General features: G+C 37.2%; 5 protein-coding genes and 1 long non-coding RNA gene across 6 annotated transcripts; 3 read left to right on the top strand and 3 right to left on the bottom strand.

Annotated features, from left to right (window-relative positions):
• Window positions 1-22240: 22240 nt before the first annotated feature.
• On the top strand, window positions 22241-27531 carry LOC112727766 (uncharacterized). Its single transcript, XM_025777665.3, has 13 exons — window positions 22241-22520; window positions 24067-24241; window positions 24430-24492; window positions 24604-24709; window positions 24839-24943; window positions 25036-25112; window positions 25248-25365; window positions 25469-25541; window positions 25901-26092; window positions 26441-26558; window positions 26789-27025; window positions 27097-27154; window positions 27292-27531. Coding segments are annotated over exons 5-12 (864 nt in total). The 5' UTR covers window positions 22241-22520; window positions 24067-24241; window positions 24430-24492; window positions 24604-24709; window positions 24839-24942; the 3' UTR covers window positions 27145-27154; window positions 27292-27531.
• Window positions 27532-28355: 824 nt separating this feature from the next.
• LOC112727767 (uncharacterized) lies at window positions 28356-33423 on the top strand. Its single transcript, XM_025777666.3, has 8 exons — window positions 28356-28915; window positions 29116-29458; window positions 31811-31897; window positions 32045-32081; window positions 32234-32307; window positions 32417-32510; window positions 32607-32689; window positions 33134-33423. Exons 3-8 carry the CDS (start codon window positions 31826-31828, stop codon window positions 33305-33307), a joined length of 534 nt encoding a protein of 177 aa, XP_025633451.1. The 5' UTR covers window positions 28356-28915; window positions 29116-29458; window positions 31811-31825; the 3' UTR covers window positions 33308-33423.
• Window positions 33424-34554: 1131 nt separating this feature from the next.
• Window positions 34555-37593, bottom strand: LOC140177340 (uncharacterized). The gene is made up of 4 exons (XR_011869175.1): window positions 37407-37593; window positions 37262-37316; window positions 37017-37174; window positions 34555-34881 (listed from the first exon to the last, which is right to left on the bottom strand). It is a non-coding gene; the product is annotated as an uncharacterized lncRNA (long non-coding RNA).
• A 4040-nt stretch (window positions 37594-41633) lies between these two features.
• Window positions 41634-42047, top strand: LOC140176803 (protein MAIN-LIKE 2-like). Its single transcript, XM_072208353.1, has one exon. The coding sequence runs from the start codon at window positions 41634-41636 to the stop codon at window positions 42045-42047; it is 414 nt and encodes a 137-aa protein (XP_072064454.1).
• Window positions 42048-53190: 11143 nt separating this feature from the next.
• On the bottom strand, window positions 53191-54653 carry LOC112730292 (uncharacterized). The gene is made up of 3 exons (XM_025780385.1): window positions 54216-54653; window positions 53543-54134; window positions 53191-53432 (listed from the first exon to the last, which is right to left on the bottom strand). Exons 1-3 carry the CDS (start codon window positions 54651-54653, stop codon window positions 53191-53193), a joined length of 1272 nt encoding a protein of 423 aa, XP_025636170.1.
• Window positions 54654-59620: 4967 nt separating this feature from the next.
• Window positions 59621-61227, bottom strand: LOC112727765 (protein ENDOPLASMIC RETICULUM-ARRESTED PEN3-like). The gene has a single exon (XM_025777664.2). It carries the CDS (start codon window positions 61160-61162, stop codon window positions 59726-59728), a length of 1437 nt encoding a protein of 478 aa, XP_025633449.1. The 5' UTR covers window positions 61163-61227; the 3' UTR covers window positions 59621-59725.
• Window positions 61228-72089: the final 10862 nt, after the last annotated feature.

The raw sequence follows: 72089 nt of genomic DNA, 5'->3' as shown, positions 1-72089 counted from the left end.
TTTGTACCTTTGAAAACAAGTTTTTAAACCATTTGGCTAGCATCGAATTGCAAGATGTGCATCAAAACATTTTGTGAGTGTGTGTTGAGAGATTTAGCAATTGGTTCTTAACAAGAAGTTACCTAAGTCCTAAGACACTATACTTGTCTTCAAATGTTGTGGACTTGAGTTTCTTGTTGTTGTTGTGTTGCTTTCAACTCTTCATTCCTCAATGTTGAATGTTGGTTGATCTTTCAACATGCTTGTCCATTCAAGTTGTTTGTTGGTTTGTCTTTCATGTCATTTGTTGGTTTGTCATTCATCAAAACCTACGAATACAAACTTCGCATACAAGCAACATGATTTACAATTTCCCCCTTTTTGATAATGACAAACCAATTTTGAGGATATGCATTTATAAATGATTTTGAAAGCAACAATAATGCACTTTGTTTTATAGAAAGCTTTGGAGAAGACTTCACAAAAAAAATTTTGCAGGAGTTCCCCCTAAATATGTGCATTTGTTCCCTTAAAGGGCGTTTATCAAAGAAAACGATTTAGATATCAAAGTTTTTGCTTAGTGGAAGTCTTTTTGAAATCATTGTTTCGCAAACTTATTTCTTCTTTTCAAATCCTCAAACTTCTTCTTTTTCAAAAGTTCAAAACTTCAAATATCCTCAAACTTTTCTTCCCCCTTTTGACATTATCAAAAAGAAAGGAGTTTGAAATGTGTCATAGAAGCATGCATAAAACAATGAATTTTTTTTTTTTAAGTTCAATATCTCTATTAATCTCAAGGATGAGATATTCCCCCTTTCAAAAAGAATTTGATTTCCTCTTTTTATATATAAAACAAGCATGCATAATTCTTCCTAAATAAGTGAAATATATTAAAACATGCACATTAACTTAAAATAGGGGTACCAATCCTATTTTGAGTTATTCACCAAATAAGCATACAAGCATTAATCATTAAACAAATTTATGAAGGAAATATCAAAGTATTTAAACCATAATAGAAATCCTTAGCTTACTAGGAGTTAGTTTAACAGTTCATATAATCAAATAAACATAAAGCAATAAAAAGTGACTTGATTTTGCCCAAAATCACCAAATTTTCATCCTTTGGTGGTTCTTTCTTCAATCCTTTGAGTTCCATCATGTATATACTCACTTAAACTATTATAAACTTCAATTTGTTGATCCTCCATCGTTTATAATCTTCAAATTCTTCAATCTACCTCAAGATTAATCACTCATTCATCAACTCATAAACCTACAAAACAATGGCTAATTGGATATCTCCAATGCTTAAGTTAGTAAGAGATACAAAAATAGCAATATAAATGCAATGAATTCAAACAAATCATATTAGATTAGAATCCAAGATACCAAGTTCATTTTGGATGTTAAAAAAACTTTCTTTACATAAAGGTTTAGTGAAGATGTCCGCTAGTTGTTTACTAGTTTCGACAAATTCAATAACCACATCACCCTTTTCAACATGGTCTCTTATGAAGTGATGTCTAATCTCAATATGCTTGGTTCTTGAATGTTGAACCGGATTCTTGGTTAAATTTATTGCACTAGTATTATCACATTTGATAGGAATGTGATCAAGCATGAGTCCATAGTCCACAAGTTGTTGTTTCATCCATAAAATTTGGGCGCAACAACTACCGGCGGCTACATACTCGGCTTCGGCGGTAGATAAGGCTACACTTACTTGTTTCTTACTATGCCATGAAACAAGAGAGTTTCCTAGCAAGTGACAAGTGCCGCTAGTGCTTTTCCTATCCAATTTGCAACCGGCAAAATCGGAATCGGAATAACCAATCAAATCACAAGTGGATCCTTTCGGATACCACAATCCAACATTTAATGTTCCTATGAGATACTTCATAATCCTTTTCACCGCACTTAAGTGAGATTCCTTAGGATTAGCTTGGTATCTCGCACACATGCATACACTAAACATGATATCTGGCCTACTTGCCGTTAGATAAAGTAATGATCCTATCATGCCTCTATACTTTTTTACATCTATGTTTTTACCTTGTTCATCTTTGTCAAGGTAGCAAGTAGTGCTCATTGGTGTGTCCATTGCCTTAGCATTGTCCATTCCAAATTTTTTGAGCAATTCCTTGCAATATTTGGTTTGGCTAACGAAAGTTCCTTCTTTTCCTTGTTTGATTTGAAGACCAAGGAAGAAGTTGAGTTCGCCCATCATGGACATTTCAAATTCACTTTGCATGAGGTTTGAGAAAAACTTGCAAAGTGATTCGTTAGTTGAACCAAATATTATGTCATCGACGTAAACTTGTACCAAAAGGATATTTTTGTTTTCAATCATGATAAATAAAGTTGTATCAACCTTCCCTCTTCTAAAACCCTTTTCTATTAAAAACTTGCTCAAACGTTCATACCAAGCTCTTGGAGCTTGTTTAAGACCATAAAGAGCTTTCTTGAGTTTAAAAACATGATTAGGATTTTCATAATCCTCAAAACCGGGAGGTTGTTCAACATATACTTCTTCTTGAATGAAACCATTAAGAAAGGCACTCTTAACATCCATTTGATAAAGTTTGAAGTTATAAGAGGATGCAAAAGCAAGTAACATCCTAATAGCTTCTAATCTAGCTACGGGAGCATAAGTTTCGCCATAATCAATGCCTTCCTCTTGATTATAACCTTTAGCTACCAATCTAGCTTTGTTTCTAACAATTGTACCATTTTCATCGAGTTTATTTCTAAAAACCCATTTTGTTCCTACAATTGTTTGATTACTTGGTTTAGGCACCAATTCCCAAACGTCATTTCGTTTGAATTGGTTAAGCTCCTCTTGCATTGCCATAGCCCAATGTTCATCATCAATTGCGGACTCAATGGTAGATGGTTCAATTTGAGAAACAAAAGCACTATATGCAAATAAATTTCTAAAAGTGGATCGAGTTGTTACCCCTTTCGAAATATCACCAATGACGTTGTCTAGAGGATGATCCTTTGAAGTACGCCAGTCCTTTGGAAGTGCATTTATTTGTGCTTGTGATGGTTCAATTTCTTCAACTTGAACACTATCCTTTGTTGAGCTTGTAGAGGCTTCATTTAAATCTTTTTCTTTGTCTTCACCATTCAAATTTAGTGAATCAAAGTTTTCTACATTTTCATCAAAATCTTTTCTAGCACAACAACGGTTAGTCATCAAAAGCGACATGAATACTTTCTTCCATAATCATGATGCGTTTATTATATACTCTAAAAGCTTTGCTAGTTAAAGAGTAGCCTAAGAAGATTCCTTCATCAGCCTTAGCATCAAATTTGCCTAAGTTATCTTTTCCATTATTTAGAATAAAGCATTTACAGCCAAAGACGTGAAGGTGGGAAATATTTGGCTTTCTTCCTTTGTACAATTCGTACGGTGTTTTCTTAAGAATAGGTCGAATGATAATCCTATTCATAACATAACACGCGGTACTAACCGCATCCGCCCAAAAGTACTTAGGAATATTAGCCTCATTGAGCATAGTTCTCGCCATTTCTTCTAAATGACGATTTTTCCTTTCAACCACACCATTTTGTTGTGGTGTTCTAGGAGAGGAAAATTATGCTTAATGCCATTTTCTTCACAAAAAGTTTCAAAAAGATTGTTTTCAAATTCTCCACCATGATCACTTCTAATAGACGATATATGCAAATTCTTTTCATTTTGAATAACTTTGGCTAATCTTTTGAATGCTCGAAATGCATCACTCTTGTTTGCTAGGAACAAGGTCCATGTAAATCGAGAGTAATCATCAACAATAACTAAAGCATAGTAATTGCCACCAAAGCTCATAGTCCTAGAAGGACCAAATAAATCCATGTGCAAAAGTTGTAATGGCCTTGTTGTTGAAACAATGTTTTTGGATTTAAAAGAGGCCTTTACTTGTTTTCCCTTTTGACATGCGTCGCAAAGGACATCTTTTTCAAAACGTAGCTTTGGTAAGCCAATTACTAACTCTTTAGAGACCAACTTGCTAAGATGGTCCATGTTAGCATGAGCTACTCTACGATGCCATAACCAAGTTTCATCATTTTTACTAACAAGGCATTTCACATCATTTGAGAAAACTTCATCTAGATTAATCATGTATACATTGTCAACACGGTGCCCAATTAGCACAATTTCATTAGTGTCTTGCCTTTTTATCAAACAACATTTTGAATCAAAGGTGACTAAGTTTCCTTTGTCACAAAGTTGGCTAACACTAATGAGATTATGTTTGAGACCTTTGACAAGTATAACATTATCTATGGAGGTAGAAGAATTTTTACCAACTTTTCTAACGCCGATTACTTTGCCGGTGTTGTTGTCTCCATAGATCACGTTTCCTCCGTTTGTAGGCTCTATTGCGATGAACTTTGATTCATCGCCGGTCATGTGTTTGGAGCATCCACTATCAACATACCAATTTGTATCCTTAGCTCCAACACGTACCTACAAAACAATTAAAATTGGGATTTAGGTACCCAAGTGATTTTGGGTCCTTGATGGTTAGTATGAGCATAATGCCCATAAGGTGCCCATCTCGTATCTTGACTACGAAAGTTTATATGTTTAATTCTAGTAAAGCATACGGGTGCTATATGACCTACTTTATTACAATAATGACATATGACATTTGGATTATGCATCCTATGCATGTTTCTAAATGGTTGCCTAGGTTGTTTCCTAAATGCAACATCTTTTGATCTATATGCATTGTGATTATAATTTCTAAATGAAGCATGTTGAGGAGGATGTTTAAAGGCTTCATTCCTTTTAGGCATGCTTGCCTTTTGGGCTTGCGGTTGCCTAATAGGAGTTTTAGTATTTTTAAATTTTCCTTTTTCAAAACCTAATCCTTCCTTATTATGAACATGCTTTTGGTTTTTCAACATTTTATCTAAGTTCTTTGAAGATTCATTGAACTTAGCTAAAGTGTTCTTAAGATTTGTAATTTCATTTTCATGCATTTTACAAGATTTGTATGGATCACTACTTGTGCTACACTTATCTTTTCCAAGATTGATATTCTCGTTTTTCAACATCTCATTTTGTTTTAAAAGATCCATATTCTTTTTCTTTAGGAGAGAATAATCTTGGGTAAGTTTTGTGTACACCTCAAGTAAGGCATCATATTCATCTTGTAAATTAAAAGAAGTGGAGTTGTCATTACTAACCTTTTCTTCGCTTGCCATTAAGCAAAGATTTGCAACCTCGTCGTCATCCGAGTCGGATTCATCCTCGTTCTCCCATGATATGTATGCTTTCTCCTTCTTCTTAAATTTCTTGTTTTTGTCCTCCTTTTGAAGTTTTGGACAATTGGGTTTAATGTGTCCAACTTCTCCACACTCATAGCATTTTGGTACCTTTGTTTTGCTCTTGAAGTTTTTCTTCATTGCAAACTTATTGAATCTTTTTAATAAGAGTGCAAATTCTTCATCTCCTTCTTCTTCATTATCATCACTCTCTTCTTGTAGTGATGTTGTTTTAAGGGCGAGACTTTTCTTCTTGCTTTCTTCACCTTTTTGTCTATTTAGCATAGTCATTTCATAGGTGAGAAGATTACCTCGTAGTTGATCAAATGTAAGTTGATCATAGAGCCTTCCTTCCACAATGGCGTTCACTTTGGAGTTCCATTTTGGTGTAAGGCTTGTAAGCACCTTGGTCACAATTTGTTTATCATTGTATTTTGTGCCAAGCATGCTTAGGTTGTTGAAGATCTTGGAGAGTCTTTCAAGAGCTTCTTCAATGCTCTCTTCATCTTTCATTTTAAAATTTTCCCATTCATGAACCAACATAAATACCTTTGATTCTTTAACGTGGTCGGTTCCTTCGTAAGTGATTTGGAGTTTATCCCAAATCTCTTTAGCGGTTTCACATGTAGAGATCTTCATATAATCATGCTCGTTAAGTGCACAATGAATGAAGTTGATGGCTTTATCATTCATTGCCACTTTCTTCCAATCATCGTCACTATATTCATTTTCTCCTTTCGGTACTTGCTTTAAGACGGAGACTTCTCCTTCTTTAGCGCTTGTTGTCTTTGTTGGAATGTGATTTCCATTCTCAATCACTTTCCAAATTCTCACATCTTGAGAACGGATCCAAATTCTCATCTTATTTTTCCAATAAGAGTAATTTGTTCCGCTAAAAAGAGGAGGTCTAGCGGTTGAGTTACCTTCACTAGTGTTGTTGTTGTTAAAGCTTGTGCTTGCCATGATCTTTTCCCTTAAACGGTTAAGTCTTTCAAAGGGTTAAGCTCTGATGCCACTTGTAGAACCTATGCACAATTACTCAAGAGGGGGGGTGAATTGAGTATTGCAACAACAATGAATCTTTTTGCGAAAGTTAAAGACAATATACAAAAGTGTTATTGTACTAGTATTTTTCCAAGAGCTTAACTCAATTGCTAAGCATTTATAAGGAGCTTTTACTTTCCAATAGACACCAACTCAAATAAATTGATCAAGCTTTTCACCAATCGGACATAAGCTATTCCTTAAGTACTTACGAAGCTACTTTTCGATCACAATTTATTTGCTCAAAGGTAAAAGACAATAATATTGAAGAGATGAGTTTGGAGAGATGCAAACGCTATTTAGAGTGGTTCGGCACAATCCTTGTCCTACGTCCACTTTCTTTCTCAATCGCTATTGAGAAGTTCCACTATTGCCAAGCTTCAAGGTGCTCGCGCAAAACCTTTTACAATCCGAGTCCTTAGTTTCTAACACCTCACGGTATATGATCACCACTTGTATACTAACCCACTCCACTTAGAGATACCTTCTCTAAGATTTGCCTTGAGTACTTAGTATACTTCTTTGGTATCCTCACCGACTATAGTGTTTATAACTCTTGACTCAACCTTGGAGATCACACTCCAATTTACAAAGTGTTACAAGAAAACAATTCTCAAAGAATTGTTGAGATGAAATGAGTACTCTCTAGAAGAGTGTATGATTACAAGTTTAGCACTATTGAACCAATTGATATTGCTCTCTCAAATTGTGTATTATAACACCTTAAAAATGTGTAGAATGAAAGAATATGAACAAGATAGTTTGCAAATACTCACATGTGTGAAATAAGACTTCAATCCATCTATTTATAGACTTCCCAAACCTTAGAAACGTTGGGGAGTTAATGGGATGGAGCCGTTTTGTCAAAACTAGCCGTTTTTTATGTTTTTGAATCATTTGCATCGATGCATAACACTTTGCATCGATGCAAATGTGTCTTTGAAGCTGAAATTTGAATTTTCAGCTAGGTTGCATCGATGCAAACATCTTTGCATCGATGCAGCAAGTCGTCGCATGCTTTGCATCGATGCAAGATGAGTGTGCATCGATGCAAACCTTAAAGAATGGCTTAAAATCACTTCAAAATACTTAGGATTGATCTCAAACTTGTTGGAGTCAATTCCTATGCCTTTGTACCTTTGAAAACAAGTTTTTAAACCATTTGGCTAGCATCGAATTGCAAGATGTGCATCAAAACATTTTGTGAGTGTGTGTTGAGAGATTTAGCAATTGGTTCTTAACAAGAAGTTACCTAAGTCCTAAGACACTATACTTGTCTTCAAATGTTGTGGACTTGAGTTTCTTGTTGTTGTTGTGTTGCTTTCAACTCTTCATTCCTCAATGTTGAATGTTGGTTGATCTTTCAACATGCTTGTCCATTCAAGTTGTTTGTTGGTTTGTCTTTCATGTCATTTGTTGGTTTGTCATTCATCAAAACCTACGAATACAAACTTCGCATACAAGCAACATGATTTACAACCATAACATAATATAGTAAAAGCGAGAAGGAATATAGAATGAAAGAAACTCAACCACCTTAGTTATCTTAGCGGTCGTTTTATTCTTCAGGTTGTGCTCTTCCTGTGAAGATGATTCGCCTCCCTTTGGTGCCATAAGAATAAACAGAAAACTTTTAAGCGAAGCGTCAACACCAAACTTAAAAGTTTGCTTGTCCTCAAGCAAAGGAGAATTGAAAACAGAAAGAAACAATTATTATGATGAAAGAAGAATAAAAGGATAAAAGAACAAGAGAGAATTAGGATTGGGAGAGAGAGAAAGAAAATTAAACTGGGCGGCGAACTAGTGTAGTTGTGCGGCGAAGGCGACGCATATGCGTGGGTCGCGAATTTTCCTTAATGACGCGTGAGCGTCAGGCACGCATCCGCGTGCCCATGATTTGTGCTATTCGCGCGAAGCTAGCCACGCGCATGCACAACTCTTTGTTCAGGTGGCTTGGGAACCAATAATTTCATGCGACGCGTGCGCGTGCATGACCGCGCACGCGTGAATGGCCATTTGTGCAGATGATGCGCACGCGTCAGGGATGCGTACGCGTGAACAAATTTTGTGCTTCTAGCACACTTCCAGCCCCAAGCCAGCACAACTCTCTGCCCAAACACTTATTTACGTCAACTTTTAAGGTCACGCGCGTGGATTGCCAAAATCACGAATGACGTGCACGCGTGGGGTATGCGTACGCGTTGGCTTGTTTGTGCGAAAAGGCTTCATTCTTGCGCCACTCCCGCGCAACTCTCTGGTCATTTTTATTTTCCACGCACACCCATCTGATGCGTACGCGTCAGCGACGCTTGGGCGTCGGGTGCTCTTTCTTTTTTTTTTTTTTTTGTTCGGCTCCTGTTCTAATATAGCTGCATGATCTGAAAAATAGTAAAAACTTAGTAAAAATCAAATAAGAAAGAAAAATACTACTATGAAAAATAGCTAAGGATACGAATTTATCGGGTTGCCTCCCGACAAGCGCTTCTTTAACGTCACTAGCTTGACGGTCGGTTCTGCTAGTTCAGCAGATGAGTGGACCTCTGGCGATCAATCTCGCCTCCAAGATAGTGCTTCAGCCTCTGGCCATTCACTGTAAATTTTCTGTCAGAATTCTCTTCCTGTATTTCCACATGACCATATGGTGAAGCTCTGGTAACCACAAACGGTCCTGACCACCGGGATTTCAGCTTTCCGGAAAAGAATTTGAGCCTTGAATTATCTAGAAGCACTCTCTGTCCTGGCTCAAAGACTCTGATGGCAATCTTCTTGTCATGCAGTAGCTTGGTTCTCTCCTTATAAAGCTTGGCATTCTCATAGGCTGAATATCTGAATTCATTAAGCTCATTCAACTGAAGCATTTGCTTAATTCCTGCAGCTTCTGAATCAAGATTCAGATACCTGATTGCCCAGTAAGCCTTGTGCTCTAGCTAAACTGGCAAGTGACAGGCTTTGCCATAGACCAACTGATATGGGGACATGCCAATTGGAGTCTTGTACGCTGTCCGGTATGCCCAGAGAGCATTATCAAGCTTCCTAGACCAGTCCTTTCTTGAAACACTGACGGTCTTCTTTAGAATCCTCTTAAGTTTCTTGCTAGAAACTTCAACCTGTCCACTTGTCTGAGGGTGATAAGGGGTTGCCACCTTATGACGGACTCCATATCTTTGCAGAAGAGAATCCAGCTGTCTGTTACAGAAGTGACTTCCTCCATCACTAATGAGTGTCCTTGGGACACCAAACCGGCTAAAGATATACCTCTGAAGAAAGCTCATTACCACCTTGGCATCATTGGTGGGTAGAGCCACAGCTTCTACCTACTTGGACAGATAGTCAACTGCCACTAGAATATAGTTGTTTGAATGTGAGGGTGGGAAAGGTCCCATGAAATCAATACCCCACACATCAAATAACTCAACCTCAAGAATCCCCTGCTGTGGCATTTCATGGTTGGCAGGGAGATTTGTGGCTTTTTCACATATGTCACAGTGTTTCACAAATGCTCTTGAGTCTCTGAAGAGAGTCGGCCAGTAAAATCCGCTCTGAAGGATCTTTGTAGCTGTCCTTTCACCACCAAAGTGGCCTCCATACTCAAAACCATGACAGTGCCAAAGAATCTGCTGTTTTTCTTCATCTGTGACACATCTTCAAATGATACCATCTGAACACCTTTTAAAAAGGTATGGTTCCTCCCAAATGTAGTACTTTGCATCAGTCAATAGCTTCTTCACTTGTTGCCTACTGTACTCCCTTGGAATAAAATTCATGGCCTTATAATTTGTAATGTCTGCAAATCATGGAGCCTGCTGAATGAGGAATAATTGCTCATCCGGAAACGTCTCAGTCACAGCTGTGGGTGATTGTACTCCTGCTTCAGGCTCAATTCTGGAGAGATGGTCAGCTACTTGATTCTCTGACCCTTTTCTGTCTTTTATCTCAATATCAAACTCCTGAAGGAGCAACACCTATCTGATTAATCTTGGTTTAGAATCCTGTTTGGTTAGAAGGTACTTCAAAGCAGCATGATCAGTATAAACAATAACCTTAGAACCAAGTAAATAGGACCTAAACTTATCAATAGCATACACAATAGCTAATAATTCCTTTTCTGTAGTTGTGTAATTCTTTTGAGCATCATTTAACACACGACTGGCATAGTAAATGACATGTACAAGCTTACCATGCCTCTGTCCTAAAACAGCTCCTATAGCAAAATCACTAGCATCACACATTAATTCAAATGGTAAATCCCAGTCAGGGGAGCTATAATGGGAGCAGAGGTAAGGTTTGCTTTCAAAGTTTCAAAAGCATGTAGACAATCAGAATCAAAGACAAAAGGAACATCAGCAACCAACAGGTTGCTTAAAGGCTTAGCAATTTTAGAAAAATCCTTTATAAATCTTCTATAAAATCCTGCATGACCCAAGAAACTCCTGACTGCCTTAATATTAATTGGTGGTGGTAATTTTTTAATTACCTCCACCTTTGCTCTATCAACCTCAATTCCCTTACTTGAAATTTGGTGTTCAAGAACAATACCTTCTGTAACCATAAAATGACATTTTTCCCAATTTAAAACAAGGTTTGATTCTTGACACCATTTCAAGACAAGAGATAAATGCTTAAGGCAAGATTCAAAAGAATTACCAAAGATAGAAAAGTCATCCATAAATACCTCAATAAACTTTTCAACCATATCAGAAAAAATTGAAAGCATACACCTCTGAAAAGTTGCTGGAGCATTGCAAAGTCCAAAAGGCATTCTTCTGTAGGCAAATACTCCAAAGGGGCATGTGAATACTGTCTTCTCTTGATCTTGAGGGTCTACTTCAATTTGGTTATATCCAGAATAGCCATCTAGAAAGCAATAAAATGCATGACCAGCTAACCTCTCAAGCATCTGATCAATGAAAGGTAGGGGGAAGTGATCCTTCCTTGTAGCAGTGTTGAGCCTCCTATAGTCTATACACATTCTCCATCTTGTGATTTTTCTTGTAGGAATAAGCTCATTCTCTTCATTCTTGATAACTATCATCCCTCCTTTCTTGGAAACTACCTGCACAGGACTTACCCAAGGACTGTCAGAAATAGGGTAAATAATACATGCTTCCCATAGTTTAATTACCTCTTTTTGGACCACATCTTTCATAGTTGGATTGAATCTCCTTTGTGGTTGCACAACTGGTTTAGCATCATCTTTAAGGAGGATCTTGTGCATGCACTTGGTTGGACTAATCCCCTTCAAGTCACTAATGGTCCACCCAAGAGCTGTTTAATGGCTCCTGAGCACTGAAATAAGCGCCTCTTCCTCTTCAGGCTTCAGGGAAGAGCTAATAATCACTGGATAGAAATCATTTTCACCCAAGAACATATATTTCAGAAAAGGAGGTAAAGGTTTGAGCTCAAGCTTGGAGGCTTCCTTTTCTGCTTTAGGCTTGTGAACTAGAGCCTTCTGGGGTGGTGAATCATCAACTTCCACTAACCCATATTCAGAGATAGGATCCAGAATGTCATCAAGTACCTCAGCTTCCAGTACTTCTTGAACAAGTGGTTCAACAACATCAATTATCATACACCCTTCAGAATCATTAGGGTGCTTGAGAGCTTCAAAAACATTAAGGACCACCTGTTCTTCATTGACCCTCAGGGTTAATTCACCCTTTTGTACATCAATCAGAGCTCTACCTGTAGCTAAAAAGGGTCTACCAAGAATAATAGAGGATTTTACATCCTCTTCCATGTCTAATATAACAAAATCAACAGGAAAAATAAAGGGTCCTATTTTCACAAGTAAATCCTCAATAACACCCACAGGTAATTTAATAGAAAGATCAGCAAGTTGAAGAGAAATATGAGTGGGTTTTACCTCCTCAATTTGAAGCTTTTTTATCACTGAAAGTGGCATGAGATTGATGCTAGCTCCAAGATCACATAATGGTGCAAGGAATCACAAAACTCCCTGGATCTTGCATTTTCTCAGGAAGTTTATGTTGAATAATAGCATTGCATTCCTTGGTTAACACCACGGTTTCTTTCTCCTTCCAATTCCTTTTGTTAGTCAACGATTCTTTCATAAATTTATCATAAAGGGGCATTTGCTCAAGAGCCTCTGCAAAAAGAATGTTGATCTGTAGCTTCTTGAAGACATCTAAAAATTTAGAGAACTACTTTTCTTTTGAAGCCTTCTGAAGTCTCTGAGGATATGGCATTTTTGGCTTGTATTCAGGAGCCTTTGGCAATGTAGGATACTTGTTAAGAGAGTCAGGGAACGGGTTGTCTGCACGCTTTGGAGGGGCATGCTCTACTTCTTCCTTCTTCTCCTCTGAAGCTTTCTTTTCAACTAGCTCATCATTGGCCCTTGTCTCAGAGCCAGCTATTTTACCACTTCTCAATTGAATAACCTTGCAATCTTCTCTTGGGTTCACCACTATATCACCTGAAAATGTACTTGCAGACCTTTCAGGTATTTGCTTACTCAGTTGGCCCATTTGCACCTCTAAGTTTCTAATGGAGGCTCTGGTTTTCTGCATAAAACTCATCATCATCTCCCAGTTAGAATCTTCTTGAGATTTAAAGTTTGCCTGCTGAGGTGGTTGTGGCTGCTGAGACTGAAATTGGCAGTTATTGTGATTGTTCTGTTGGAAGCCGCCCTGAGAATTATTGTTGAAATTCTGAGGTCTCTGAGGTTGGTCCCTCCACCCAAAATTTGGGTGATTTCTCCATCCCTGATTGTATGCCTTAGAGTATGGATCATTATTGGGATTTCTAGGGCCACTCCCCATGTAATTGACCTGTTCAGAAGAGCATTGAGCATAGTCATAGTTATCATTTTGCACAAAGTTACCTGTCATGTCATAAGATATCTCTTGAGATGGGTTTTGGGTGTTGATAGCTGAGACTTGCATTTCACCCATCTGTTGAGTAAGCAGATTTATTTGCTGAGACATAAACTTATTCTGAGCAAGAAGAGCATTCAGAGCTTCTACTTCCATAACACCCTTCTTCTGATGAGCCTCAGAGTTCACAGGATTCCTGTTAGATAAGTATAAATATTGGTTGCTAACAACCAATTCAATCAGCTTAATAGTCTCCTCCAATGTCTTCTTCTTGTGCAATGAACCACCTACAGAATTATCTAAGCACATCTTGGACATTTCACCCAAACCTTCATAAAAGATGTCTAGTTGGGTCTATTTAGAGAACATGTCCGGAGCGCATTGCCTAATTAGTAGCTTGTACCTCTCCCAAGCTTCATAAAGAGTTTCACCATCCCTCTGCCTGAAGGTCTGAACTTCCACCCTAAGCTTAGTCAGCTTCTTTGGTGGAAAAAATTTAGTAAGAAACCCAGTAACAACCTTGTCCCAAGTATTCAAACTCTCCTTGGGTTGTGAATCTAGCCATAGCTTTGCTCCATCCCTCAGAGCAAACAGGAAGAGCATGAGTTTGTACACTTCTGGGTTCACTCCATTTGTCTTCACAGTGTCACAAATCTGCAGAAAATTAGAAATAAATTGATTTGGGTCTTCGTGGGAAAGACCATGATACTGGCAGTTTTGTTGCACCAGGGTGACCAATTGTGGCTTCAACTCAAAGTTGTTCGCAGTTATAGGAGGCACCACAATGCTTTTACCATAGAGATCTGCAGTAGGAGCAGAGTAAGAGCCAAGCACTCTCCTTTGTTCTTTATTCCCATTCGGATTTGCCACATTGACATTAACAGCATTATGATCCATAGTGGATTCTGCAGCCTTGCAAAGTCTTGCTTGTTGTAAACGTCGCCTGAGAATCTTTTCAGGTTCAGGATCAAATTCTAAAAGAGGTTCCTTGTCTCTGCTCCTGCGCATAAACAAACAGAAGACAAGAAAAGATGGGATTCTCTACGTCAGAGTGCAGATAACTCCCAGTGAGGTAACCTATGTAAAATACTAAAATAAAATTACTAAATAAATAAATAAATAAATAAAAATTCGAAAATAATAACTGAATTAAAAAAATTCGAAAAATTAATAGGAAAAATAAATAGGAAAAATAAAATTAACTAGGTGACACCAAACTTAATTTCAGAAATTAAAAAAATATTAATACTATTATTAGAGAAAATTTTGAAAATAATAAGGCAAAATTTAAATAAAATTAAAACTAAAACGTCTAATCTAAGCAATCAAACAACTGATAGTTGTTAATCACAGCCAATCCCCGGCAACGGCGCCAAAAACTTGGTGCGGTGTTTACAACCACAAACTAACCGGTAAGTGTACCGGGTCGTACCAAGTAATACCTCAGGTGAGTGAGGGTCGATCCCACGAGGATTGATGGATCAAGCAACAATGATTGATTGATTGGCTTAGTTAGACAAACAGAAAATAGTGTTTGAATATTCAAAGAGCATTAAACAATCGTGCAGAAATTAAAATAGTAAAGTAAATGAGTTGGGAATGAAATATGGAGAAAACAGTTAAGGTTTTAGAATTATCTAATTTTCTGGATTAACTTTTCTTACTAACTATTTTAATCATGTAGGATTTAATTTATGACAAATTATATGTGACTAGACCCTAATTCCTTAGACCTTTCTAGTCTCCTCTAAAATTCATCAACAGCCAATTCTTTGGTCAATTAATTCCAATTAGAGGGTGATGATCAAATTCCAGTTTATATGCCACAAAAACTCTAATTACCCAAAAATAAAAGGATTATATGTCACGTATCCCGTTAAATCCAGATAATTAAAATTTAGGAGAATATATTTTCAAGTTGTTGTTCAAGTAAAGAGCTTTTTCAAGTTATACAAGAACTCAAATAGAAAGAGGGTCATACTTCCGTTCCACCCAAATTCATAAGATAAAGAGCGAAAACAATTCTTAAATTATAAATCCATACATGAATTAAAATAGAAAAAGCAATAAAATCAATCCATACAAATAGACAGAGCTCCTAACCTTAACACTGGAGGCTTAGTTGCTCATGATTCAGAGAAAAAAATAAGGATTGTAAATTGGAATGGAATAATGTTGTTTTGGAACCTCCTGTTGGAATCTCTTTTTATATCTAATCCTAATTAATTTAAAATCTATCTTCTTAAACTAAAATAATATCTTTTCCTATTTTTGAATTAAAAATAAAGTTTAAATCAAAATTAATTAAAGCAATCAGCATGTCTTCAATTGATGGGTGGGGACCACTTGCTTCGTAGGGTCCACGCCTAACTTGGAGTGGGCATAATCATTCTTGTGTGAATCCCTCTTGAGTCTCTGCTATCCCCTGGCTCTAGTATGAGTTTCTGGGCCAAAAACTGGGTCGAAACTTGGCCTGAAATCGCCCCCAGCATTTTCTGCGTTTTCTGCATATCGCGCATGTCACGCGTACGCGTCGGTCACGCGTACGCGTCGATGGCCTTTTTCGCGTGTCACGCGTACGCGTCAGGTACGCGCACGCGTCGCTGAGGAAATCTTCAAATCATGCGTACGCGTCAGTCACGGGCACGCGTCGCGATGGAAAGCTCCAAATCACGCGTACGCATCGCTCCTCGTTGCCATCTCCTTTGGTTCTTGTGCTACAGAAACTCCATCAAATCCAGCCGAATGCTACCTAAAATAAACAAAATTGCAAAAGACTCAAAGTAGCATCCATATTGGCTAAAAGATAATTAATTCTTTATTAAAATCAACAAATTAAATGCAAATTCACTAGGAAAAGATAGGAAAGATGCTCACGCATCAGCTGTCATAGGAGAGCAGATGTGACATTGTTTGGGTCTTAGTGCCAAATGTAAAGTGGGGACGCCCACACATTGAGAACTGTTTTCCAAATGTATGCTTATTGATTTGGAAAGTCACACTGTATGCGGCCTAGTCGTACGACTTAAAGTCACATTGTATGCGGCCTAGCCATACGACTTATAAGCACACTATATGCATCTGAAAAGCCATACCTTAGACTTGTACCCGGGTAATGTCGGGAGCGGGTAGGCAACCGACACATGAGCTCATGGCCTGCACAAAAGATTGACATGCATCATGTTGTTTGCACATTTGCATTTGGTTGTGTTTACTTGTATTACTTCTCTGTGATTGTGTTGTTTGACTTGTTTGTATGTTGGTTTAGACCTCTTACTTGTGCTATTAGTTTGCGAATGTATTGAAGTGTTTAAGAATTGATGTTGTGAGTGTTGAGGATTAATTATGTGATTGAGAGATGAGTAATGTGATTAGTTTTATATTTAAAATTTGATTTGAGTTTGGAGATTTCAAAAGAGGTAATTAGTTAGTTAAAGTAAAACCAAAAGTATTTTTAAAAAGGTTTGATAGAAATATAGTTTTTTTTAGTAAAGTTAATTATTTGTATTTTATTTCGCTACTTTTACGGTATTTTTATTCCCTACTGAGAATGTGTGGTTTGTTCTCACCCCAAAGTCTCTCCCCTTTTCTGTGACACGGGTTTGAAGACTCAGTTTGAAGCTGTGGACGATTATTAGTCTTATTTGAGTTAAGTTTATGCGTTGAGTTGCTTTCATAGAATTCTCTCGCATTTGTTATTAAGCTCTTATTTTATACAGAGGAATAGGAATTGTATCTGAGTTTCATTTGAATTCTTTTGTATAATATTTATTATTATTAATAATTATGTGATTATTATTATTTGAAGATCTTTGAAATGTGGTTTTAATTAATAGAAACAAAATTTTCCAGCTTTTCTTAAAAATTGAAATGCGAAATCGAACTAAAGGCTCAATAATAAATAACGAAAATAGGTTAGTAATGTCTCACTTTTGATATGATCATGACGTGCTAAAAGTTAAAGTGTTACAGTAATAAATCAACTATCTACAGCATATATCTGCATTCATATTTAGGGGTGTCCATGAATCGGATCGTATCCGCATATCCGCGGTAAATATCCGCATCCGATCCGAAAATTGCGGATATGATCCGATCCGCAAATTGATCGGATCGGATCCGATTCGCATCCTTTGCGGATCGGATCGCGGATATCTGCTCTACATCCGCGTATCCGATCCGTGGATCCGTAGATCCACGCTATAATAATTAAAATATATATATATATATATATATATATATATATATATATATATATATATATATATGTTTGATATTATATTTACTTGTTTGTATGTTTTAGTTAGTAATTATTATTCATATATTGTATTATTTTATTTTTGTTATTTAGAGAGAGTTTGATTAAAAATATTTTAGGAATAAATAAGTTTAAAAGTATGAAAGAAATATTTTTATCGAATTTTTTTACATAGAAATATAATTAAAAAGAGAAGGTTTAATTATGCGGATATATCCGATATCCGATATCCGATCCGATCCGCAACGCGGATCGGATCGGATCGAATCCGGCATTAAAAAAGTGCGGATATCATATCCGATCTGATCCGATGAAAATTGTACGGATCGGGTCGAATTTTCGGTCATATCCGATCCGATCCGATCCACGGACACCCCTATTCATATTCAGTGGCTGTCTTCGCGTCCACCACACGCGTCAGAATCCATGCTACTCCACGTGAGTTCCTCACCCTAGGGAAAAAAAATGTGTTTGCTCGTGCTATCACTCACCCAACTAGGGTTATGACACTTCAAGTAACTATCTACTACTCCAAGTTTAAATTTCGTAATCTTATATATTTCTATTATAATTTTTTATATTATTATTAGGACAAAATGCACAATTAAATTAAATATAAATTCAAATTATATAATTTTATTAAATTGAAAAATATTACCTAAATTTTTTTAAAACACATTCTTATATAATTCGAATGAGTCACATTCGAATTAGATAAACTAACACTAATTTAAATTAGGCCAATTCAAATTAATAGTGATACTTATAATTTGAATTTAACCAATTCAAATTATACATGGATGTAGTTTTAAGATAGTTCAAATTAAGGTGATTCTAATTATACATGCAAGAAACGTCCCTAATAATTCGAATGAGCCTGTTTTATTAATTATTGATATGCTTTGATCTATTTTACTGATTATTGATCTGTTTTATTGAACGTTTTGCTGGATTGCTGACTGTGATTTGGTCTAAGTTTACATAATACATGCCCACGTTAATTAAGCAAAGGCCATGAATATTATGTAATGGACGGCACGAAGGCCAAAAGTTCCTAAAATTCTTGAACACCCCGCCCCCCCCCCCAAAAAAAAGAAGACAATACATTAGTGCCATCTCTTTGTACTACTGATATAAAATTTTATATACATATATAAGATAAATTAAATCAAAGAGGGTATACAATTAATAATAAAGATTAAAGAATCCTTGTAGCCACACTATATATTCACTAGTAGTAAAGACCAAATTAAATAAATCAAATGCTTAAAAACAAAAACATAATAAGTATGGTTTTCAAGATCCTTATTGTCTCCATTTTAATGCTTCATTTTGCCGCCACACTTAAGCATGCATAGATAGGTTTGATTAATAATTATTTGAGAAATTATTTATTTATTTATTTATGAAACAGAGATTCTAGGGTTGGCAATGGGTAGGGTAAGGTAGGGTTTGGACCCTACCCTAATCCTATCCGCGGGTTGAAAATTCTATTAAAATTCCACCATACTCTACTCGCGGGTTGAGAATCTCTCAACTTTAACTCTACCCGCACCCTAAAGTTCTAAACCCTACCCTACCCTACCCTACCCGCAGAAATATCAAATTTTTTCAAAGTAAATATAAAATTCAATCATTTCAAATTTTATACATATTAATAACATAAAAAATAATAAACTAATGCTCTAAATTACTAAATTAACTAACTAGTTTAGTGGTTGTTCACTTATTATAAATCATTACATAAGAGAGGTTGTGGATTTAACTCTCACTTCCTTCACTATATACCTAATCTTTATAAAATATGTGTTATATTTGAGGTGCGGATAGAGTAGGGTAGGATACACCCTAAACCCGTACCCTACTCTACCCGCAAGCATATCCGGACCGTACCCTATCCTACCCGCAGCGGGTAGGGTATCCTACCCTACCCTACCCGAACAAATTGAACCGGATTGAGTACCCACGGGTAGGGTATGAATTGCCATTCCTAAGAGATTCTAATCAAACACAGATGCGACAATCGACATAAAGGGGCGGCGCACTATTCACCTCTTTTTGTGTTTGGGCTTTGTATTATCAATTTGGATTATTATTTAACCATACCCGTTTATGATTTTATCTTCCTTGAGAGTAGAAAACAATGATGCAAAATGTTTTTGCCCATTAATTATTAAATTAGTAGGTGACCTATATGATCACATCATGGAATTAACTAATTTATTTACCCTCATCATAAGTTTAACGGCCATTATTCACAAAAAAAAAAAAATAAAATAAAATAAAATAAAATAAAATAAAAAATAGCCCTACCATAAAAGGTATATATGTTGGGAAACATTTCAAGTATACCGGAAAGTACCGGTGCACCAATTATTTTAACCGTTGATTTTAATTAATATATATTATATATATTTTTTATAATTCAGATCAACGATTAAAATAACTGATGCACCGGTACTTCCAGTGCACTTGAAATGTTTCCTATATGTTGTAATGTTGATAACTTCCTAGGGTCTAGGGTTTTTAATTTTTCAGAGGGTTGCCCTAGTGGCTAGGAGAATTGATCAAATAAAATATCATTTGATATTTAATATATATTATAAATTATAAATTATAAATTATAAATTATAAATTATGATACATTATAAAGTATAGTGTGTGCGAGGGTCCTAACTTAGTCAAATGGAAGACTCCTTTCCACATAGCATGACTTTTATTGTTTTTCAAAGGAGTTTCTCGTAGTTATTAAACTCGGTTCGATTCGGTCAATTCAATCGAAAACTTGGTTATTCGGTTATTTGGTTATTCGGTAGAAATTGGTATAATATGGTCGATTTTCAGTAAAATTGGTGACCTGATCGATTAATTTAACCCGGTTCAGATTGGGTTTTTTTAACTTAAAAATGGCGTCGTTTCAGGGTGTCCTCCCCACCCCTCTGTTGAATGAAACCCTAATCTAAATGGAACCCCCAATTAGGAGTGGCAAGCGGGAAGCCCGCCCCGCCCCGCCAGAAGCCCGCCCTTTGGCGGGCTGGCCCACCCCGCCCCGCCTACTGAGGCGGTCCCAGAATCCCAGCCCACCCTGCCTAATGGCGGGTTGGCGGGCCGGCGGGCTAAGCCCGCCAAATATCCTCTTTTTTTTTTACTATTAACTACTAAGTAATATATATAATTTCACAACCATATTAATAAATTTATAATTTCTGATGGCATAAAAAATTATATTTTTATATTCACAAACATTAAATTCTTTGTAATTATAAATATCTAATAAATATAACTATAAATCAAATTTTCATTCAAAATATAAGTATAAATATTCTCTCCAAAATAAAATAAACATAATCCAAAAATAATTATAAATATTGTCTCTAAAATAACATAAACATAATTTAAAATACTCAATTTTTATCTTCATACTCTTGTAAGTTAGGTTGGGAGAAGTTAGGTTTTGGCAAAAAAATTGCAAAAATACCCCCTCACTAAAAAAATCTTAGCCCGGCGGGGAAGCCTGCCCCGCCCCGCCCCGCCAAAGCCCGCGGTTTAAGCGGTGCGAGTTAGGCGGGCTTTTGCTATTTGGCGGTTCCGATTTTTCAGTCCGACCCGCCTTTTTTGGCGGGTTATGCGGGTCGGCCCGGCGGGTTTAGGCCCGTTTGCCACCCCTACCCCCAACCCCCAGTCTCGTCTCTCTTCTCTCTCGACAGTCCCTCACTCACGGCCTCACCCTCACCTCATCACTCTCTCGTCTCTCTCCTCACCTTGTCAGTCGTCACTCTCAGTCTCTCACAGCCTCATCTCGTCACTCTCTCGGTCTCGCACTCGTCTGAGACTGAAGGTCGTCATCATGGTCTCGTGCCCTTGCGTTCACTTTGTCGGCGGCAGAAACAGACAGAACCAGTCAAGCAGCATTTGCTCCCTTGGGTGATGGTGGTGGTCGACTTCTTGTTTCGTCGCGGTCTCGGAACCAGTCAACCAAGTGAGCTCCCTTCAAGTTTTCGACCCTGTTCTTTCTCTGGTTTAGTGTCAATTTTGGTGAAATTATTGTTGTTGAAGTTGAGCAAATTTTAATTAGAATTGTTGTTGAATCTGGTGGTTGTTGATGTTGTATTTGGTTTTTTAGAATTGCTGCTGAACCTGAGCAAATTTCTTTGTTGCTGGATAACATCATTGCTTTGAATTTTGTTGCTGGATAACAGAGTTGAATACTTGAATTGTTGAATTTATTGTTAAATTTGCTGGATAATAAAGGAAATATACTATGCAGAATCCTTGGTGGATTCTATTGCAGATGGAAACTTTTTTAGGCCTGAATATAAACTAAACTCTGAATTCTGTGGGAGTTCTGTGATTACATCTTGCACTTCATTATTAAATATTGTTCTAGTGTAAAATTTGGAATTAAGTAACATGAAAAAATTGCATTTTGAGCCTGCAACTCAGTTGGATCTAATAGGCATTCTCAAACATAAAATTAGAAGGATATTTAAATGAATTGTTTCAAGTCCTCTGTTGATATCCATAGCAAGACCAATTTTGCCTACATTTGATGGGTTGGTGTTACTTTAAAAAATTTGAATGTTTCTGAATATTTTAAAAACTAGGCTAGATCGGCCGGTCAAATTGGTTCAATCAGAAACCAACGTGTAGAATGATCCGATTCTTCTCCTAAAACCGTTGATCCTCAAACCGTTCTGAAACCGTTAAACCGGTCGGCAATAGGCCGGTTGGATTGGATTGAAAACCGACCGATTCGTGTGAAACGACGTCGTTTTCCCTATTTTTTTTTAAAAAAAACAAAAAACAAAATCCCCCCACCCGGTTAACCCCCCCCCCCCCCCCCCACACACACACCAAACACTCCCTTTGAAACAGGTAGCCCTAAGGATCCCCAGACCAAAAACCCACCTTCGTCGCCGGAACCGCCGCCGCCGTCCGTGGTTGTCGGCGTCTTCGCGGCCTCCTCCTTCCCCTTTCCCAAACGCATACGGCCAGAGCTTCTCTTCTAGCTCGGCACGTCATCCATTCCGCCGGTGGAGTCGCTGTTCGAGGCTTCCAGCTGCTGCGCCGTCATCTCGCTGTCGTGTCGCCGTCGCCTCGCCGTTGACGTCCTGCTGTAATGGAAGGTTAGTGGCACTGTGATTTCTGTTGAGTACTTGGATTATTGAATTTGAATGTCTCTGAAGTCTGAATGAGTGATTTTTGATTTTGAATGTCTCTGATTACTTGATTAGTGATTTGTATTTTGAATCTGAAATTTGTGATAACTGATAAGTGATTTGTTCTGCTGCTGTTGCCGATTTTAAATTTATGTTAGTTCTTAGTAAACTCATAACCATTGAATTGTGGCGTTTTCCCTCAAATTAATTTTGGTTCATGTGAGGTAATTGGTGTTTAGGGTACAAAGTGGAAACCTGCGACCTCCCAAGTGGAAACCTGTCTTTAAAATGACAAATATACTCAAAATGTTGTATGAGATAAGCTTACTGTTCATTTATGCAAAATCTACGTCAACTTGAATACATATATTCTACCAAGAAGCTTTGCTTTGCTTTTATTTTTATAATTTTATATATTTATTTAATTATGACCGGTCTACCGGGTGAACTAGTGACTCATCGGCTGAACCAGTGACCCGGTGACCCGATCGTATGATTGGGTTGATTACCGGTTCAGTTCTGATAACTATGGGTCTCTCACACCTTTTTTTGGGCAAATATTGGTGGGAAAGTTTGGTTACCGGCTCCTTTTTGTGACCAATAAAAATCTATTGACCCCTCAATAGATTGATAGATACTATTATTACCATGCCAATGAGTGAGATATATGTGTATATATATATATATATATATATATATAGGCAAAGATTGCAACATGTTATATCTTTTCTTTATTATTTATGGTTGTATTATGAGGCATATGTTGAGCATTTAAGCAACATGTAACCCTAATACCGTATTCCTCAAGTCAAATTAAAGTTGATTGCCTTTGACTTTGTTTTAAGGGGAAAAAAGTTGTCACAAGAAAAAACATTTTATGAATTCTTATTGTTCTTCACAATTAATATAATGATGCATGTATATTCACATCGTATAGTGTAAATGTGAGTGAAAGTTGAGATATTTATGCATTGATCTAGAAGGGAGAAATATGTTTGGAAAATTTTAAAGTGTACTGGTATTAAAATTTACTGAAACACCAGTGTACCGATATATTTGAAAGCTTTCCAATATATTTTAAGGGACCCGTTTTGCAAGCAGAATATTAGAAAGATATAAAAGCCCATCAAAGATTGAAATTTGAAAGAGCATGCTTCTTCACTTTACCACTTATCTCATTCAAACTCTCCTCTCTGCTATGCACAAACCCTATCAACCTTAACCTGCAGTTAACAAACACCAACATTGGATGTCAACGACCCTTTAGATTTCGAGTTAGAGGATGAATTTCTCAAACCCGCGCCCAAAGTTAGCAATAAAAGGTACCCTTTTCCCTCTTCAAAGTTTTTATTTTGAACTTTTCTTTTTTGTGGTTACGGGGAATTTTTAGGGTTTAATAGTTTCTATTATCTAACTTCAAAAACCAAGTACATGATTTGATTTGGATTACTTAGGGTTGGGTCGGTAAATGTTGCTTACTACTAACTTATGGAAAATTTTGAGTCTGGATTAGGAGAAAGAAGGTTATTGGGTTGGATGATCTTCTTACTGATCATTTAAAACAACAGAATGAGAAGGAAAATCCAAACACGAAAAAGGCTAAGAAGGATGCCTGTTCCTATGATGATGATGATGAAGATCTCAGGGAAGCTTACTTGACAAAACTTGTTGAGAAGTGTGAAAATCAGGCAAAATAGTTTATTCCCCTTGTTCTTATTTTTGTAATGTTTTACCTTTCATTGTTATTATTTTGCCTTTATTTCTTCATTGTCGATTACTACTTAGGTTTTAATGGTTTTATTCCACTTGGAGGGAAAAGTCTTGTTATTTTCATTGTCTGTCATTCAGTAGCAATTGCTTGGATTGTTCTGTGCAGTTGAACGATTTTGGTGAAGAAGAAGATATTCCTCTCTGGGGAGTGAAAGTTTTTGGAGATAAGGTTATTATACTAACTCAATTCTCTGATATCATCTATCATCTATGTATGGCTTGCTGTTGGTTTTAAGCTTGGATGTATGAGAATAGGGATGTTTCTTTTCATGAGATGCAGAAGACCTTTTCGCCGCTGGAATTTCCTGAGCTTGGAAGTTGCAACCTCCTGCAGTCATTTTTGAACAGTGAGCTGAATTCTGTGGTGGAATTGGCAGCAGAAAAAGGTTGCTATGGCATTTTGTTTGTTCAGTCAGTATTTTTGGCACTTTTTGTCGACTCATAGGCCATTTCCTTTTGGAATTGCAAAATACCAAGTAGTGCTTGATTTAAGTCAGGATGCTGCATTGTTTCAGGTGATAACTTTCTTGAAGGATTGCTCATCAATGGTTGGCTTCCAAAATTAGCATTCCTCTGTGGTCATATAGAAAAACCAGTAGCCATTTGGTCCTTCAACACAAGTGGGTGAAAGTTTAGTCTCATGTTATGTTGTTACCAGCTTTAAGCATAGCAGTCAGATTGTCACTCATCTATTTTTGTTTTGTTCGTTCAGTGTTATATTCATCAAATGAAGAGCTTCGAAACTCATCCTCTGACTTTTGGTCTGCAGTTCTCTCTTCTAGAAAAGAGGTAAAGACATGTTTGTTATGTTTCCTTTTGGTAATGATAGATGTTGGTAGCAGTAACAATTATGACTGAGCATGTTTCGTTTGAATCTATTTTCAATTGATACGTTAGTATTAAATACAGAATCATTATTTTTAGGTTGATCAATTGCCTGTCGAGATTGGTTGGTTTCCTGAGTACTCAGATTTGAGAACAGCTCTTGACACTTATGGGTTTCTTTTTGAATTTTCATCCAGTGGTGAACCCAAAAATTTAGGTAACTATGTTGAGATATTTGCAGTGTTTCAAGTGTAACAACAAAGACATTGCTACATATATTTATTTCCATCCTTCTAAGAAAATCTGTCTTTGTATCCTAGATTCTGACACTGGAGAACCACCCCAAAATATTAGAGCCTGGCTCAAATTTGTCACTGCTTGTTGTCTAATACGGTAAGCCACAACAATGTGTCTACTTAGACAATTATGTGAATTGGTTTTCTGTTACTTTTGTTACCTTTGGCACACTTAAAGAATTGGCTTAAAGAATAGAAGGATTAAGTGTTTACTAATGACTTTTTGCATATCGTAGTTTTTTTACCATCACTGATGTCTAATGTACCTTGGTGATTTGTGATTAAGTGTTTATTTGAAACTTCAGTATATATTTTGCACATTTAAGGTGTAAATCCTTGTTCTTTTAAGCTCTATCATTGGTTTATTTTAAGTGTTTTTGGGACATGATTTATGATTTGTCATCGTTGTTTATTGGTGTGACAATGTCAACTTATGCCTTTTTATGCTCACTGCAGGAGTAAAAGACCAGTATTTTCTGTTGTAGAAGCTGAAGAACTCGTTGAAATTATTATATGTCTATTCCTAGATCGCCAGTTTCAAGGTTTATTAGTGCTTTTGAATGATTGCATGCAAGCGATTGTCAATTACTTCACAGACCAAGAATGGCATTCAAGTTGTGGGAACGTAGCAAAATTCGTTGCTTCCAGGTTGTTATTACTTTTTAGTGCCAGTAATAATAATGTAGTACTTGAACTATGAACTTAGTAGCTTTATTTATCTACCCAATTGTAGCTTTGTTTAATGCTTGATAATTAAACTTAATAGAGAAGTGATTATCATCTCTGCAAGTTGGATCAAACTATTTTATACTCTGTTAATTCTTAGTGCTGAGATATTTATACATTCTGAATTTCTGTATGTGGTAATCATCAATGAAATCAGTCAGCATTAATTAGTGCAAACTGTAAATAAACAAGCTGAAGTGTAATTTAGTGCTTGCCCAATTACTTTATCTTCGCTTCCTTTCTCTTATTCTAACTGGCTTGGACGTGCAGAGTCTCAAAGGATCTGAATTGCATCCAATCTGTTGAGTGCATACCCGTAGCCAGCTCCCGTTGTAAGCAACTTAAGAGTGCTGTGGCGTATCAGAACCTACTTTCCTGTTTTAATGGAGTATGTTGCTTTCCCTTTTACCACTCAATTTGTGTTCTGCTTATGTATGTTTCCATGTACTATTACCTGTTTCAATATTTTCCACCAGTTTAATTTCTAAATTATCATATATTTTTTTAATGCATTCTTGGATCATTTGTCAATATCATTGCAAAATCAAAATGCACTCATAACTCAACAATTATTACCACCAAATTAATTGCATCCATATCTCAAAAATCTTGATACAGTTTTTGTGTCAAGCCAACAGTGGAGAAGACATCCTGAGATTGCTTAGGGCAATTAACTTCAAAGACAAAAGTTGTGATTTCTTCAAGATGTACATTCACCTAGTTTTGACAGAGAACTGGGTTTTGTCCAACTCATTAATCGAAGACAATCCAGTAATCTATGAAATGTTCTGTCTTCTTCTAAGACAATGCTCTAGCTTGATTTCAGCGACAGACCTACGATCATATGCGTCAAAGGTGAGCGAAATGTCTTTCTAATTATCAACCCGTGCTGCGATCAAATTTAAAGAAATGATTTTGTTATACAGGTTCGTCATAGGGCCGCATATCTTATGCACTTCTCCATCTACAAGTAGTTGGTTTCTGGTATGTATTGTACAGTATACTATTCACTTCATGGATAAACCTGAACCCTATAAAGAGAGTTGTTCATGTTAAGAGATAAAGACATAAATGTTTTTGGTGTCATTGTTTTTCATAACATCCTCTTTCTTCTTGTGTAGCCTTAAATGGCCATATTTGAAGGGCGAGAGGTTGGAAGATTGAAGTGGCATGGGTCAGCAACCTTATTTTGACTGAGATTCTTCCGACTCCCGGATGTTTTTGCTTCTTGTTGGGTGGCATGAATCAATATCTAAGTTATAAGTAGCTGACAATTATCTACCTTTTTTTCTAATTACCTTTTGTTAAATGCCATGCATTTGTGAAGTCCATTGTATATCAATCAAACTCTTTTAACCAAAGCTACATCTCACGTTGCATTTCTTTGTCTGAGTTGGCAAAAACCAAAGAGTAAGAAATTACAAGGGAAAATGAAAAATTTAGAAACAGATATCAAATGAGACTGCGCTTTATAAGTGCATAAGGTTTGATGTTGGTCATTAGATCTGACTAGTTTAGTGTCATAATATTATTGTTTTTTTTATTTTTTGGTCGGTGGATTGAACAACCCCCAATCCTAGGTGTCCCAATGGATTGGACAACCCTCAATCCTAGGTACCCCAATGGATTGGACAATCTCCAATCCTAAGTACATAGTACACACCCAAACACTTCTCATATACTTACCAATTTTTTTCTTCTCGGTTGCAGCTGGTAGGACTCGAACCCGAGACCTTTGAAATGGCGAGGGGCGGATATAATATTATTGTTGAATCCTATTCCTAAGCTAGTATGCTGTAAGGTTTTGTATTTGGACTGTTTGGGTCGGACAGCCCAACCGGACCTATTGGACCTCAGCACTCAAAAGCCCATTCAGTTTAAATAACATCTCCAAAACAAAATATGAATGACCATGACCAAAAAAAGAAGAAACCATGAACGACCAAAGACGGTGTTACTACTACCAAAAAAAAAAAAAAAAAAAAAAGACGGTGTTACTAAACGTGAACACAATTCATTGACAAAAATAAATAAATAAACAAACATGGACACAATTGTAAAAGTCAAAAGAAACTCAATTAAAAATTGAATTTAATTGAACAACGTTGAATCATTTAAGCCACTAGGCATATTGTAAGGATTTTGCTGTGTTTTGCGTAAGATTATAAATTCAAATCTCTCATGTATATTATATTACAAGTAAAACTGTTTAGTTTCTCACAATATAAATTATGTTAAATATCTTATATACATGCTAATACGTGATTAAACAATATTGATAAACTATTTTACACGAAAATACATCAAAACTAATATCCTAAAAAAGAAGATAACCTCGTCTATCCATAGTGTGTTAGGTACAGAGAGGGTCGTTTTTGCTAGAGAGTGAGCAACTAAGTTACCATTTCTCTTTACATGAGAAATCTGGGTAAATCTAAGCCTATCCAAAAAAAATTACCATTTGACAAAGAGAGTCCAAAATAATTACTGTGGGTAATTGGATATCTCAGTGCATGGAGTACTTCAATGTTATCCCCTTAAACCACAACATAAAAAAACACCCCTCTATTGCTAATTTCAGTCCCACTAAACAAGAGAGTGCCTCTGCCTCCCTGACCGAATGAAAGCACGCCATGGATCTTCCAAGTTGCAACAGCCAAAATAGCGCCTTGGTGATCTCGGATCACAGCTCCAGCTCCGCGGTCTCCGCCGTTTGCTCCGGCGGCATCAAAGTTGTGCAAAGTGGTGAGATACTGATTCCTCTCTGTTGTAGGTTTTTCCATGTGGGCAGGGCATTGGAGATGAGCCTCCAGCTGAAATTCAGTACTCTTGGCGGAGCTGGGATTTTCCATAAACCTTATTATACTCATTATATCACAGTCTCTAAGACAGCCTTTGTGGAAAGAAAAATACACATTTAATATATTTTTTTTGGTGAAATTCAGATTGGATTTGGGCTTGGACTATGTTCATCCATGGAAGGCCCAACTCTGGGACACAGAACAACAGCGTGGGAATGAGAATGAGAACGCAAGTCCGGTGACTGAGGAGCAGTTCACTCGCCGCCACAAATCGTGTTGCGCCGCTCGTCTCCGATCTTGCAACAAGGAACCGTGAGCAGTTTTTCCTCCGGCCAAAGAGTGACCCTCCTAACCGCCGAGAACCAACTATCGCTTGCAAGTTCAAACCCTTCGCCCTTGCTTCGATCTTCGAAGCCACTGGTTGCATCGCAATAGAATTTTGCTTGGCTCGTCCAAGTCATCTTCGTCTTTTGCTTCTGCTCTCTTGGTGAGAGTGCTTCTGGAATTTTAATTGTTGTTATTGATGATTCCATATTTGCAACAACAAATTTTATCTCTGATTATGGATTTGCTATAGAACTGTGATCTGGTTTTTCTATTCAAATGTTGATATATGATGATTGCTTCTGAATCTTTGATCTGCAATATTTTTTCTTTTTCATCGTAGAATTTTGCCTGATACAATGTTCGGAAAATAGTTTAGATTTTCAAAAAAAGCGTCTCTATGAATGTGAATTTGCAATCCGTTAATAAAGAATTGGTAAATCCTGCATTCTTTCATGTTACAATCATGCTTCTGAAAACCAGACTGGACCGGCCAATCCAACCGGTCTAACTTTGAACCGGCAGCAGTTACGATCTGGTTAGCCTTTTAAATTGTTGATTAAAAAACCAGTGGAAAAACTGCTGAACCGGCCAGGAACCAGCAAGTCGGACCGAACCGGGACCCAGCCGGTTTTTATTACTGATAATGAGTAATGAACATTATTGAGCTGTTCTTGTTATGAGTAATGATTTTCTTAGGTTTTTCTGTTATGAGTAATTTAGATTATTTTGTTTTACAGTAATTATGGAACTGTTCTTGTTGTTCAGCTGTATTTTTTTATTTAATTGTTCAGTGTTGTGTTTATTGTTGCTGATTGTTGCTCTTTGTTTTTGATGGTTTTGATTGTTAATGTTTGTTCACTGCTGTGGTTGTTCTTATTGTTCTTGATTGTTGTTTTTTTTGTAATGCTGTTTGTTGCTGTGTTGCTGTTTTTCATGTTGTTTTTGCATTCTTATGCTGTGTGCAGCTTAATTTTTTGCATTTCTTGAGTTGTGCTTTGATTATTTAATTGAAAAATTACTTCTAACAAAGTTAAAAGAGATGCTTAAGACGAATGAAGAAATTACCATTTGGGAATGTGTGATCCAAAGTAGTTGAAAGTTCTTGACTATGGCTCTTGTCTTTTGGTTTTGCGGCAGTCCAGGCCATCTCTTCTCCTGTTCTGCTGCGTCCAGCCCTCTGTGCTCCCTCACCTCTGTGCTCTAGAAAGTATTTTTTACTGTAATTGTTGTTTTTATTGGTTTAGGATTGTTAATATCAGATTTTCTTTTCTCAATTATTGTTGTTATAACTGTGGTTTAGGATTGTTGATCAAGTTCTTGATTCTGTTATGTTATGTTGATGTTCTGTTGTCTTTAATTTTTTTTTTGTTTTTGTTTTTATTGTGATTTTCTGTTCTTGAACTTGTTCAGTTGATAATTTGCTAAATTGTTGGGCTGCTGTTGTTTTGATTTGCCAAATTAATAGGTTGCTGCGATATAATTTGCTGGATTTTCTATTCTTGTTGTTTATTTGCAAATTGTTGTGTATTGTTGTCTTTGAGTTGCTGTGTTGTTCTTCTCAAATTGTTAATTTTCTAATTTGCTAAATTGAAATTGTTGTGATTTTTGAGATTGGGATTATCCTTGTTTCTTGTTTCTTCAGGTTAGTTTATATTTGGTTGGTTGGTTAAGTTTGTTTCAAAGATGGAAATATCTTGATGTTAATTACTTTGTGTGCTTAGGTTTTTAATTATGCTTTTGGTACTATCATCATGGAGAACATTAGTAGGGGATCAAGTAGTACTTCTACTTTATTAGCATATAAGCATCTAATTTGGCTCAGATCGGACAATAGCTGCTTAATTAGATTAGAGTTAGTATTATGATTATTAATTTTCACTCTCATCAACAATGAGATTAGAGTTAGATTCAAAATATATTTAAATAAATACCTTAGTTATTTAATTTTTGAGTTTGTATTTTGATAAAATCATAAGATTTTGATGACATTTCATGTAGTGCTTTAAATTTAGAAGACGTTTTAAGATTTATATTAGATTATAATTATGTTTTAGGGTATTTATTTATATTTTTTATTATTTTATTATAAAACGAATTTTTTGGTTGAACTACGGTTGAACCGATTAGATCAATAAACCAGTAATTAGAGTGGTTCGATGACCGGTCCGGTTTTCAGAACCTTGGTTACAATTGTTTTGCTATGATGCTATTGAATACCTTTTTATACACTACGCACACCGCCTTGTCCATCAAGTGATAGCTTTTACCTCCTTTGTGGTCTCTTGGTCGAATCTAATCTTATGTCATCAAAATTAGCCGGAAGCTTAATGTAGCAGTAATCACAATTACTTCTAGGCTATCTCTATCTTTCTTTTTTGATGCCCTTCCAAGCTTGTATCGTTCTTGTTGGCATTCCCTCCCATGCTTCTCTTGCTGTTTCTATCAGCAAGTTTTTGTGCAAACAGATTTGTATGTTTATTATTCTTAGTATTAATAAATAGTTATTGAGCAGAAGAGGGAACTATCGATGTTCACCAATGACCAGAGACAACAAGAGCGAACTGGAAAATATGGAAGTCCTAGATTTCAATACCTTCAGGTGCTTCTCTCATCATCTTTTTCTTTTCAACTTCTGTTGCTTTTATTATTATAACAGCAACAACGACGGCAAAACAAAAACAAATAATAGTCATGTACAACTATTTTAGACACAAGTATTTTCGTTGACAGATGACGCTTGTTTCAGGAACTGGTGTCTCAGTTTCAGAACACAACTGATGAAGGTATACTTTTTTTTCATTTATTTTTAGAAGTTTTATTTGATAATTTAGTAATGTTTGAAACACTCTTTTCAACTGCATTTGTAAAGACACATTTGTCTTCTAGAGTTCTAGATTGCTGAAACTTTTTCATATTCTTTTTCCCCCCTTAACAGAAACAAAAGAGAGGATTCTGGCAAATTTGGCCAACTTCGCTTATGATCCTTACAATTATAACTTGTTGCGACAGGTATGGAGCCAAAAAATTGCATATTTTGTACTTTGTAACTTTCTTTAATATCGATGCATGCATTGTTCAGTTTGTAACTTCTGTTTTACCCAATTTGACACATGAGCAGCTTAATGTTTTGGAACTCTTCCTGGACTGCATGACTGAACCCAATGAAAAACTTGTAGACTTTGGTGTTGGAGGCATCTGCAATTCTTGTGCTGGTAAAATGCTAGTTGTTTTGCTCTTGTTTTGTAAACTTCTATTTTAAAGAATTTTATTCATGATAACAGCCTTTTGAATTGATTTATTTATTTTAGATCAGGCAAATGTTGCAGTTGTAAGTAAGTTTGGTGGCATACCTCTTATCATTCAATGTCTATCAAGCCCAGTCAGGAACACTGTAAGGATAAGAAACTTTCTTGAGTTTGTTTTGCTTGACCACCTCATGATTTTGTTTTGGCTCTTTAGTTCAACTTGTGAATGCTACGAGCCAAAGGGACATGTAAAGCCAGAATCTTAAAATTGTTTTTGACACAATAATCTTTCCCCTAGTTTATGCTATATATGAGCATGATTCATATTTGTTACTCTATCTTTGAAATTTAGGTTCTCTTATTGTCTTCTGTGTATCAGAAGAAATAACTTCGAATGATTTTTCATAGGATGTTAGATTCTCTAGAATGTATATACCTTTATACCTGTTAAACTTGCTTACTAATAACTTGTTCTCAAAATTACATAGTAACTGCTGAGTAAATCATATATCTTTATCGACCTTTACATTCTTAATTTTCTTCTTATTATGATTCGATGTATCACTGAGTAATTACCGTTTGATATTTAGGTAAATTATGCACTTGGAGCACTTTATTATGTGTGTAATGAATCTAACAAGGAAGAGATTTTAAAGCCAGAAGTTGTTGATGCCATCAAGAGGTATGCAGCAGCTGAAGAAGTTAGTGCAAGCTTCAGTAATCTAGCCAAAGCTTTCCTAGACAAACATCTATCTGAGAACTAGAGTTTACTATTCAATATCAGAGAGACTATCCTGTATAAGGTTATTTTCTGGCTTATAACTTAATTATTCTACAATGTTCACTTCGGTTTAAGTTCAATTAGCATTTATTCAAATTATATGGTCTTGTGATCAACATTATTTACTTGATAACAGTTGAGATTTTGAAAGGAAAGGAAAAGAAGGGAATGGCTTGAAATATTGGGTTTAGTGGGTTATAAAGTAAAGTGTTAGACAAATAATGTTAAAAGAGAAGTGGGCTATACGGTATATTGTTGGGGTTTGAAAATCCCTACTCTCTCACTCTGACCAAAAAAAAGAAAAAAAAAGAAAAAGAGAAAATAAAAGAAAGAAGTAAATAAGGAGAAAGGATAGTGGGTATGAATTTCTGGATCCTTTTATTTTTGGAATGGTTCGGCTGTAGAAGGCTGGGTATAGGCCGAAATGAAAAAAAGCATAAATTAGTCATGTTTTATTGAGACCCATTGCATGTAAAGAAAAAATGAATTTAGCATTTGAAATTAATTTATATATAACCAGGAATAGTTGGCACAATTTTTGGAATAAATTTACTTAGATGAAATTCCAATATATCAATTGTAAACATGAGAAAATAAAATTAAGCTATGAATGCTAAAAAAATTCAAATTTTTTACGATTTGAACATAAAAAGTCAGTTAATGTAGTAATTAATAGATAGCATAGTTGGTAACTTTTTTTCTATTATTTAATAGATGAATAATATTTATTCCTTGTGTCAATATTTATTTTGCAGTAAAAAAAATTAATAATTTCATTCATATATAGAAAAATATGGTTCAATTTGGTAATTAAGTAATTGATATTTTAGCACTTTGGATTATTCAGCTCACTTCTCAGCTCATGAGAGGTTGAATTTCTTTCTCTTTTGCTTCATTTAATATTTTTTCATCTCATTTTGGGTTACATCCTGGGTAACTATGTTATTTTTCAGCACATTAAATGGGAACTTCTATGGTGCTGATAGCAAAAATAAGCATATGATGATGTCCTTATGTGTTATTGTAACACTCTACCATACAGAGTCTTATGCTTAAGTCATAATTCAGAGATGGCAATGTATTACGACCTCTAAAATAAAAATTTAGTACGTATAGTAGTATGAATGATGTTTATAACTAGGAGCCTTTGAAGGAAAAAGGGATAAATAAAAATCGTGACTCGAAAAGTGTAACACTCCGATCGATAACGTAGCGAACAAAAATAAACCATCGCGAGAATTATATATATATATGAAAGAGTGTCAAAAACGGGAATATCAAAACTCAAAATCCGGTTGCGAAGATAACCGATCCGAGCATAGTAATATATACATATAATAAAATAAGAAAACCCCAAAGGAAACCCAAAAGGATACAAAAACAGAGAACCTAGTCTCCAAAATCCCCTCTAAGAGGAGTCATCACAGTTTGTATTATTCAATGGAGATAAAAGTATCTAAGAGAAATCATAAAATCAAAACAGAGTCCCGAGAACAAGGATCTTCGCTAATCCAGAAGTCTCCAGCATGCCTCAACGGGAAGCCTCGCGTCCTGCATCTGAAAACCACAAAATCCGCATGGGTGAGAACCAGAGGTCCCCAACATGGTAACAGTTCCCCATATATAACATGTAATAATAGAGGAAAGCCGAAGGCAATCCTAGGACTTCCTCCAGATAATATCAAAGCTTATAAACAAGCTAAACCATAAGTGGCAACTGACTAAAGATCCTTCAGTCTAACTAATACTTCCCTTTCCAATTCCTTCAGACCTCCCAACCACCAGCAGGAGTATAATGTAGCAAACACAGCTAAATCAAACAAGAGATATACAAATAAGAACAGATAAGGCATTTAGACAATTAGCAAGTAATATGCAGTCAAATAGGCAATCTCAAACAATTCATATAGTATGCATATGATGAATGCCTGTCCCTAGTGGCTGATGATATCATATGTCGGTTATAGAGCCAACCCAACAAGTCCTGGTAGCTAACCATTGGACTGTCCCTCTGTCGCGCATCCCCAACTCGAGTTATACTCATCATAAACTTGATCATAATCATGATCCATATCCATCACCCTCACTGGTGAATATTTATGGGGGCGAGCTCATCCGGGGCTTTCACAGTGCCCGACCACACTTACGACATAGGGTCAAAAGAGCTTCGAGTCTCAACCTGGAGCACGTGGTGGCTAGCCACTGCTTCCTCCCAGGAAAATCCTCATCTCCGATGGTGGAAGTGCAAACATTCACAATTCATTCAACAGCATATATGCATTTATACTTAGCCATAATCATGGTTCCGCCGTAGCACGGTAATAATCCAGCCATCCGGCTCACGGTTAAATCCATAACCAGCCAATTCATTAGCAATTACGGCCCTTCGGACCATGGCATAACAAGCACTTCCACCGCCATCCTCCGCATCTCACATAATCATCTTGATCCTCATTGATCATTCATTTTTCCCTTGCTTCATTCGCAAGTTACCACATTCACTAGCTCATTGCTAGGCATATTATAATGATTTAAGACATAAGTGGTGAGATTGGAGGCTTAGAAGTATGAAATTTGGCTTTTAAAACTCAAAAATCAACTTTGGGATGAAAACAGGGCCACGCGTACGCGTACGCGCACTCCACGCGCACGCGTGGATGGCCACAAAACTCATCGACGCGCAAGCGTCATACGCGCGGACGCGTGGATTGAAAAATAGCCAAACGACGCGCAAGCGTCAGCCACGCGTACGCGTGGGTGCTCTTGCGCCCCAGGCACAAAACTGGCACAACTCTAGCACAACTCTCGGAAAAATAGCTGGGCATTTGGTGCAGCGCATCGACGCGCCCGCGCACACCACGCGCACGCGTGGATGGTGCTTTCTTGAAGAACGGCGCGTACGCGCCAAGTGCGCCTACGCGCGGAGGGTCATTCTACTAAAAATTTTCTAAGTTAAAAGCTGCAGAATTCACAGATTCAACCCCCAATCTTTCGACGGACATAACTTTATCATTTTAAATCGTTTTCCGCTCGTTCTTCCAACGGCATGGACATCCCGGATCCAATTTAATTTCTAAATAAGTTTTGTACAAAACGGGGATCCGTAATCCAAGTTATGTCTCGTCAAAATATGCACAAAAACCATGTTTTCATACAAAACCACAAGGTGCCATTTTCAAAACAAGCCATTTTCAACTCTTTCAAAATCAACCAAAACATGCCAATTTCAATCCTTTTTGAAATCAATCAAAATGTACCAATATCAACATCAAGCCTCCTCAACTCACACATCAACACTTCACCACAATTCGCAAAACATCATGCCACTAATTTAGCACTTCTCAATCAAATGGCTAAGAGATAACACAAAAACATGTCATACATACTTTCTCATCCCAATCTCCCATGATACCACTTTCAATTAACCATCATTACACATACTCAATATCATACTCACCATCAACATGGTGTCACCCACAATTCAACCTCAATTACTCATCAAGCATGTATCACAACATGCATATTTCTCATACATCATACCATCAAGGCATCAATAATCATCATCACATATATGACCACATCATATATCTCAACCATTCAACAACATCAACAATTCAATGCCTATCTTAGGGCTTCTAGCCTAAGTATTTCCTACCACATTACATATTAGATACGAGAAACCGAGACCATACCTTAGCCGATTTTCCAAGCTCAACCGGAGCACTTCCAAACCACTTGTCCACAAGTCCTCTAGGTTTTAACCCCTCCAAGAACAGATTTTTACCACCAAAAATCCTTTTTCAAGTTTTCCAAGGTCTCAATCAAGCCCCAACATTCACATATACACAACCTAAGCCACAATCATCATACCCATACACAACATCTCAATACCCAAACATCATAGAATAACAAATTACACTAGGGTTGAGAATCTTACCACACCCAAGGTCCAAGGAGACAAGATTAACCTTCTCCTTTAAGAGAGTTGGGTCCTATAACATCAAAGAGCCCAAAATCTCAACATTTTTGCTCATGAAACTCGAAATCAAAGCTAGAAATTCGAAGAGCAAAACGTGACTTACCTCAAGATTGATTGTATGGGTTTTGTAGAGCTATCCGCGGTGAACGCGTGGCTGCAAACGGTGCGGCGATCGGAGCTCTAAATCAAAAGTTATGGTGGTTTGAAGATCAACCAAGGGAGAGAACTTGAGAGAGTGTTCTTCCCTCCATGGCCTCCATTTTCAGCGTGTGAGTGTCTCAAGTGAGGAGAGAGAGTGCTGAAAACTAGGGTTTTGGTTTAGTTTAGTTGGGTCAAGGGCCCACTTTGGGTCCGGTTGGCTCGGTTTGGCCCGTTCGGTCCAATCTTGGTCCGATTTCTATAAAATCGGTACCGAAATTCTCGTCTCAATCTCTTCTATCATATTAAGCCATAAAAATCACATTTTTTTTGGCTTTCTTGAATAAATTCTCATTTATAGGTTAATTAACCGTTAATTAACCGGGTCTTACAGTTACTCTGAAAATGTAACACGTGGCTATTAATCTCACTCATTGTTATGGTTTTACGGAATATGGAGTAGCTAGTAGGTTATTTTTTCGTTACTTGTTTAAAAGATGGTCTCCCATTCTTTATAGGTTAATTATATGATTAACTAAATGAGATATTTGGACCATATTAAAAATTTAGTAAGAAGTTGTAGTGGTAACAAAAAAATTAATATAAAAGTCATGTATTGTACCAAAAATATATTACAAAAATTTGCTTTATTATTTGTTGATGTATAGAATATAATTATGGAAATTTTCAAATCTTATTATTAGCTATATATCTATATGTAAGATAGAATTGGTTGGTAATATTTATTTAATTAACTAAATAATAATAAAGGGTTCTTTTTGGTTTAACAATTACTGCATGGTATATAATATATAAATAAATTACACACATGAATATGAATATAATCATAAGTAGGAAAAAAATTGTAGTGTTAGAAAAATGTTATTTATATATTAGAATAATATAATAAACAATTATAATAAAAAAGTTAAATTTATTTTTAAAAAAAGTCTCTGTTCAAGAATAAAATTAGAATATTATATTTAATTTATTCAGATTTGAACTTAAATATATGTCTTTTCATTTATGTAGATTATTTAATATTAGCTATTTTTAAATGTGTTTGTTATTCAGTTGTAATTATTTTTCTTATATAATAATAAAATAAATATAAAAAATAAATTTTTAAATAGTTAATATTAATTATTTTATTATAAAATTATTTTTTAGCTCTTGTTTTAAGGAGGATATAAAGTTTATACTTATAATTTAAGATTTATAATTTAAATTTTAGAATTTAAAATTTAGAATAATATATTTTTTGTCTTTGAAATTTGTCAAAAATTTTAAAAATACCTCTAAATTTTATTTTGTTTTAATATACATCAAATATTCCCCTTACAACTAAATTTTTAAAAATTTTAGGACTAATCCATCAATAATATATAATAACTATGTCTGATTTGTTTATGTTAAAAGTTCTTCTTGTAAAATTGTTGTTGAATTGGTCTTTTAAGTTTTTTGACAAATTAATCATCAGTGATATATTTGATGTAAATCGAAAAATTCTGAAACAAAATAAAATAGTATATTTTTAAAAGGTTTAGCAAATTTTGAAGACAAAAAATATACTTTACTCTAAAATTTAAAATTTAATATTTAATATTTAAAATAAAAATTTATTTTTGGCTAAAAAATGGATTCCCTGATTTAACTCAATAATAACTTAGTTAATGTTAACGAATTATAACTCAAATGACATAATCTCTCTATACTAAGATAGAAATTATAGATTTAAATTTCACTTCTAAGTTCTAACTTTTTTTGGGAGGAGGGGGGGAGGAACTTAGTTAATTGACGTAGTTAGTATTTAATAAATATTATCAATCAATTTTGTCTTATAAACTCTATGTGTATCTAATAAAATTCAAATTTTTCCACAATTATATTCCAATATATGCTAGGCTGCTAGCATCATCTATCAAATAATAAAGTAAGTTTTTGTAACCTTTTTAGTACACTACATGAATTTTATATTCATTTTCTTGTTTAACTAATAGCTCAAATACCTCGTTTAATTAAACATATAATTATACTTAATAACTAGCTGCAAGAAATGAGACTTTTTTTCAAATAAGAAACGGGAACTTAGTTCATTAGTTACTCCGTAACAATCAATGAGATTAATAGCCACGCGTTGCATTTCTATAGTGACACACAAAGACATCATCACATGCTTATTTTTGCTATCAGCACCATAGAAGTTCTCTTCTATCTATATGCATAGCCCACATTGTGCCAACTAGATCAATACCAAAAATATCATCAAACTAGCCGAATATCCCAAAAAAAAAAAAAGCCAATTTACTAATAATGATTAAACACTTCAGTTTAGTCATAACTAACCACTCCAACTAGGGAATGGATGTTTTCAATTGTTAAAAAAAAATTGAGAGTGTAAAGTGTGATCTCTAACCTTTTATTGCTCTCTCTTTCTCTCTCTCTCATATTTATTCTTAGTTTAACTTATAAAATAAATGATAAAAGATCACACTTTACTCTCTCAATTATTTAAAAAAATTGAGAAGATCTATTTTCCTACAATTTCGGAACATCCACAGTAATGTGTCTGTCATAGCAGGTTCTGCTGTGTCCCCACTTCTGCAGCCCCCACACGCCACATAGCAAAATGCTACCATACTTTCATCACATGAAGAAGCAACTTAGCTTCATCACCAGAGCACAGCCCTAAAATTAAAATATATAAAAAATATTAAAAATATAATTGAAACAAATTTAACAAAAATTATTTTCTATATGAAAAAAGCAATGATGTTTTTTTCAAATATTGGGGTTTGGGGTGATTTTTAGAATTGTGGAGCCGTCATAAACGCTGGCCAACACGCAGATCCCGTGTTGTTCACCACGCAGCTTGCGTGCTGACGTGTCGTCCATGCAAGGAGGCAAGAGACAAGAGACAAGAGGCAACCATACATACAAGAGGCAACCATACATAGCTCAACCTTACTCCATACAAGAGGCAATCATACATACTCAGCTCATCAAGCGAATGTGTCTTCATCCAAGGATCACGCAGGCCAACCATGCAGCACGCAGGATGCGAGTTGAGGACGCTACGACACGTGCATGCCACCAAGGCAGCATGCAGGTTGCGTGTTGGTGGCGCTCCGCCATCTGGCCACCATGCAGCAACACGCGAGTTGCGTGTTGATGTCGTTGCGCCACTTGTCTAGCATGCAGCAGCACGCGGGATGCGTGTTGCCCCGTGTCGGCATGAAGGAGGCAAGCCCCCCTCCGGGAACAAGCGTCATTAATGGTGGGAGGGGAGGTTGGTAGCGTGCCCGTCTATATTAAGAGGGTGATGGGGCTCATTGCTCATGTATTGTTAGGAGGTGGTGGGGTTGGAGATTTAGGGTTGCCTTTCATTGTTGAGGGAGATGAGGGTGGAATTTTCACTCATTGAGACTTAGGATTTTGAATTAATTTTAAGGTTGAGAGTGAAATTAGAATACTCAAAATGGTACGTAATTATACGTTTCTTGAAGATTATGTGGTCAATTATTTAGGACATCCTAATTATATAAGTTTGTTATTTTTATTTAATGTATTAGTATTTATTTGGTTAACATTAATTTAGTAGTTTATTATTATTTATTTGGGTATTATGATTCTAAGTGTAGTGTTAAATATTAATATAAATTATAATTAATGTTTATTTTTTTTGAAATTAATATATATTTTTTATTATTTATTAGGATATGGTATTTTATATTTTGTAAACATATATTTTGTTAGCCAATAATATATAGTTATATGTTATAGTGAAACTAACAAAGAATATAGATGTGAGTAATAAGAAGTTATCAATTTATTCGTATGGAAAAGTCTAGGGGGCCAGCAACTTTTCCAAATTTTGGCCAGCATGTAACTAGCAAGGAAAAATGAGCCATTGGATGAAATCTCACACTAATCTCACACCATTAAAATCATCATTGATGGCTATTTGATGACTACAAATACCAAAAGTTGCTGGCCCCTTAGCACTCCTCTATTCGTATTGCTATTTATTAAATTAATTCCTTTTGTGGTTAAACTTTATGAGGCTAATAAGAATCTTTTGTCCCGTAAGCTTGACCAACCAGAGACGTGACATCCGGATGTTGAGCAAGCCTTATGGGCCACCGGATTTTATCAGCTCTCGAGAATTGGAGTGATCAGAAGACATTCTACGATGCTAGCTGCTCTTGTGGAAAGGTGGCGGCGGCTGGAGACACATACGTTCGGTGAGGTTACAGTGACACTGGAGGACGTGTTATACATATTCGGCCTACCGATCGACGGAGAGGTTATGACTGGTTGGATCAATAGCAGTCACGACTTCTTGATCATGCAGAGCCTTAGCGAACCCCAAGTGAGCAGTTCCTCCAAGAATTACATAAATCTTTCATGGGTTCGCTATATTAGAGACACACTGCCTTTGGACACATGGGAGTCTGTTATGCGCTATGTTAGGTGTCACATCTTCTGTCTGCTGGGTACCACACTCTTCATGGATAAGTCGACGGCATATGCCCACGCAAAGTATCTACCACTGCTCCAGAACTTTGATCAGATTGGTAGTTACAGTTGGGATCAGCTTGTCTAGCGCACCTTTATAGGTCACTGTGTCATGCATCACGGTACGATTGTAAGAAAATGGATAGTCCACTTGATTTGTTGTTTGCTTGGGTGTGGGAGCATATGTCGTGCCTGGCGCCGATTCCCCGACACCGGCTTGCGCCGGCTGAGATACCAGTGGCATGTAGGTAACCGTCATCATTTTATTGGAATTTAATGTGTATGTTATTTATGGATTACTGGCAAGGTTTAATTCAAACTATGTGGATAATTTTCTATGTTGCAGACGGAGTCATCATCCACGGGTCCAAAATTTGGCGAGATAGGACTCAGGCGTCTATTAGGCATGCAATCAACTTTATGGAGGAGGTGAATATGGGTTTAGAGGTTTCCTATTATGATTTACAGTATTATTAATAATCTAATGCTCCTCGAATAAGTTTGCAGTTTGTCTGGAGGCCGTATGTCGGCATCATCATTGTTGCGGACCCATACGCACACCTTGATGTCTATGACACGGTGGGGCCATTGAGGTCGTTCGAGTGTGTCGAACGGCTCCCTGCGGACCGAGTGGTTCGCCAATACGGATATGCACAGTCCCCTACCAATTGACACGCATTGCATTACTCTTCGCGGAGTACAGCACCATGACTGGCGCGGGATTCATGACGAATGGATATAACAATGGGGTAACCACCGCAACAGTCATTTGCGAGATCGGGGTCTGCAACCAATTGTCGACTTCACCCCGTCTGCCGATTACCGGAGTTGGTACTATGGATCATACGGGATGTACCTGAGGCAGTCAGCATTCATTCATCAGCACCCACCACAGTATCCACCGCAGCAGCCACCTCAGCAGCCACCACCTCAGCAGCCACCGCCTCAGCCTTACGCAGTGTTTCAGCCATTTCCGTATTATCGCTCCCAGCCATCTCATGGGCAGTCGAGTCGTCACAGATCACATCACAACCAGCACAGCAGTGTTGGATTCGGGATCGCAGACATTCCCCCATTCTCACCAGCACAGCCATCTCTTGAGGACTACGATATCATCCATCGATTCCTTGATAGCGGTGGTCCTGGTCTTGATGATGCCTACATCCCAATCATCCCATCATAGCAGTCCGTGCACCCCACTGGGCATCGGTCAACGGTTCGTCTCATCGACACCATCCACCGGCCACACCCGATAGTCGAGCTAGTGTATGCATCGAGTCGCATATTCGAATCGATCGGGGTCGTATGAATGCATCACAGCAAGGTCCAATCGGTCTGGACTTGAATGAGCCGTCACAGGAGCATGTTGGCGAGTATATCCCTGGTCCTTCTGCCCCGACAGGTGGGTCAGGTCCAGCAAAGGGACAGGCAGACGGAGGTCGATCCAGTCCGACAGAGGGACATGGAGTTATTCGGGGCCATCAGTACAACTTACAGACTAAGATTGTTCCCACAGAACACGTGTGCCTCCCGCTGTATCTTTGAATCTCCCAACAGGCTTTCTTCTGTATCAAGCTGGCTCGGATAAGCCAGTCGCACCCACGTCTGTAAGTCTTGCACTTTGCATAGAACGTCTGTGGCTCGGATTCATAAACAACGTAATCGAATCCTCTGGAAATAGTGTAACTATGAATTGCCGCAATGACTGATTTTCTTTAACTGTATTCCATTCCAATCTTAAACTCCCCATCCTCAAGATCAGCAACACCTATAAGAAAACAAATTTGTCGTTCATTGATCCGCTAAAACAAAATCAAGTAAACATACTACCCACTACTCACGTACCTATGTTTGCATATTCGGGAAACTCCGGTGCATGCATGGTGTTAAGATCCAAGCTACGCATAAAGGGTGGAACGTCCATCGGTTGACTAACTGCGGATGGAACCACTAAAGTTTCCGCCACAGCCTCACCTCCCCCATCGCCATCCTTGTCCTCATCACTGGCTTCGTACGTAGCTTCGAACTCCTCATCGCTATCATCCTTCATTCCCAAGTACACCTCAACTCTGTCATCTTGCACATCTGGGTCATGTTGAACCTCATCTGCAACAATATGCTCAAACTCAATGTACAACTCAATCCTCGGGTGTTGCACCTGAGTTTGTTGGTGAATACAAAACATCCGCTGAATACTTGTTTCGTCGACTATTGGCATAACCTCAAACTGTATCAGGCCGCCAAAAAGACAACCGGACTCTTGTAGAGAATGTTGGTCACCCTCTTTACAATATCAACCTCTATGCTTTGACAAAGCCCGTACTTTAGTTCCGCGAACGTTATAGTGAACGGAATGACAAATGAAAACATATTCTCACACACAAAGCTCACACCCTCATACGTATTTCATACGACCTCACTGTTGTGGTAAACCACTATATTTGCTGTGCCCTCCATCGTACCGATCTTGGAGAAAAACTCTTCTCTCAGAATGAAGCAAAATGGTTACGAACTTTGCTTTTTATAGGCAAAAGACTCACCTCGCAGGCTACGTGTTGCTAAATCATCCAACCAACATCCGTCATGTGTGCAACACGCAACCTGCGAGTTGCGTGCCACGTAGGAATCACGCATCATGCGTGTTGATGGATGGCCGCCACGTGTCAACACGCAGTTTGCGTGTTGCTTCCGATTTGGATACGTGTCAACACGCAGCTTGCGTGTTGTTTCAAATTTTGGACGTGTTCAACATGTGGGCTGCATGCTGAGAGAGCACGTTACCTGCTTGTTGGACCTGCATCTCTGCAACATCCACATACCTGTATATACACCAAAAACGTCCATTTCCAGAAAAAATACAAATCTTTTTTCTATATTTAAATTCTTTAGCCCAAATTTAACATTAAAAATATTTTTAAAATTTTTAGAAAACATCAAAGATAATATATACTTTATCATATATATTGTTTAAAGAATTTTCATCCGTACATTTTTATCATTTTAGAGACTCATTGTGCTTTCCAAAAGGTGGCTGTCTTTTGGAACGGATTAGGTTATACTCCTATTCATATTGAAGAAGCTCAGGGGCATAGTGGAGGTATTTAGGTGCTTTCTGCATGGCCCGGAGTATCTTGCAATGTCGTGGCAGCGAGTTCGCAAGTGGTGTGTATTGAGTTTTCGAATGGCGGTTTCTCTTGGGTCTGTGCAGCGATTTATGCAAGTCCCATTCCTAGCATAAGGGAAGAAGCTTGGAGGATTTTGACAGATTTTTTCAGAAATTATTCAGGTCCTTTATTAGCTATTGGGGATTTTAATGAGATCATCCTTTCATCTAAGGTTAAAGGTGGAAACTTTGTCTCTCGAAGGGCAAAGCGGTTTGGAGCTCTCTTAGATGAGTGTGGTTTGATTGATTTGGGAGCTCATGGATCTTTGTACACTTAGTTCAGACATATGCAGGGTAATCGGTTCATCTCGAAGAGGCTGGATAGGGCTGTGGCTACTGATGCTTGGTGTTTTCATTTTTCGGAAAGCTATGTGGAGAATTTGGCAAGGATGTATTCTAACCACTGTCCCATTATGGTGCGATGTCAAGGTAATGATAGAAGAGTCGGGGTAAAACCTTTTCATTTTCAAGTAGCTTGGTCTTATCACCCAAGCTTTTCGTCGGTGGTCAGGGGTGCTTGGGACAAGGGTAGACCCAATCCAATTCGTTGCCTTTCTCAGGTCAGAGATGATGCTTTGGCCTTTAACCGATATGTCTTTGGGAATATTTTTTTTAAAAAAGAGAAAATTGGAGAGGCATGTGACCAGTATCCAACAGAGAATAGAGAGAGTTGATGCTTTATCCCATATACAGGAAGAAAGGGAGTTACAGGCTGAATATAGTAATCTGCTTATGCAAGAGGAGTTGTTTTGGTATCAAAAATCCCGAGAGCACTGGGTCAGATTTGGAGATAGGAATACTAAGTTCTTTCATATGCAAACCATTATGCGGAGGAAGCGTAACAAGGTTCAGGGGTTGTTTTTGGAGGAAGGAAGATGGAGTACTGATCCGCAAGAACTCGAAGACTATGCAATTGGATTTTATAGAGATCTTTTTTGCAATGTGGAACAGGTAGACCTTGATGTGATGGAGGATCAGGAATTACCTTCTTTGTCTCGTGAGGCTATTGAAAGTCTCACAAGAGATGTTTCTAAAGAAGAGGTTAGGAAGGTAGTTATGGGCATGAACTCTTTTAAGGCCCCAGGTGCCGATGGTTTTCAGGCTTTTTTCTTCAAGGAATATTGGAAAATGGTTGGTACAGAGGTTTGGGAACTTGTTAAGAAGGCTTTCGCTGGGTTTGATCTGGATAGTGCTCTATTTGACACTTTGGTGGTGCTGATTCCTAAAGTTGATAACCTGTCTCGCATGAAAGAGTTTCGTCCTATCAGCCTCTGTAATGTCATCTACAAGATTATAACTAAGGTGGTTGTGGAGAGGTTACGACCTTTTCTACAAGATATCATTAGCCCTCTGCAGGGAGGGTTTATTCCTGGAAGGGGTGCCCCAGACAATATCATTGTAACCCAGGAAGTTCTCCATTTTATGAAGAAAACCAAATCAAAGAAAGGTATTATTGCTTTTAAAATTGACCTAGAAAAGGCTTATGACAGGGTAAGCTGGGAGTTTTTGGAGCAATCTCTCCTAATGTTTGGCTTTCCAGGTACTATTGTTTCTCTTATTATGAAATGTGTAAAGTCTTCCTCCCTTTCTCTAATGTGGAATGGTAACCAGTTGGATGGTTTTCAGCCAAAGAGGAGTTTGAGGCAAGGAGACCCTATGTCTCCTTATTTATTTGTTATTTATATGGAGAGGTTGAGTTGCCTCATTGCTAGGAAAGTGGAGGTTGGTAGATGAAAACCAGTGACTGCGTCTAGGAGAGGTCCTGTAATCTCCCATCTCCTTTTTGCAGACGACCTTATCCTTTTTTGCAAAGCGAAAAAATCTCAAGTGCTTCATATTTTGGACACTATGGCCACCTTTTGCAGAGCATCTGGTATGAAGGTGAATTTTGACAAATCTCGTGCTATCTGTTCTATGAATGTTTCTAGACAACGCAAGGATCTCTTCACTGGTATTTCTTCTATCCGCTTTGCTAATTCTTTGGGAAAATACCTTGGTGTCCCCCTCAAGCATGGCAGAGTTACTAAAGCTGGTTTTAATGATGTGGTTGATAAGCTTACTAATAGGCTAGCATCTTGGAAAGGTTGCTTCCTTAATAAAGCTGGTCGGATTTGCCTTGCTAAATCAGTTTTATCTTTTATACCTATTTATAGGATGCAAGTAAGCCTTTTTCCATCAGCATCTTGGAGAGTTTTGACGACTCCAAACAACTTTGGAGGTCTTGCTTTGCGGGAGTCGCGGTTGGTCAATTTTCTTTATTAGGAAAGCTAGTTTGGCAAATTTTGATGAATCAAGAGAAACTGTGGGTCAAAATTATGCTTCAGAAATACCTCCAGAATAGAAACCTATTTGCAGTTAAAGCAATGGGTTCTTCATCATATATATGGAAGTCTATTGTGCACACAGCTTTCGTATTAAAGGAAGGATTTGTTTGGAAAGTGAGATCTCTTTCTAAGAATTTCTGGTTTGACTCTTGGTTGCACTCTAGGCCAGTAGGAGCGAGAGTTGAATTTCTTGATATCTGTGAGGCTGATTTGACCATTAAAGATGTTTACCGTGATGGAGTTTGGCATTTGGAGAGGATTTACTCTTTTCTTCCTAGGGACTTAAGGGAAGACATTCTTAGTTTAGTGCATATTTCGGCTTCTGGTCGTGATTTGGGTTGGAGTTGGAAACACACTTTTTACTCTGCTAAACAAGGATATTTATGGTTAATTCAGAATAAGTTGAATTGGGATAGGAATATCAATTGGCTTTGGCTTTGGAAGGCGCGTGTCCCTGAAAAGTTGAGGCTCCTAGTGTGGCTTTGCCTGCATGATGCTATACCAACTCAATATCTACGTTTTCGGCGACATCTCTCCTCCTCATCCTTATGTACACGTTGCAATCAACTTCCGGAGATAATTCTGCATTATTTTTGGGATTGTGAAGTTGTGCGCTCAGTTTGGGTTTCTCTAGTTTTTTTGATGTGTGTTTCTTTGGCTCTCACGAGGTGCATGATTGGTTCAAGCATGGCCTCCTCAATGAAGGTTGTTCCAAATTTGCAGATATAATATGGTCAATTTGGCAAGACAGAAATATTGATAATTTTCAGGGAGTTTTTGGATCTCCTGGGTCAATTGCATACAAGGCTCGCAGGTGGATGGTGGATTTTGAATATACAACTCATAATCGAGTGTGTTGCATCCAGGGATTAAAACCTCTGTCTTGGTCTCTGCCAAAACCTGGTGCTTGAAAGTTAAATTGTGATGGGAGTGTGAACTTGGGGGATGATTGTGCTGGTTTTGGGTAGGTAATTCGCGATAGCTCCAGTCAATGGGTAATGGGATGCTCAGGAAATTCCTTTGGATCTAGTGTCATCAAGATGGAGTTGTGGAGTATATGGAAAGGTTTGGCTTGGACTTGGGAGGCGGGTCTTAAGCTTATTGTCTGTGACACAGATTGCGCAGCAGCTTTTGAGCTAGTGACTGGTTGGCAAGTTCCACTCTGGCATCTTGAAAAAGAAGTGATACAACTAATCTTTGAGTTGAAGTTAAGAAGGGATTGGGATATTCGTTTTGAGCCTATCCCGAGAGAAGCTAATGTCGCGCCTCACCGTAATGTAAAGAAGCCTGTTACGAGTAAGTGGAAAGGAAAGAAGTGGAATCAGACTCAGTTTCAGTTCATCACATGGATTCGGAAGTAGCTGATTCAGTAGCAGAATCTGTTGATTTAGCAGTTTCAGTAGCCGTATTTGATGATGTTTATGTTTCAAAGTCACTTCAGGAATCGATCTCAGATTTAGCATGGAAGATAAGGACAGAAGAAGATAGGTAGCTTTCCGCCCTAACTAAAACATCTAAATCTTAATAGGATGCAGCTTGTCCCGATCTGTCTCCGGTCATAACTAAGATAGATCGATTAATCTCCGAGAAGTCCTAAAGCGGAAGTCATCTATTGAGGACAGGACTAGGCAGACGGAGGTCTAGGAGCTTGAATAGCTTACTGAATTAGCTCAGTAAGGCCTACAGCTTCTCTTGAGTCTATAGGAGTTCAGTCGGGAAGATCAGGGCGGATATGCCCCGGAAAGAAAGAAATCCCTAAATCCAGTTAGTTGGAAATATTCTTTAGGGTAAAAGGCTGGTTTAGCTCAACAATTGATAGATTGCGTTATATTGTCTGCTTCGTTCTATTTGCCGCTAAAAGCATTCTGTCCTGATGGTTTAAAAACCTAAAAAGATGGCAGTTATCACCTGCTGACGAAGTGGTGAGGTTTGCAGAGACTAAAGATCTCCTAGCTTCTAAAAGAAGAAATTCTCACAGGCCTTTATTTCAAAGTTTCAGATTCAATTCCAAGGCAGCTTTTCTTTAGTCCTCAGGATATGATTCTTTAGTATGTTACCAGGGGCTGAGCTCAATAGCAACTTACTCAAAGACAAAGACTGCGGCTACTTTAGCCTCAGTATGTTCCTACAGTAAGGATAGGGGAATCCCCGGTGGTAAGTAGAATCCAAGGGGTTGGCAAAGATAGGATCTGGAGGTACCGGAACTGATGAGGTTCACCTTTGGCACCAGCCGCCAGAGGTGGTTTGTCATCTCTTGCTGTTAAAAACTTAATTTCTTTTCTTTTTCTTTTCTGCTCTTTTATTTTTTTCACTTGGTTATTTATAAAAAAAATATATATATATATTATTTATCCAATGGTTGTTATTTATTAATTGTATATTAATTCTATTACATGAATATTATATGAGTATCATTGTATTACTTTTTTGAAATTGAAATTTTCTTTTGAATTTGATACCTGCTATATCTAAATTTATTATGTATGGCCAATTATCTAAATCAGTCTTTTACCGATCTTTATACATAAGATTTAAATTAAATACTCTACCAATTTAAGAACTTTAGATATTATTGTTTCAAGATACTCCACTTAGGAGTAGTAACATACATCCTATCCACAGGTATTCAACCAACCCAATCCGATCAGATAGAATTCCTAACTCGATCGGCAGCGGATAGATTTTCGTGCGGGTCAGATAGGGTGCGAGTTGAACTAAAAATCCTATCTGACCAACCTGCACTTTATATATATATATATATATATAAATATGTTTCAAGTGGATGTTAAATCAAGGACTTCTCACTATACAAAAGATCCTTAGCCATTAAGAGAAGATCATTAATTGATAATTTAATATTTTTTTATTACATAAAAATTAGTTCTATTTTAAATTATCAGTAATTTATATAATAATATTGCATCTTTTTTGTAATCGGCATGTAGAGTCGAGTACCCAGGAAAATAAGAACGGACAGAGTTAAGGTTGGAATATTCTCAATCCACGGATAGGGTTAGATTGGATCCAAATCCTATCCTACCCATTACCACCCCTAGTCTCCACCAACTAAAAACTTTAGACATTATCCTGATCTCCTCAAAAAGGACTCAGATTAGTCCAAAGTTCAACCTAAGAACCTTAGATATAATTTCCTTAAGTATTCTCAATCTAAGTCTTGATTCAGATTGATTACCCACCAATCAAAAGAGTTAAGATATTATCTCGACCTTTTTAGGCAAAACTTATATATGACTATAATCTAATCTAAAAACTTTAGATATATATTTTTTTAAATCTTCTCAGGACTAAGGATCATTTAATCATTAAATAATCTGAAGTTTAAATACTCATAGTGTAAACCAACTAAAAAGATGTTCCCAACTTTTATAATTGAGTTTATAATTTTTTTTCTAGTGTTTTGAGATAGCTTTAAGATGTTATTTAAGAGATCAAAATATATCTTAGATGTACAAGAGAACTTATGAGAACAAGTCACTACAGTATGTGCAAGAGGATAATAGAGTATGTGAGCTCAGCAACTTCAGATCATAGTTCAATTCTACTTTTGAGATATTGCGACATAATTTATAGAGTAAAGGACAAATCCATCCTGACCTTTTTTACCACGGACATTTTCGTCCTCGAGGGTTGGGAAATACGGCAACGTCCCTGACCCCCCAGAAAACTGGACATTTTTACCCCTCCGTTAGAGTGTCTCCGTTTAGGGTTGACGGAAAACGGTGACGTGGCTCCGTGGCACTGACCTGGCCGTAACGGGTTGCCACGTCAGCTGGGCTTTCTAAAAGAGGACAAATATGTCCCCAGAGCCCAAAACGCAGCCGTTTTTCCAACGTCCCCAATGTTTGAAATCCTTGAACCCTAATCCCTCGAACGCAGTCTGATAGTGAAGCGGGTGAAGGAAGAAAGGGAGCATTGCGACCATGGCATCCGACGGAGTGGCGTCAAGCTCGAGAAGAGGCCTAGTTCCAAACGGCAGCGATGGAAAAGAGGGTGTGTCACCAGGTGCTTCTGTGGAGAAAACGCAATCCTGTTCTTGTCGAGGACGAGCAGCAATCCGAACAGATTGTTTCTGGGATGTCCCTTTTATAAGGTAAGCAAAGGCCATCTCTGTAACTCCGTTTGTGTTAGGGTTTATCCTCAATTCAAACTTTTTCTGATCCTTGAGGATTGATTTTGTGCAGGTAAGACAACCATGCTGCAAGTTTTTTTTGTGGCTGGACGAGCATGTAGCTGGCCTTGGTGTTGGTGTTACAAGACCCCTGTGGCACGAGCACATTCTGCATGGTGAAGAGCATCTCAGGATGAAAGAAATAGAAAACAGGATGTTGTTGTTGAAGAGGATAGAAGCGTTAGAGGTTAAAAAAAATCCAATTGCGTGGAGCATATGTGTGATGTTTGTTGTCCTGATTTTTGCTTTTTTTAGTTGTAAGGAATGATGTAAGATTGGTGAAAATGTTGGAAATGAAATGTATTAATCATTTTTGCATCTTGTATCACTTTGGGTCATGTTTGTGATTATGTTTGTGTGTAACAAAAGTTGGCAAAATCACAGGAAATAGAAGTTTCAACAACTGATATTTAGAGTGTAAAAGTATACATCCATCATCTAAGCTGACATCAAAATAACAGGAATGCTACCATTAACATCTCCTTACTTGACAATTGATGTTTTAACTCAAAATAAAGACCCAAATCAAAAAAAGGAAATTGTATCTAGAATTTGTGGTTATCAGTTACATTGGGTCACATGTAAACAAAAAAAAAAAAAATCATAATATCATCAGCCTTCTCTCATGTTGATTCCGTAGAAGCTGGGTCACTTGGTTTTGTTCTCTGGAAATCTTCCTGAGTTGCTGCGTCCTGTGTTGTGCCAGAATGTCCTTGAACCAGTGGTGCCGGTGGCCTGAAGATCTTCTGCTTTGGTCTAAATTTTGATGGTTTCGAGCGAGAAGTGTTGCTAACAATCTCTGGAGCCTTGCCTGCAGCATTACATGAAGGGGTTGTACTTGGGGCTGGTAGCCTGAATGGAGTGACTGTTGGGACAGGAGGTGCTATGACCAGCGTGGATCTAGTAACCCTGGTTGGAGCTGCTGCAGCATTTGCATGAGTTGGTCCTGCTGCACTCATAACCTGCACGCATGAGGAGACCAACCAAGGGAAAAAAATTTAAACCATATAATTTAGGAATGAAACAACTAAGTATATCAACTTCATCACAAAGAGCACAAATTAAACAGTTACAGTATTTGCTTGTTGCATGGTTGTGCGTTGGTTGGTTGGTTGGCTGCTCGAAGAATCTTGGACAGTTAATGAGCATGGGGTATCAGCAAGATAATCAGACAGATTTGTCCTCTAAATTGTCTACACTAAGACATCCAGATCCTTGACGAATACCTTACTAATACTTATTAACCCCTGAACTATATGGAATTCAGACAGATAAGTCCCTGACAAACTCATCTCTAAGCCAGCTACTGTATAGTAGGGTATAATCCAACCAAAAAATATGCAATGAAAACTTATCACTGGGGGTGGAGCTGACTGGGACAAAGGGAGCACAACTAGTTGTTGAGAGCTGTTTCCTCCTTGCTTCTTAGGCTTCTTTGTCTTAGGCCTCCAGTTGGGGTTTGATGGAGCTCCCTTGCAGGTTTTGTAGTTGTGGCCCCTTTCCCCACACTTGCTGCAAGCCACCGAGAATGACTTCTTCAATTTCCCACCTTGCATCAATGGCTCAGCATGGTCTTTCTGTCTATTGTGAACTTTTGGCCGGCCAATAGGTCTCTTGATGATGGGGGTTCTGGTTGTGAGTACTCAGTACGAGGCCAGAATTCTGCACTTGGGACTGGTTTGATGCAGTGTGAATATGTCCTCCTGATTGATTCCATACACAACCAAGGGTGGACATAGTCTTTTGCCTTGTCACGCCTCTTCACAATAGCAGCAAGTGCATGTGTGCACGGCATGCCTAACCAAAAAATATTTTCAATTTGATCATATAGCAAATACAAGTTAAATTACAGATGATAAAACAACTAACATTGTAATTAACAGGTTGTAATTAGATTTGTGGTTTACCAGTAAGTTGCCATCGATTGCAGGAGCAGGTGTACTTAATGAGATCCACATCTACCTTGCTTCCTTTGCGGCTCACTTCGAACCTTTTTCTTTCATTATCTCCAACCAACTCTGCTGTCCATTTTGTCCCAAGAGTAAGTAATCTTTCCATCCGTTTTTGCTGTACTGGTGCTAGTTTACCAGGGTGATTTTCCAGCACTCGCTTGTGATTTACCATCCTCCTCATCAGGTAACACCTGATTTCTTCGCACATAGTCAAGATTGGCTTGCAGCGGTAATTAACAATTTTGGCGTTGAAAACCTCACACATGTTGTTGGTGAGGTTATCAACTTTCGGCCCATGCGAAAAATAAGCCTTGACCCATGTCTTTGGCTCAAACTTGGAGATGTATTCCCAAGCCCCCTGATTCACTGCCTTCAGCCTTTCCATACAGTCTTTGAACTCCGCAACTGTTGTGCATCTGACACACTCCCAGACAACCTCTCTTATGTATAAATCTTTGAATCTATTAACGAAGTTCTTCCACATGTGCATCACGCAGTTCCTGTGCCTGGCTTTTGGCATGACTTCCTTTAAGGCAGGGAGTAAACCCTGCATTGAACATGAGCAGCCAACATTTACAACTCAGCAAATATATTAAGTGTGCAAGAATGAACCAATAAAACATCATACCTTTTGTTGATCTGAAATGAAGTTCCAGCCATGGTTTGCATCGTCTCCTATGTCTGCCTGAAGGTTAGTCAGGAACCATTTCCAGGCATCCTTCGTCTCAGCCCTCACAACCCCATATGCAACAACATAAAATTGGTTGTTTGCGTCTTGGGCAACTGCTGATAGAAGCCACCCCATGTAGTATGTCTTGAGAAAGCATCCATCCAGGTGCAGCAAAGGCCTACACCCTTCCTTGAACCCTTGCTTACAGGCATCTAAGCATATGTATATCTTGTCGAAAACAGGGGGAGCTTCTGGAATTGTCATAAGTTCCAACCTTGCAGTAGATCCTGGATTAGAACTTAAAATCTGCTCACAATAGTCCCTTGTCCTCTTGTATTGTTCCTTCTCGTTTCCCATAATCTTATCCCTGGCCTCAACCACTACTCTATACACCATTTTAGGATGGGGAGCTAGAGAAAAATCCTCCCTTAGGAATTCAGTTGCCTCCCTAGTGGTCATGTGTGGTTGGGTAGCCATCCTCTTCACAATTTTCCTGCTGATCCAATGCTGGTCTGCTGCGTTACTCCCTAAATTCCTTGCACAACTATGCTCTGGCTGGTACGTCTTAATTTGGTAACATTGCAGAATTTTGTTGTAAGAAAGATGAACCAAGAAATTGCATTCTTCATTCTCACTCTCTCCCTATCATTCTTGATCCACTTAACCTCCCTACCTTCAGCAATGAATGAGTCCTTCACCACATCTTTAAACCGCTCAACAGTTGCAAACCTCATCCCTAACTCAAATCTGCCCTGACCATGAGCATAGTCATCATCAAACTCTGGAAACTTGTGGCCTTCACCTTCATCATCGGATCCCATAGGTGTGTGCATTTCCTCCGACTTGTACTCAAACATGATTTTCTCAAGCTCTGTGGGGACTTCACTTACATAGTATCTCCCTGCATTATCCACTCCAGACCTATTACCACCACCTCCTCCATCAATAGGCCCAGCAGCAGACCCTAAACCAGCTTCACCAGCTGCCCCTTTTTTAGTTTGACCACTATCTTCTCCAGTTGGATGCTCCCTTTTACCATCTTGCACCTTCTTCTTACCCTTCTTATACTTATCCTTCATCCCTTGTCTCTTTGTGAATTTCTTCTTGGGGGTTATCACCTTTCTTGGCTCCCTTACTCTTTTCCTCTTGCCACCAACAGCCCCTATACTACTGTCAGAATCACTTCCATCACTCTCCAACCCAGCTGGTGGAGGTTTATATAATACATCTTCGGTGCTCTCATACCCATCATCCGATGAAGAGGATGTCTTCAATTCCTTTAATATTTCATCCACATCTACTTCATCGTCACCATCCTTGCCAGCATCATCTACTACCTCCGGAGCATCAACGGAGTGGTCAAAGTAAATGTAGAACTCAAGACTCTGTTGGTACTTCACTAAGTTCTCCCGCATTGCATTGATCCCTGCATCTCCGGTTAACTCGTTCAGCTCGGACTCAAGCAACCCACTTGTTCGATCATATCAGTATACTGCCTTGTACGAATGGTATCCCAAACCCTTAAATAAGGTTACAAGGTCTCCGAAGTTCACAAAATCTAGGTCCATCTCCGAGAACCTCTCTTCTTTACCATTCTGATAAACAAGAACACCATCACTACCTCTCACGAAGCTACCTCCGTGGTGAAAAACTAGCACCACAAAAACATCCACCATCTGAAAATTACCAAGAAACAACTATGTGTGAGTACTACATTACATTCAAAATTTATTACAAAATCCCCCTTTGCCCTAACACAGTACCTCCTACGACTACTACACACCATGCTCTAAAAACCATTTTTTGCCCTCATTACACCTCTGTTACACACACTGTCAACATGCATGCATGATCACTTCACCCTTACTACAAACTACAGAAACTTCAGGAGTAAGGAGGGTGATCTTACCTTGAAAGGAAGACGGCGGTGCTAACCTCCACGGTAACCTTCTTTCTTGCCTCCGACAGCTTACTCACTGAACGCCGATTGCTCTTCCACGTAGTGCAATTTTTGGAGGGAGAAACAGGGGGAGGGATTTTGATCGTCTTGGTGTTATGTGTATTGCGTGTGTGAGTTGTGCTTAGTTTCAAAAGGTTGGGGAGAAACGGCTGCTTTTTGGGCTCTGGGGACATATTTGTCCTCTTTTAGAAAGCCCAGCCGACGTGGCAACCCGTTACGGCCAGGTCAACACCACGGAGCCACGTCACCGTTTTCCGTCAACCCTAAACGGAGACACTCTAACGGAGGGGTAAAAATGTCCAGTTTTCTGGGGGGTCAGGGACGTTGCCGTATTTCCCAACCCTCGAGGACGAAAATGTCCGCGGTAAAAAAGGTCAGGGACGGATTTGTCCTTTACTCTAATTTATACAACACAAAACAATGTATTCTCAGATTCTACGAAAGTAACCTATAACAACTAAAGTTCCAATTATCCACAAGTATCTTCACCACTCAAAAGATAAATACAATTTGAAACTACTTATGCCGCAATGCCAATCATTATTTCTGTTTCCAACATAGATTATCGTGAATAATATTCTACAAAGGAAAGCCTAATCTCATAGTATAATGGCAAGGATCACTAATTCTTAGAATTCATATGCCTAACTGAACCTCAAAAAAATAGCTCACAAATAGAGTTACCCAACACATATAGACTATCAAGGCCTTAGCTAATAGCTATCAACAGTATGGAGTAACATAGATAGCATAGATTTCATTCCCCCACGAGTTCTTCCAAGTTTTAGCTATCAGTGAAATGCAAGAATCGAATGCATATGAAACATAAGTACTAGATTCATACATCACAGTTGTGGGAAGAGGGCATGATATCTTCGCGCTTCTTGGCAGTGAAAATATCAATTCCAACAAAGTGGCACTTAGCGTGACCGTGCTTACCGGTCTTGGAGGTTGAAACTGCAACCTATTATGAAAAGGAACCCATTTGTAAGCATCAATCAGTGTCTTATGGAGGAGACTACACCAAATGCTTACAATCAGCAATAGCTGCTAAATTGTAACATCAAAACACGAATCCCTAGCTACTTAAACAGGTTCAACAAATTCAAACTCAGCATCGAACACCACATACCCATAAAGTCCGTGTTTGAGAACTTTCATCAAACAGCTTATAACTTAAAAAAAAATGACGTCTAAAAAACCGATTAATTCACCAAAATAAGTATTCTAAATCTTTTATTATTCATATTAATTTTTCATAATTATATTTTTTATTATTATATTTTTCTTCTCAAATTTTTTGAATGAAAAAAATGAGAATAAATTAGATTTTTATAATTTGTTCTATTTTATCACCAAACAGAATATAAGAACACTAAATTCTGTGTCTCTGTCCTTTAAGTCTTGTTCTCAGTATCTTGTCTTGTTTTGTTCTCAAAAACAAATGCGGCATTATATACAATGCTTCATATAAATTCGTTACTGTACAAAAAATCATGTCTTTATTTGCAAAAAAAAAAAAATCACAAATATTTTCGAATACAAAATTGTTGTTCTTATTTGCTTGAAATTATTGCTACACAATCCAATCCGTATATATATATAAAAATTCGAACATAACCAATATATATAAGAAAGCAATAATACATAAGATTAGGATTAAATCTTTGAATGCCAAACTCATTAAAAAGAATACTGAATAAGAAAAATAAATCTTTATTATTTCTCAATAATTCAATCATAGATAGTTCTAATACCACTTGTTAAAAATTTTCAGAATTTCCTTAACCCAAGATTTAAATCATTAAGAAAGAAATATTTGAATGCAGAAGCGTACCTGAATTTGTAAGCATGATTAAAAGAGTTTGGTTCTTTGATCTTCCTCAACCAAAGTCTTCTGTATCTCTAATAGGGCTGAATTGCACCATCTCCCCTATGATTAACAGCATCCAATCCACTCTTCCTCTAATAATGTGTGAAGTTTCTAACCCTCAGATTCCTCATTATTTATGACGATTTCTGTTTACATTTTGAAATGCCTAATCATGCTATATCATACATACAGCTTGAGTTCAGACATCAGAAAATGAATATAATAGAAAATTATAGTGCGACAAGATGGTGATGTCCTCAAATGTTCATAATATCAATAAACAATGGCTCATGATAGTAAAAATAAATAAGCAATAGATTAAATTGACAAAATATCAACCATGGGTAAGTAGTAGGGAAATTGTAGTGCTGAAATCTACTTCTAATGCCCATCCCATCCTAAAACAAGATAAACAAATATTATATAAAATGCAAATACTTACAAAGTCATCAAGTCATCATAAATACAAGTAACTACGTTTTTAAATAATAAAATCCAGACATGAACAGTTTAAGAAATGGTGGTCATCGAATATAGATAGATTATTAATAATTATACATGTAATGTAAACATACCTGAAGTTGAGATCCTTAGAATTAAGTAACTAGTGTGTTCTGTAATCCGCCAATAGAGCAATGAATGAAGGGGAGAATTTGCAACAAAAGTAAACTATATGATCTGAGGCTTCCATGACAAAGGTTTTCATTCAGGAAACACGACAAACAAAGCAGATAAATAGTGTGATCAAAGACAATAGTAACTGGCAAAGGCATAAAAGCTGTTATAAAAATGTGCTGTTTAGCTTGATAGTATGGTTTCTTGATATGTTTGGTGTTTTGATATTGTATAAACTGCGACGCATTGACCCCTGCTTCTTTTGGACAGGCTGAGTTACTTTGTGTTACTTATTCTAGTTACCTTGTGTAATGTGTTACTTATCCAGAAAAAAAAACCCCGTTAGCAAAATGTTGCAGTGAAAAAAACAAAGCTTTATATCATAACATTCATTAAAAAAGAGAACAAAAATAGTTACTAAGTACTAAACATATCCCTTAACAAGAATGGTGCATTGTACACAAATCATGCTTCTCTATCATTATGTCAAACATAACAGGACTATAGTGAAAGATAAAGTTCACTAAGGCCATCACAGAAAGGTATAGTACTTAATTGACCATGAACATTGAAATGATCCCAAAGCTTTCACTAAAATATACTCACATAATTAGCAACTATTAGTAAATCAGATTGAAGATATCCAAACGGCACTATACCAAGATCATAGTTTCACAACCAAGTCCAAGACACTTCTTGATATGAAAATGCTCAAACTATTAGAGTAAAGAACTACTTTCTATGGCTAATGACAGTTTTCATGAAAGAAGAAGAACCTTACATAAAAACACGATGACTAATGAGTAATAACAAAATCACAACCAACACATACACCGTAAGGGAAATTGCATCTTATTATAAATTATTCAAGTGTATACAGCTGACAAATATCAGCACTATAACTAACTAAACAGTTTCTCATTGAATCATCAGAAGGATAAAAAATATATGAATCTTACAAAACAAGAAACCCCTACCTAAAATGTTGAGAAAGAAAGGCCCCTAATCCATGGGGAGGGGTCATGAAACAGGAACAGCTCCAGAAGTATGAGAACTCTCCCACACTTCAATACCTTCAACACCTTCCCTACTAACAAACAACCTATCCCCACCACCTTCAATCTTCTTTATATCCCCTCTCTCTGAATCACCCCTCTTATCCACGAAGTTCCTCCGAAACAACCCTTCACGCCCGCTCTCGCCTTCACCGCTGCCACCATGACCTTGAACCCTTGACCAAACCTCCAAGCTTCCACCTCTTCCAACAAACACTTGCCCCCAACAACAATGCACCAACAAATTATTCACTTCACCACCATAATTTACCATGCTAGGGTTCTTCTCCTCCAAATAAACCCAAGGATCATCCCCCAAACGCCTCATGTCAGCCATACCCAAATCCCCAGACTTAGAACACAGCTTGAAAATCGATAACCCTTCCGCGTCAACATCCACGTCAGCAAATGAGTCTCCGAACCTGCTACTCCGACCCGCACCAGGCTCGTTTGTCTCCCAAACCACGTCTCTGGACCTGGGGTCCCAAATCCGTATGTAACCGGAGTAGCCGAACGCGCCGCTCGTGATGGCGGTTCCGACGAGAACTCCGGTTGCCGGAACAAACGTCAGCTTCGACGGAACCATGTGCTTTGCCTGGTTCCCCGATTGGCGCCCTAACTGCGATACAATCTGGATCCTCTCTTTGTCGATCTCGAGAACAATGTTCTCGCGGTGAGGACAATCGAACGAGGCGAACACGGAGGTTTCCGAGGCGGTTATGGCGTTAACGCGAGCCTTGAATATGCGAGGATCTGAAGGATCGGTCCAGTGTACGGATCCAACGTGGCGGCTGCTGGAGAAGTCGTAGAAATGAAGTCCGGCATCGGATTCCGATCCGACGGCAGCGATCTCCGTCCATACGCGGCAGATGGAGTCGATCTCGTCGAGGTGAGTACGGAGAGTGCCGGTGTGGGCGAGGCTCCAGTCATAGCTGGAGATCTGGCCGCCGTGCGCGATCCAGACCGCGCCGTTGTCGGCGACGGCAAAGGTGGAAGGGAGACCCTCGGAGGCGGGACTGATGGACTTGACGATGGAAGCATCGATGCCGGAGAAGGGCGGGGGAGCGGCGGCAGAGCGGAAGTGGGAGTCTATGCCGTAAAAGGCGGCCTCGTCAGCAAGCTCCTGTGTGGAGAAGCGACGGGCGGCGGAGGGGATCTGATTGGTGCGCAGGAGGGAGAGGAGGACGGAGAAGATTTCGGGGTCCCGGTCTATGAAAACCGGGTTGGGGTCGTTGGCGGGGCGGTTCGAGAGGACAAAGAGGAGGGAGTCTGGACCGGCGGACCGGATGGTCGAGAGGGTTGTCTCGAAGAGCTTGCCGCCGACGTTGAGCTTGATGCGTTCGCTGGTGGCTTGGGACTCTGATGCCGCCGCAGAGGCTTGGGAACTGCCCTCTGCCTCCATTGTTGACTGGTGATGACTATGTCTATCAGCTGATGCTTCTCCCTATCTCAGTTTTGGACTTTTGGTCATTTTCGTTTTTCTTTTTGAACTATTAAGGAAGGTAAAAAAATGAGGCCATAATTCCTTACTCTAATATTTTTGTAGGAATATCATTAACCTTCATAAAAATAATTATAAAATATATCTTTTTTTTTAAAAAGTTACTAATTATATTGATCCTTCTAATTATTAGTTTTTTAATTTTATTTCTATTCTCTTTTTTTGGGTACGAAAAATTGACAGAAATTAGAATTCTTGGAGAGCATTAATGAGATTGAAGCAATCTCCTTTCGAAATAGAGTACGGATTGGAAAACACTAACTCTATCCTCTCATTTCTTTTTTATTTTAGATACAGAGGCATTTAGAGAAAAGAAGCAGCTAGGGTTTTCATCCAACTTCAATCTCTGTCATTCTCATCCTCTTCCTCTGCTGCAAGTTTCGTACGCCTCTGTCGCTGCCGCCGCCGCAACACGCCTCCGCCGCCGCGCCCTACTTCTTTTCATTCTCACATTAAAAGCATTCAGAGAAGAAAAGGTCCGCTAGGATTTTCATACAATGTCAATTCCTGCATTTCTCTCTTCTTCCTTTACTGCACATCTCACTAGCATCTTTTAGTTAATGATTTTTTTTTATTTGCATGGTATAAAAAAATTTTTATTTGTGAAATTTATCATCACGATGTGAGATTGTACGTGGATCATATAAAACTTTTCAAATATACCGGTGGATTTTAAAATAAATACGCTAATCCCCTTTTTCATGTTACCATGCTTGTATTACTTAGGTTCCACTTAGAGGTTTTGCATAGTTCTTTGTCATTTATTGGTCAAAGAACAATATAACTCCATGAATTGAGGAAATTCCCTGTATTTATATACTGGTTAGTCGTGTTCTACTGTTTGGTCAATAACTCTTGTTTTTCTGCAGTATGAGTTAGGCCACATTGGTATATTGATCATTCAGATAGCATATGAGAATATATTAGCTTTTGGAGCTAATTTATAAGGGTTTTAATCTTTTAAATATCAAATAGGTGTTCTACTCTGACTTAATTATGCCGTGGATTTAATCTATTCGTGAATGACAAAATTCTATTCACAGGAAATTTTCGAAAAGCTCATGAGCAATGCTGTTGATGCCTAGGAACTGCACTTAAAAGGAGCTGTGTATGTAGCAATAATTGAAGTGCTTTTATGATTTTAGTATCTAATTTATAATTGAGGTTTAGTGTTTTGATGAGATATTGTCTGCTTAATGCTACTAATTAATATTTTTGCATTACGAGGTTGGTGCTCGTCTTGTATCTATTAGTCGGACACAAGAGCTTGAAAAGAAACAACTTGCTGCTCGTGTAAAGGAATTGGAAATGAAACTATGTAAGATTAAGTTTATTTCTGGATTTATTTATCTTTTTCTGATGGTAACTTTTAAGATACAATATTCTAATCATGTTACTGTCTTCACTTGGTGTAAAAAGACTTGCTCATTTGTAATTAAAATTTACTAAGAGACATTTTTCGGAATAAAATTGTGCTTGGCATAGTAACAATTTACAAGGAACAGTGGCAAAGACACAAATTATGCCAAGTTGTCACAATTTAGCAAGGTTTAGAGAGTTATATAAAATTAAAATTATTGCTGATTACAACAATTTATATAAATTTAAAAAGGACAAAAATGTAATCAAATTTCTCATTTATAATAATTAGGTAATACTAGAGTTAGATTAATTTATTTATATAATTTATCCTTAGAATTACATACATGCCAAAATCAATATCTTCTAATTTTGATGTAACTTTGTATATATTGTATACATGCATGATGAAGATGATAAACTAACAAATCATAAATCCTAAATGAATTATCATGGTTTATCATATGTAAGTGAAAAATGAAATGTGAAAACCGATCATCAATATTTGATTCAATTATACTAGTAGTACATTACAATATTAAAAGCTATAATGTTAACTTAGATTTTGGTACTTTATCTTTCTAGTAAAATTGATTCTTAATGTCAAGAGAATGGTACTCTTATATGAGTGGTTTTGTTTTGTGAATATAACATTAAAAAAAGTATCAAAAGAATTTAATCTCATAATTAGCTACTTTTGTGAATATATCAAGTGCACCTTTATGACTCTGTTAAATTTTATATCAATTGCTGCTCTAAAAAAAATTAAGACTGTTGAAATTAAAGCTTTATCAAATTGAATTTAAGATTTCTGTTGTGATTGAATTTGTTTGTTTGCCATGCACAGAGGTGACCACATAGTAAAGAAAATTGATTGTAAAATTGAAAGCTGCGTAAAGGTGCTAGGTGGTCATAGAAGAACGCCTTGGGTGGTAAGCTTGTAATCTGGCTTTCCATAGTAATTTATTGGATCTATGCCATTACTTTCTTTTGGTGCTTATTGTATAGAATGAATCCTCCAGTATGAATTTTGATAAGATATGCATTTAGGAAGTGACAATTTTATGAAATTCAGCACTAAGTTTTCATTATTATCCATCAAAACCATTGGCTGCTGTTCAAATTGTGTGTTTTTTAATGTTTTGTTATTTGCTTACTGTATCCTAAATTGGTATTTGAATAATTTGTTCAAGTGGTTAGTAGTTGAGTTCAAGTTGTTAGTATCTGAATACTGTATTATGAAAGTGTGGGTTGAATCGAAAAAGAGACCATAGGAGTAAAATCCTGTTGCACATCCATCCATTGCATAACCCATACAGCTGAATCATTACTGTGTGAAAACGTATCATGCAATACAACATAAGGAAGTCAAAAACAATATATATATATATATATATATATATATATATATTAAATTAAATAACCAACAATTTGAATAATTACCTATTTGTGCACCTAGGAATACCTATTGCACTACGGACTTCCCAACCCTCGAAACTCACTATTTCTTGTCTCTAAAAATATTATTTCAGAAAGAGCCACTCCCTGTAATAAGAATAGTGTGCTTTATTATTCGAAGTAATGTTATTATTAGCCTTGTTTCTATAGTAGGAGAACTTACTATATTTCTAATATGATGCTTGTGTGGTTCATCATCTTTAACCTTATAGTGAGAGTCTAAATGATAAAGTATTTTGTCAGGAATACTCATTACCATTAGATACCAGTGATCATTTTCCTTGATTGGGACATATATCTGTATAACAAATAGGATGTAATATGTATAAGTAAAATTTTGAGTACTTTTTATTATAATAAAAATATTCCAATAATTAATGAGAACTTACAAATTGAAGGTCACGGGTTGGTGGCATATAATGTGCATATTTTTCCAGTAGGTCATGATCCTCCATATGTAACGACACGTCATCCTAGGAATGTTTGAGCACAATGATTATTTATTTTACTTAGTTAAATTGAGAAAAATCAAGATTTTGACTTACCGCAAATGATGGTGGAAGGGACCAAACATTTTTTAATTTGGTCATGCTAATATTTGATGTTATCTTCAATGCCATCAGCTTTATTACCAGTTCAGACACTTGCTTTTCAGGTACGAGACAAAACAGATATTCTCTAATTGTAGTTGTATCGTGAATATGAACCAAATCCTCTCTAACACAAAGCCAACACGTTAGCTACAGAGAGAACTAAAATTAAAAATAAAAGATAAAAAAAAATGCTCACACTATATCATTATCAGCAGCAAAGATGTACATAGCCATATTGACCAAATCCTCACTCAACCTGATATCTTGTGGTGATTTGAATGAACAGTTAAGATTCTGCACAAAACATAAATGTTATCCACAATATACGTATTTGAATACTATGCCAATAAATTATTTTTAACTAAATCAAATACCTTTATGATAGAAGTGTTCTTGAAAGCCATTTTTTTTGTTTCGCAGAGGTCGTTAACCGTGCTTTATCTATGGTGAAAGTTAAAGGCCCTTTGCGTACTCTAGTTTCCACCATCTTGCTTGATAGTTGACCTTTGTGCTCAATTTTTGGCATTTTAGCTGGTCGTGCAAACGCCATGTTTTGGATAGATGGTGGATTATTGACTCTTGTCAATTTGTCTTTTTGCCTTACAAACGTACTCAGAAGTTCTTGCACAGTTTTATTAGTTTTGCTATTTCTTTGAATACTGAACCTTGACTTTGGCTTCCATTTTTCTTCTCCATCCAGACATGTTTGTGTCCATTTGTAGAACGATGGTGGCAGATTGTGTAAAATCTCAACGTCCTTATTCTCGTCGGATAAATCTGTAAACGCACAATGTTCGGACTTTACTTGCAAGGGGCAAGAGTTTTTCTTTGTTACATCATCACATGATTTATTCTTCATCTCATATAGGTCCGTATTGTTGAATTTCTCATGCTTCTCATCAGTTTTACATTGAAGGGCGGTTAATTTATCAAGTGAGTTCTTCGCCATCCATATTGCCTTCTCCATCTCATCAACTCTCTTGGATAAATACTACATTATAAAAAAGAAAATTAGCATTGTTATATATAATTAACATTGTAATTTATCATGAGTTGGATATATTACTTCTATTGCATGTAGTATTTGTTTCAACGGAGAATTTTCAATAATTTTCATCGAAGAAGATCCAATGTGATCGTCTACTACTTTTTCTTCCATTGCTATACTAGATTGTAATTTTAGTTTTAGTAGAAATAGTTAATAGTGTTCTATGCTTGAGTGTTTATATATAGGAATAAGATTATGTTTCACACAACTAATTCTCTTTTAATAATTTAAATATGATAACTAATAATTGGTCATTTAACTTTAAATTAAAAATAAAAATATATCCAAAATTTAACAAGTTTCCACGGCATAAATTACTATCCCTTTATCTTGTATTAAAATAATAATAAATTTGATATTATATTTTAAATATTATCTTTTTAAAAAATATAAAATTAGATTATTCTATATAATCTTATTATTCTTAACTTATTATCTTTTTACTCTAATTATATAACTTTTTTTTAAAAAAAAGATAGAAATAAAATATCTTAAAATTTGTATTATTTTTATCTTATCTTATCTTTTATAACCGAATTTGCTATATATTCATCTTAAGGGGTTATATGGTACCGTACAAGACAAAATACTATCTGAGTGAGTAGTAGAAGATTATTCCAATGAAAAATATGCAGGTCAAGAGTATGTTTAACGATATAACAAAAAGGATAGAAAACTTAGAATCAATCATTCATGTTCTACACTAAAAAATTGATGTGATCATGGCACAACAGAAAACTTCCACAAATAGTAGTTCGATATTGGATCCTACTGTAGTTGTGCATTCTTTGGAAAGTACAAAAACTAGTGATCTTACTAGTATCATACCAATTCAACCCAAAAAGTTATTCCACTTGGATATTACTCCTGAAGCTACAACTCCACCTAATGGACAACCACATGTTAGAGTAGGAGCTGTAATGCCAAAGGTAACCTTATTTTTTTTGTCTTCTTTCTTTTACTTTTTTCTTTTTTCTTTATTTTTTAGTGTAAGCTTGAAACTATTTTTTTAACTGCAGTGGTGGACACTTATTGCATTCGAGCCTACTCCTTCGATGATGTTAACCGATTCTCAAGCTGCTGTTGCAGCCTATATTTTTTTGGATACGTTAGATTCGTACATGTGGTTTATGATTATGTGTAATATGTAATGGTTTAAACATTCTATGATTCTCGCAGCTAACCATTTTATGACTTTGGCAGTTCTGAAGAGTTGGTAATCTCAGATGATAAAGGTTATAGAAGTACATTTAGATGTCTTGTGCCGGAGAGATGTGTCGAATCACGAGTAAGTATAGAGGTCAATGCATATTATACAAAAGAATTTCATAAAAATAATCACGTTGTAAGTATAGTTTCTAAACCAGCAAAGAATCCTTTTGTACAAAAGTTTGGTTGTCACAAGTAACAAAACCCAATAAAATTTATAACCGAAGTATTTAAACATCGGGTCGTCTTCTCAAGGAATTGCAGGGAGGTGTGATCTATTATTGATTATGGAATAAGGTGTGTTTTTGGGTTTTTGAAATAGAGAACAAGTAATTTAAATGGCAGAAAAAATAAATTAATAATTATAAAGACTCTCGGTAAGGTATGAGAATTGGAAATCACATCCCAGTTATTCTTATCAGGTGTGATGAGAATTATTTATTGCTCCCATTTAGTTAACCCTTACTAAATAAAGGAAAGTCAAGTGGACTAATTAATTTGATTCCTCAAGTCCTAGTCAACTCCCAAGGAAAGACTAGCTTTAGAGGTATCCAAATCAATCAGCAAATTCCAATTGTCAATCAACAGCTGAGTTTGACAACTCAAGTGTCACCAATTACTTAACCAAAGCAAAGGGAGAAAAATCTACTCGAATAAAAATGCCTTGAATTAGAAGCATCAATAACATAAATAAAAGAAAGCAATCCCAAATCTGAAATACCTCAAATTGCATTTAAACATAAATTCAAATCTAACATTGGAAGGTTCATAAGCCAATTTGGTAACATAAGTAATTAACAAGTAAAAGTATTAGAGTAAATAAAAGTAAAAGAGAAACATAAATTAAAGGAACATTGAACCTAGAATTGGAAAAAAAGTAATCATAAAATTAAGAGAAATCCTAAATCCTAAGAGAGAGAGAGATCCTCTCTCTCTCTAAAACTACATCTAAAACCTAAAATTATGAATTATGGATGTTGTTTTTTTGAATGGATGCATTTTCCCACTTTATAGCCTCTAATATGTGTTTTCTGGACTGAAAACTGGGTCAAAAATAGCTCAGAAATCGCCCCCAGCGATTTCTGATACGTACAGGTCGCTGCAAAGTCACGCGTACGCGTCGTCCACGCGTTCGCGCGGATTGCATTTTTTCCAGGTCACGCGTCCGCGTGATTCACGCGTGCGCATTGCTTATCTTCGGGTCAGCTATGGAAAATTATATATCGTTGTGAAACCCCAGATGTTAGCTTTCCAACGCAACTAAAATCGTGTCATTTGGACTTCTGTAGCTCAAGTTATGACCGTTTGAGTGCGAAGAGGTAAGGCTGGACAGCTTAGCAATTTCTTCAACTTCTTGTATTCCTTCCACTTTTGCATGCTTCCTTTCCATCCTCTAAGCCATTCCTGCCCTGTAATCTCTGAAATCACTTAACACACATATCACGGCATTGAATGCTAATAAGAGAGGATTAAACATAGCAAATTTAAGACCAAAGAAACATGTTTTCAATCATAGCACAAAATTAGGAAGGAAAATGTAAAACATGCAATTAGTATGAATAAGTGGGTAAGGACTTGATAAAAACCACTCAATTAAGGACAAGATAAACCATAAAATAGTGGTTTATCAATCTCCCCACACTTAAATATTAGCATGTCCTCATGCTAAGCTCAAGAGAAGCTATAAAGGAGTGAAGAGGAATGGTAAAAAGTATGAAATGTAACATATGAATGCAACTAAATGTGAAATGCTTCTACCTACTTGGTTAAAAGTAAATAAATCTTTCAAGAACAAATATGAACTGGATTTCACTAATTCAAATCACAAAATAAAGTACAAGTAAACTTGCAGAAGAAAATAGCTTATGAAAGCCGGGAACAAAGAATCGAGCATCGAACCCTCACCGGAACTGTATACACTCTAATCGCTCAGGTGTTTAAGGTTCGAGTCTCTCAATTCTCTACTAATCTTGCTTTCTAAAGCTTGCTTTTCTTTTACCAATCAACACAAATTTGATGCACAAATACACATATCAAGAGGTCTTTTAAGGGTTATAATGGGGTTAGGGTCAAGGTAGGAATGTATTTGGTTAAGTGGACTAAAATCTGAATCCTTAATTAACTTAAACTTTCCACCTAACTTTAGACATTCCATGTAATCATAATACCACATCTAACTATCCATTAACCATGTTTTCCACATATTCATGCATCCGAATTTAAGTACAACTCATATGCATTGCTTTCACCATTTACTTTGGGGCATTTTGTCCCCTTTTATTATTTGCTCTTTTTCTTTTCTTTTTCTCTCTTTTTTTTATTTTTTTATGCAGAATGCAGATGCAAATGCAGACTATATGCATGAACACTAAGAAAAATAGAATAAAATAAAACTAAGAATAAAACAAAATAAAATAAAACTAAGGCTGAAAAGGAACGATCATACCATGGTGGGTTGTCTCCCACCTAGCACTTTTGGTTTAAGTCCTTAAGTTGGACGTTTGGTGAGCTCCCTGTTATGGTGGCTTGTGCTTGAACTCATCCAGGAATCCCACCAGTGTTTGTAATTCCAATAGCCTCCGGGATCCCATACTAGTTGCATAAAGCCTTCAAGCAAGTTGAAGCAAGTGACAAGGCCCCAAGAGTGTTGATTGTTGGAATGAATTTCGGGGTCCCAGACTTTGCTTTTACACCCGTCTTCTTGTTGATCATCATGATTCCATCCGGGTGGCACGCAATTGAAATTCTCACTGAGACATCCAAACAGCTTCCTAGACTCATTCGATTGAGAATTATACCAACCCTTGTACTTCAATTTGGAGCATGCAACCATATTGAACCTTGCATGACAACTCTTACCACTAACCATCTCCCTCTTACTCTTATAGCCGTAAAGAGCTCTAAGTTTCCTATCCGTCTCAAGCAAAGCATATTCAAGTGGGCTAATTAAGCTTAGAGATGAAAGATTTACCCACTTGAATGAAGGAATGGATGGTGATGGCTTTGGGGGAGAGGTCTCCAACAACTTTGGCAAGGTAATTTCCAGCTCCATTCCCTTGAGCTCTTCCTTAACAACTTCCACCTCCTTGCAAGCTTCTTCAATATCAACCTCTTCCTCTTGGTAGCTTTCTTCCAATTCGATTTCTTCTTCTTTGTTCACCAAGGGCATGGGAGGTTGTGTTTCTTCTTCTTTAATCTCCATGTCAAGTCCAATGGGAGAGGATTCAAATGTAGATAAGAATTCATCAATGATTGAATCCATCTCTTGATCATCCCCTTCAAAGTCTTCAACCATGATATGCCTTGGAGGTTGTACACCCTCCTCAACATCAAATTTAAACTCCTTAGAAGGGGGCTCTATGACTGGGCTTTCCCATGGACGTTCCGCATCTCCAAAGTCTTCGACCACTTCTTCCTCTTTAACGATTATGGCTTCCTCCAATTCTTCCAATACAAAGTCATGCTACTCACTGTCCACCGAATTTTCTAGTGTCTCCTTCATGCTACGTTCTTCATTAGATTCTCCACATGAAGCCATGGGGGTTCCTTGAGTATCCGAACGTCGGAAAGCTAATTGATTTATTGCTTGCTCCAGTTGATGAAGGATTGCATGAAATTGATCAACTGTTTTCTTGAGGCAAGCCTGTGATTCTTGGGTCGATGGATATGGACATGGTGCATATGGAAGTGGTGGTTCTTGAGGGTAATTGGATTGGAATTAGGGTGGGTAAGGGTTAGGGTCATATGGAGGTGAATGGTTGTAGGTGGCTTGTGAGTATGGTGGTTCAAAGCTATGTTGAGGAGGTGGTTCATTGGCATATGGTGGTGCTTGTTGGTAACTACAAGGGGGTCCACCATATCTATCATCTTGGTACGCACCTCGGAATGGTTCTTGACCATAGTAAATTGGTGGAGGTTGGTTGTCACGAAAAGGTCTACCATAACTATTGTCTTGGCATGCATTGTAAGATGGTCGTTGTCCATGGTACCTTGGAAGGTGTTGTTGCTGAAAGGGTTGATCAGATCCTCGTGGCTCCTTCCATCTTTGATTGTTTTGACCTTGATGCATGTTCCTGTTATAGCTTCCATTCTTTACAACAACATTGGAACCAAACTTAAAGCCAGAGGGGCGAGAACTCATAGTAGCTAATAAAAATTAAAAACAAAAATAAAAACAAATAAACAAGCAAAATAAAATATTTACAATAACCAATAATAAGGCACACGTTTGCAATTCCTCGGCAACGGCGCCATTTTGACGAACGGACTTTTGCTAGTAAAGAATTTCATAAAAATTAATCACGTTGTAAGTATAGTTTCTAAACCAGCAAAGAATCCTTTCGTACAAAAGTTTGGTTGTCACAAGTAACAAAACCCAATAAAATTTATAACCGAAGTATTTAAACCTCGGGTCGTCTTCTCAAAGAATTGCAGGGAGGTGTGATTTATTATTAATTATGGAATAAGGTGTGTTTTTGGGTTTTTGAAATAGAGAACAAGTAATTTAAATGGCAGGAAAAATAAATTAATAATTATAAAGACTCTTAGTAAGGTATGAGAACTGGAAATCCCATCCCAGTTATCCTTATCAGGTGTGATGAGAATTGTTTATTGCTCCCACTTAGTTAACCCTTACTAAATAAAGGAAAGTCAAGTGGACTAATTAATTTGATTCCTCAAGTCCTAGTCAACTCCCAAGGAAAGACTAGCTTTAGAGGTATCCAAATCAATCAGCAAATTCCAATTTTCAATCAACAGCTGAGTTTGACAACTCAAGTGTCACCAATTACTTAACCAAAGCAAAGGGGGGAAAATCTACTCGAATAAAAATGCCTTGATTGGAAGCATCAATAACATAAATAAAAGAAAGCAATCCCAAATCTGAAATACCTCAAATTACATTTAAACATAAATTCAAATCTAACATTGGAAAGTTCATAAGCCAATTTGGCAACATAAGTAATTAACAAGTAAAAGCATTAGAGTAAATAAAAGTAGAAGAGAAACATAAATTAAAGGAACATTGAACCTGTAATTGGAGAAAAAGTAATCATAAAATTAAGAGAAATCCTAAATCCTAAGAGAGAGGAGAGAGCCTCTCTCTCTCTCTCTAAAACTACATCTAAAACCTAAAATTATGAATTATGAATATTGTTTTTTT

This window comes from Arachis hypogaea, chromosome 12, assembly GCF_003086295.3.
Source record: "Arachis hypogaea cultivar Tifrunner chromosome 12, arahy.Tifrunner.gnm2.J5K5, whole genome shotgun sequence".
NCBI lineage: Eukaryota > Viridiplantae > Streptophyta > Magnoliopsida > Fabales > Fabaceae > Arachis > Arachis hypogaea.
Note: the sequence above shows the minus strand (reverse complement) of the source record. Positions and strands in the feature narration are given on the sequence as shown.

Coding starts and splice junctions, on each gene's coding strand:
- LOC112730292 (XM_025780385.1), bottom strand. CDS start 54,653: ATGGTGTATAGAGTAGTGGTTGAGGCCAGGGATAAGATTATGGGAAAC. Junction 54,135..54,215: donor TCATTTCAGATCAACAAAAG/GTATGATGTTTT, acceptor TGTTCAATGCAG/GGTTTACTCCCTGCCTTAAA. Junction 53,433..53,542: donor CAATCGATGGCAACTTACTG/GTAAACCACAAA, acceptor TTTTTTGGTTAG/GCATGCCGTGCACACATGCA.
- LOC112727767 (XM_025777666.3), top strand. CDS start 31,826: ATGTTCACCAATGACCAGAGACAACAAGAGCGAACTGGAAAATATGGA. Junction 32,082..32,233: donor TCAGAACACAACTGATGAAG/GTATACTTTTTT, acceptor CCCCCTTAACAG/AAACAAAAGAGAGGATTCTG. Junction 32,308..32,416: donor ATTATAACTTGTTGCGACAG/GTATGGAGCCAA, acceptor ACACATGAGCAG/CTTAATGTTTTGGAACTCTT.
- LOC140176803 (XM_072208353.1), top strand. CDS start 41,634: ATGCTAGCTGCTCTTGTGGAAAGGTGGCGGCGGCTGGAGACACATACG.
- LOC112727766 (XM_025777665.3), top strand. Junction 25,542..25,900: donor ACTGCTTGTTGTCTAATACG/GTAAGCCACAAC, acceptor TGCTCACTGCAG/GAGTAAAAGACCAGTATTTT. Junction 26,093..26,440: donor GCAAAATTCGTTGCTTCCAG/GTTGTTATTACT, acceptor TTGGACGTGCAG/AGTCTCAAAGGATCTGAATT.
- LOC112727765 (XM_025777664.2), bottom strand. CDS start 61,162: ATGGAGGCAGAGGGCAGTTCCCAAGCCTCTGCGGCGGCATCAGAGTCC.